This window comes from Lampris incognitus, chromosome 19 (assembly GCF_029633865.1).
Source record: "Lampris incognitus isolate fLamInc1 chromosome 19, fLamInc1.hap2, whole genome shotgun sequence".
In the NCBI taxonomy this organism is placed as follows: Eukaryota; Metazoa; Chordata; class Actinopteri; order Lampriformes; family Lampridae; genus Lampris; species Lampris incognitus.
Window position 1 is genome coordinate 1,084,803 of NC_079229.1, and position 72,089 is coordinate 1,156,891.

General features: G+C 46.2%; 3 protein-coding genes across 4 annotated transcripts in view; 1 reads left to right on the forward strand and 2 right to left on the reverse strand.

Annotated features, from left to right (window-relative positions):
* cubn (cubilin (intrinsic factor-cobalamin receptor)) overlaps positions 1 to 6,589 on the reverse strand; it is a 217,937-nt gene extending 211,348 nt beyond the window's left edge. The window contains exons 1-6 of the mRNA XM_056299826.1: positions 6,471 to 6,589; positions 5,728 to 5,857; positions 2,604 to 2,699; positions 2,302 to 2,340; positions 1,321 to 1,422; positions 876 to 979 (exon numbers count right to left, since the gene is read on the reverse strand). Of these exons, the coding sequence (XP_056155801.1) occupies positions 876 to 979; positions 1,321 to 1,422; positions 2,302 to 2,340; positions 2,604 to 2,699; positions 5,728 to 5,857; positions 6,471 to 6,589 (590 nt within the window). The remainder of the gene's footprint in view (positions 1 to 875; positions 980 to 1,320; positions 1,423 to 2,301; positions 2,341 to 2,603; positions 2,700 to 5,727; positions 5,858 to 6,470) is intronic.
* Positions 6,590 to 8,902: 2,313 nt separating this feature from the next.
* Positions 8,903 to 35,416, reverse strand: trdmt1 (tRNA aspartic acid methyltransferase 1). 2 transcript variants are annotated; one of them, XM_056299301.1, is made up of 11 exons: positions 35,129 to 35,416; positions 32,804 to 32,913; positions 31,246 to 31,322; positions 31,054 to 31,125; positions 24,665 to 24,730; positions 20,294 to 20,363; positions 20,107 to 20,190; positions 18,840 to 19,189; positions 17,272 to 17,329; positions 16,589 to 16,718; positions 8,903 to 9,494 (listed from the first exon to the last, which is right to left on the reverse strand). In XM_056299301.1, exons 1-11 carry the CDS (start codon positions 35,193 to 35,195, stop codon positions 9,394 to 9,396), a joined length of 1,185 nt encoding a protein of 394 aa, XP_056155276.1. In that variant the 5' UTR covers positions 35,196 to 35,416; the 3' UTR covers positions 8,903 to 9,393. The 2 variants fall into 2 exon arrangements, with proteins under 2 accessions (XP_056155276.1, XP_056155277.1); XM_056299302.1 differs by lacking the exon at positions 24,665 to 24,730.
* A 1,075-nt stretch (positions 35,417 to 36,491) lies between these two features.
* Positions 36,492 to 57,362, forward strand: vim (vimentin). Its single transcript, XM_056299079.1, has 9 exons — positions 36,492 to 37,361; positions 37,941 to 38,001; positions 42,703 to 42,798; positions 44,758 to 44,919; positions 46,730 to 46,855; positions 49,408 to 49,628; positions 49,772 to 49,815; positions 55,406 to 55,488; positions 56,590 to 57,362. Exons 1-9 carry the CDS (start codon positions 36,817 to 36,819, stop codon positions 56,629 to 56,631), a joined length of 1,380 nt encoding a protein of 459 aa, XP_056155054.1. The 5' UTR covers positions 36,492 to 36,816; the 3' UTR covers positions 56,632 to 57,362.
* The last annotated feature ends 14,727 nt before the right edge of the window (positions 57,363 to 72,089 follow it).

The window sequence follows — 72,089 nt, forward strand, 5'->3', positions numbered from 1 at the left end:
TCGCATCCCGGCTGTGGCGGTTCCCGTGCTGCCCCCCCCCCCCGAATTTGCTACAGTATTAGAGTTGTTAAAATGCTCGTTTTGGTGTCAGTTAGTTTCATAACAGACATACTAACATATGTAATGCATTAATGTATCAATTGGGTATTTATCTTGACACAATATAGAGTTTAAAAACCGGCCATCATTTTGACCGTCCACAGTCGTTTTAGGAAGGAGAGACATCCTGGTCGTTCTACTGCTAACCCTAACATGCATGTCTTTTTGGTAGTGGGAGGAAACCTCAGCACCAAGAAAAAAACCCCATTGCAGACACAGGGAGAACATAGACCTGGGACTCGAACCCAGGACCTTCTTATTGTGAGGAACAGTGCTAACAACTGGACCACCGTGCTGCCCAACCAGCATATGAATCATCATAAATGATTCAGAAAATGAATCACATCATTAAATCTACTTATCTACTTGAATCCTTGCCCCCTACAGGGAAATGTGTAAAATGTAGGCTTTTTGCTGTTGTTGTTGTTGAGGCATTAAAGTCAAGCGTGCACAGTAGCACAGTATCCCTGAAGCTCAACAACAGCAGAGCACGACTGTGCTAATATTCAAAATACAGGGTCGCTCTTAAAACAACAACAACAACAACAACAAGTTACATGAATATTAATGCAACTATTAAGGGTGGCTGCATAGCATGGTGCTGGTTTGAGAGGTTCTACCTTTGTCTCATCGTGTTTCATTTTTACAGCCCTGCTCACTCATCAAATTATCCAAACTGCCATAAATCGATGACACAACATGTGACGGAGTATAAACACCACGTGCTAACGGGTCATATAACAGCAGTCAGTGTGTTGCGTTGTGTTGGGACTTACGTGAAGGAGCCGGGCGTGTTGACACATGTTGCTCCATTCTGACACCCGTGTGAGGTGCCTGCTAAGACCTGACACTCATTTACATCAGTGGCACAGGTAGGACCCTGCAACGGACAGCACACACACACACACACACACACACACACACACACACACACACACACACACACACACACACACACACACACACACACACACACACTGTTCGTTCCCTAGTCTTGTTAGGATGACAAGGTCAAGGAAGGCTGGTCCCCCCACATCTGACATTCAGCAGAGTCCTTTTCCTAAATTGTTATTCAGTAGTAAACCAGTTTCTACTGCTACAAACACAGAGCCATTAAACTATGACTAGTCCTTAGAAACCCATTCTACCCTGCTGTTCTGAATACAATTTTAAAGTTAAAAATAAATAATTAGAACAAGGTTTGAAACACGTCCTACTCACAGCCCAGTTACTGGGGCACACACAGTGGTACGCGTCCAATAGATTCAGACAGGTCGCTCCATTCTGACAGGGATTACTGCTGCAGGACTGCCGCCTGACTGTCTGTAAGATAGAATAGAACACAACAGAATAGAACACAACAGAACAGGATAGATAGAATAGATTAAAGTAGAACAGAGCAAAACAGAATAAGATAGAACAGAATAGGATAGAATAGAACAGAACAAAACAGAATAGGATAGAACAAAACAGAATAGGATAGAATAGGATAGAATAGGATAGAACAAAACAGAATAGGATAGAATAGGATAGAACAAAACAGAATAGGATAGAATAGAACAGAATAGGATAGAATAGGATAGAACAAAACAGAATAGGATAGAACAAAATAGAATAGAATAGAACAAAACAGAATAGGATAGAATAGAACAAAACAGAAAAAGATAGAACAGAACAAAACAGAATAGGATAGATAGATAAAACATAATATGATAGAACAGAATAGAACAGAAAAAACAATAGGATAGAATAGAATAGATAGAGTAGAACAGAATAAGATAGAACAGAATAGAACAGAGCAAAACAGAATAGGATAGATAGATAGAACATAATATGATAGAACAGAATAGAACAGAAAAAAACAATAGGATAGAATAGAATAGAATAGATAGAGTAAAACAGAATAAGATAGAACAGAATAGAACAGAACAGAGCAAAACAGAATAAGATAGAACAGAATAGAATAGAACAGGATAGGATATAACAACAAAATAGGATAGAATAGAACAGATTAGAACAGGATAGGCCCAATAAGGAATAGTGCATGTCCGTATGACATCATCTTGTTGCAAGCTGTGCCATGCTTTAACGTTACCATGGTTATCAAATAATTTCTAGCTGATAATAAAGATGTCTCATAAGTGAAGCAGATGTGTGTTTTTGTAGGACAAAGCAGCACAGACTACTAGGCTGGAATTTTACCGATTCAAGCGAGGTCACTTTTGTCTCAAGTGTTGTGGCCTGGAATTCAAGGAAAGGCAAAAAGAAACTGGTCAGTGGCATTGTTAACATATTTGTTATAGTTTAGATATGTGTAGGATGAAGGCAGACATATTATCCAGGCCAGAAGAGAATTTTGAGGGTTGTCTGTTCTGAACATAGCTATTGCCTTAGGTCAGCCAGCACCCGGAACTAAAGAAGGAAAAGCTCCATCTCGGAAGGTTTGAACACACTGGTTCACACCACATTAGCTGTAGTTTTAATTGCAATGTCTCTGGTCGTACCCTGGCCTCCAGCTGGTTGAGTTTGTTGGTGATTTCAGGAGATACTCCACCTCCATGAACCTTGATGTTATCGATGTCTGCTTTATTGGTTTTGATCTGAAACCAGACAAGGTATCCATGAGTGTTTATACACAAGCTGCAGAGAAAAAACAAATCCCTACACAATCTCAAGACAGTTACAGGCAGCACAGTGCTATAAAACATACTTTATAAAGTGCTGAGAAGTGATTCCTTTGTTAGTCAATAACTACAATTTACAATTTCATTTAGATGACGTGTTTAACCAAAGCGACGTACATCTGAGAGTTAATACAACACAAGCAAAGATCTAGTCAGGAGGATCTAGTCAGGAGGTGACAATGCAAGTAAGTGCCAAAAAACTGGGTTCAAGTCCGGTAGGACATAGGTGTCAACAGGCAGTGCACAAAGGCAGTGCATAGAAGCAATTTATTATTATTTTTTAATACTATCAGGTGTGGAGATGTTCAAGAACGAGCTGGGTCTTTAGCTTCCTCTTAAAGATGGAGAGGGACTCAGCGGATCGAATGGAGTTTGGTAACTCATTCCACCACCGAGGAACTACATCAGACAAGAGTCTGGCTAGTGACTTAGGGCCCCATTGTGGAGGAAGTGACAGGTGGCTTTCATTGGCAGAGTGTAGTGAGCGGGACTGAGTGTAGACCTGAATGAGGGAGTTCAGGTAGGGACTGAGTGTAGACCTGAATGAGGGAGTTCAGGTAGGGACTGAGTGTAGACCTGAATGAGGGAGTTCAGGTAGCGACTGAGTGTAGACCTGAATGAGGGAGTTCAGGTAGGGACTGAGTGTAGACCTGAATGAGGGAGTTCAGGTAGCGACTGAGTGTAGACCTGAATGAGGGAGTTCAGGTAGGGACTGAGTGTAGACCTGAATGAGGGAGTTCAGGTAGCGACTGAGTGTAGACCGGAATGAGGGAGTTCAGGTAGGGACTGAGTGTAGACCTGAATGAGGGAGTTCAGGTAGGGACTGAGTGTAGACCTGAATGAGGGAGTTCAGGTAGGGACTGAGTGTAGACCTGAATGAGGGAGTTCAGGTAGGGACTGAGTGTAGACCTGAATGAGGGAGTTCAGGTAGGGACTGGGTGTAGACCTGAATGAGGGAGTTCAGGTAGGGACTGGGTGTAGACCTGAATGAGGGAGTTCAGGTAGGGACTGAGTGTAGACCTGAATGAGGGAGTTCAGGTAGGGACTGAGTGTAGACCTGAATGAGGGAGTTCAGGTAGGGACTGAGTGTAGACCTGAATGAGGGAGTTCAGGTAGGGACTGAGTGTAGACCTGAATGAGGGAGTTCAGGTAGGGACTGAGTGTAGACCTGAATGAGGGAGTTCAGGTAGGGACTGAGTGTAGACCTGAATGAGGGAGTTCAGGTAGGGACTGAGTGTAGACCTGAATGAGGGAGTTCAGGTAGGGACTGAGTGTAGACCTGAATGAGGGAGTTCAGGTAGGGACTGAGTGTAGACCTGAATGAGGGAGTTCAGGTAGGGACTGAGTGTAGACCTGAATGAGGGAGTTCAGGTAGGGACTGAGTGTAGACCTGAATGAGGGAGTTCAGGTAGGCGGGAGCCGTTTTAGTTGCTGTTTTGTAAGCGAGCATCAAGGTTTTGAATTTGCTGCGGGCAGCTACTGGGAGCCAATTGAGGGGTATGAACAGCGGCGTGACATGTGCTGTTCTGGGTTGGTTGAAGACCAGACGGGCTGCCATGTTCTGGATCATTTGCAGAGGTTTGAAAGTGCATGCAGGCAGACCTGCCAGTAAGGAGTTGCAGTAGTCAATGCGTGATATTACAAGAGCCTGTACCAGAAGTTGTGCTGCATGCTCAGACAGGTAGGTCTAATTTGACTGATGTTGCTCAGGGCAAAACGGCACAACCGAGCAGTCGAGGCCACGTGACCCTTAAAGGTTAGTTGGTCATCAATCATGAAACCCAGGTTTTGGGCAGACTTTGTGGGCATGAGTTGGGTTGATCCAAGCTGGACATTGATCTGTTGTTGTAAGGATGGCCTGGCTGGGATGACAAGGATCTCAGTCTTAGATAGGTTAAGCTGAAGTTGGCGTCCTTTCATCCATGCAGAGATATCAGCAAGGCATGAGGATATCCGTGCCGAGACTGTGAGGTCAGCTGGCGGGAATGATAGGAAGAGCTGGGTGTCGTCAGCGTAGCAGTGGTATGAGAAACCATGGGAGTGGATGTTTGCACCAACTGATGAGGTGTATATTGAGATGAGGAGGGGACCGAGCACTGACCTTAAGGTACCCCTGTAATTTATGAATGCATTATAAAACAGTAATAAGATGTTATTAAACACTAATAAATACTTTGGGTTGCCAGGTTGGGAGCCCACATTTTTAATGCTTTGGAGGGCCTCTGTAGACATTCTCTCAGAAAACCATGTCACCAGCGTGGACTGCCGATATACATTTTCAGTGAGCAGTGTATAAATAACACAACTTGAAAATGTTGTGCAATCCATTATAATGATCATTGTTCACCATGTAATTATATGGAAATTGTTGTGTTGCATTGCAGTCAGATTTGCTACAGCACTACACGTGTTAAGGGCATCGATGTCGTACACTGTGGTTTAAGTATAATGAACTTTTTTCACCAAGACATTTTCAAATCTTGCATAAGCAGAAATCATGTTTCCAATTTTGAGTTGTTGTAGCTCAATTTTCTGGAACGACTGTGCGCCGATCTTTGGTCCAAGTAAAAGAGCTGTGTCTGCTTTCAAAGCTGTTAATCATTTTAGGTCTCGTGATGAGGGGAGCAGTAAGCGTTAAATTCTGCAGAGCTTTACAAAGTGTCAAGACAAGGGAGCGGGAACAAGGGCAGTAAAATGTTCATTGGTTTATAAAGTCATTACCAACTTTATAGCATTCTAATGAACATGATCCCTATACACACGGGCTACTTGAAAGACTGAAATTGGTTTGAGGCTTAACAAGCTGTTCAGCACTGATAGCAGACACATGATTCAAGTCGTGCTCGCAACCAAACACATGCTCAGAGGTCTGGGTCAGGTGGGAGAAGACAGGAGTCAGCACAAGGCCATTTGAGAAGGTTGAAGAGTGTGTGTGTGTGTCTACCTGACTCAGGAGTTGTGTGAGGTCCTCACTGCCCACTTTGACCTTCCCTGATCCAGATGGCTGGAAGCGGATCTCCTTATACTCGCCAGTGGAGAAGACCAGGTGGCCATTGTCTGACAGCATGCGGGGTCTACAAGGGCCAGACCATCAAGTCAGAAGCCACCTCACTATACAGCCAGTCCCCAATCTAACAACATGAGGACGGGTGAAGTCTTCTCCTTCCAACAGCAGCTTCATCCCCACTGTTAGCCTCAAAGAAACACCTCCCATCTCTTAACACTGCTCACATGCAGCGTTCCTGGACTGTTAGCCGCAGCTTCACAGCGTTACTCGTCATGCCAGCTGGAAATCTTGCTTTCCAGATTTATGTAATAACAGACCTGCTCTTAAAACAGGATTTCTGGCAGACAGTGCAGCAGATAGGACAGAGTTCAACTCCTGATTCATCTTGAGCCAAAAGCAGACAAAACAGTTCAGTTTCAGAAGACGTAATTATTAGCATTTTTGGGAATATTGGCTGAAAGAAGAAAGCAGCATTCCCCCAAAATGTTTATACTGTGTTCCATGAATCACTTAATTCTTTAAAAATCATTTTCTAAATCAAGACAGGTCATTCTCTTTCACTGCAAATCAGCTTTAATACTGTTTCACACTAGTGGTCTGTAATAGTCCCATGTATCAGCAGAACTGGTACATGGAGTCAGAGGGCATCAATTAAGTTTGTCCCCTGAAACCTGACTCACTGGTCATTGATGTCCCTTCTGCTGCGTCTGGGCGTTTTGTCCCCTGGCTCTCCCAGCAGTCCCACCAAGAGGAAGAGGAGGATGAAGAGCGGCCGCAACAGCCACAGTTTACAAGCCATGCCAAGAGAGCTGCTCCCAGGATGCTCTTCAGACACTAGAATGACATCTGACCAGCTTCAGCAGTCTAATGCCCCCTCTGCCTCTGCAACACGCCAAGGTAGAACTTTGCCCCAGTGACACTTCTCCGCCCCCAACCATCGAAGAAGCCCTCACACAGATCCATAAAACACACTGCGGGGAAGGACGAGGGAGGCAAAACAACCTGTGGCTGCTGTGCCACTTTATTGAGCAATTGAGAGGGTCCATCACATGGTTTAAGGAGATGAGTAACCAACTGTGTATAGACGGTGGTTAGAAAGCAATTAAGAGAAGGTGTTGAGAATATCTTCCTGAACCTCACTGGGATGATGGATATTGAGTGACTTAGGACTGTCGAAGAGCTGGGTTCAAATAAAATAAACAGAGACAGAGCTAGCTAGCTGGCTAGATAATTGATTCCATTATCGATCAATATATCAATTGCGCAATTAATTGATTGTTTAGTCTATAAACTGTCAAAAATAAGTACAGGTGGCCATTTCAGGTTCCCAGAGCCCAAAGTGACGTCTTAAACCAGTTAAGTTAGTCTGACCAGCAGTCTAAAAAACCCTTACGTATTCATTTGATGATGACATGAGTCAGAGAAAGGCAAGAAAGTATTTGTGAAGCTGTAACCAGCAAATGTTTGGCTGTTAAGTGTCTACATAATCAACACTGTTACAGTCATGTTGGGCCAATTCACTAATTGATGAATCAACTAATAGTTTCAGCAGTGACAGAGACACAGACATAGAGACAGACACAGAAAGACACAGATAGACAGAGACAGCGAGACAGACACAGACAGAGAGACAGGTACAAGGAGACACAGACAGCGAGACAGAGACAGACAGACAGACAGCGAGACAGAGACAGACAGAGAGACAGGTACAAGGAGACACAGACAGCGAGACAGAGACAGACAGACAGACAGCGAGACAGAGACAGACAGAGGCACAGACAGAAGAGACAGAGACACAGACAAATAGACAGAGACACAGAAACAGACAGACACAGACAGACAGGCACAAGGAGACACACAGACAGCGAGACGGACAGACACAGACAGACAAACAGACAGACACAGACAGACAGAGGCACAGACAGAAGAGACAGACAGACAGACAGACAGACAGACAGAGACACACAGACAGAAGAGACAGACAGACAGACAGACAGACACAGACAGACAAACAGACAGACACAGACAGACAGACAGACAGACAGCGAGACAGACACAGAGGCACAGACAAATAGACAGACACAGAAACAGACAGACACAGACAGACAGGCACAAGGAGACACACAGACAGCGAGACAGACAAACAGACAGACACAGACAGAGACAGACAGAGGCACAGACAGAAGAGACAGACAGAGACAGACAGACAGACAGCGAGACAGAGACAGACAGACAGACAGACAGCGAGACAGAGACAGACAGAGGCACAGACAGAAGAGACAGAGACACAGACAAATAGACAGAGACACAGAAACAGACAGACACAGACAGACAGGCACAAGGAGACACACAGACAGCGAGACGGACAGACACAGACAGACAAACAGACAGACACAGACAGACAGGCACAAGGAGACACACAGACAGACAAACAGACAGACACAGACAGACAAACAGACAGACAGAGGCACAGACAGAAGAGACAGACAGACAGAGACACACAGACAGAAGAGACAGACAGACAGACAGACAGACAGACAGACACAGACAGACAAACAGACAGACACAGACAGACAGGCACAAGGAGACACACAGACAGACAAACAGACAGACACAGACAGACAAACAGACAGACAGAGGCACAGACAGAAGAGACAGACAGACAGAGACACACAGACAGAAGAGACAGACAGACAGACAGACAGACAGACAGACACAGACAGACAAACAGACAGACACAGACAGACAGACAGACAGCGAGACAGACACAGAGGCACAGACAAATAGACAGAGACACAGAAACAGACAGACACAGACAGACAGGCACAAGGAGACACACAGACAGCGAGACAGACAAACAGACAGACACAGACAGAGACAGACAGAGGCACAGACAGAAGAGACAGACAGAGACAGACAGAGACACAGACAGACAGACAGAGGCACAGACAGATGAGACAGACAGAGACAGACAGAGACACAGACAGGCAGACACAGACAGACACAGACAGACAGACAGGCAGACAGAGACACAGACAGGCAGACAGAGAGACAGAGACAGAGACAGAAAGACAGGCAAACACAGACATACAGAGACAGACAGATAGACAGACAGAGACAGACAGACCAACTTGCTGGGTTCAAAACCAGTGGACCATAGATGATGGATGCCAGGCTGTACAGGTGATAACATCCTGGGTTTTTATTTAGCTCAGAAACATGACAACAACAACAACAACAACAACAACAACAACAATGTAAAGACACACAAGACTGATGTTGTCTTCTCTTGATTTGAGTCCATGTTTTGTACAACGTCCTTTTGTGCGTCCTGCAACTGACTTGTTAAATATTCTTTGCTTTTACACCTGCAGTTTCTCTTAAATCTCTATTCCCCGGGTCCCTCGCCAGGCAGTCAGGACCTGTAAAGGAGTCCCGGCTGTCCCGTTCAGTCAGGAAGTACCCGGTAACTCTCATGACCTCCTGAGGGGTCATCTCAGGGAACGCTCCATGCAGGAAGTTTTCTCCCAGTTTTGGAATAATCTCTCCATGGTGAAGCAGATACGAGTGTGAAGCCTGCTGTGTTCTGCGTGAGTGTGAGTGCTAGGATAGCAGGAGCTGCAGCAGTCTGGCCACCACCCGCACGTTCAGACTGTTCCCCAGCACCCGATACCGCTGCTTGATGGAGATCTGGTCTGGAAAGGCTGTGGGAATTAGGAAATTAATTAAAATCTAATAAAAAAATACTATACGAATCATTTAAATATATATATATATATAAACTCCCCCCATTTTTCTTCCCAATTGTACTTGCCCAATTACCCCACTCTTCGGAGCCATCTCAGTCTCTGCTCCACCCTCTCTGCTGATCCGGGGAGGGCTGCAAACTACCACATGCCTCCTCCGATACATGTAGAGTCACCAGCTGCTGCTTTTCAACTGACAGTGAGGAGTTTCATCAGGGGGAAGTAGCACGTGGGAGGATCATGCTATTCCCCCCTCCCCCCCAAACAGGCGCCCAACCGACCAGAGGGGGCGCTAGTGCAGCAACCAGGACACATACCCACATCCGGCTTCCCATCCACAGACATGGCCAATTGTGTCTGCAGGGATGCCCAACCAAGCCATAGGTAACACAGGGATTCGAACCGGTGATCCCTATGTTTGTAGGCAACAGAACAGACCACTACACTATCCAGACACCAAAATATACATTTTTATAAATATACATTACTTTACATTACATTCCAGTCATTTAGCCGACGCTTTTATCCAAAGCGACCTACAATAAGTGCATCATTTAACATAGGAGATCAGGAGAACTACTGGTCATCAGAGGTCATAAGTGCATCTAAACAAGAATCTAAGGGCAAAACCAGTGCTAAAGTAAAAGCGCAAGAAAGAGATTTATTTATTTTTTAAATGAGTGAATACAGTAAGTGCTAAGAACAAGTAACAGGGTACCAGTAGTTCTTAAAGAAGTGAGTTTTCAACCTGTGCCAAAAGATGGGCAGTGACTCCGCTGTCCTGACATCAGTGGGGAGTTCATTCCACCACTGTGGGGCCAGGACAGAACAGAGCCGGGACCGGGTCGATCGGCAGCAGGGGCCTCTGAGCAACGGGGCAACAGGCGTCCCGAGGCAGCAGAGTGAAGTGGTGGGGTGGGGGTGTAGGGCTTGACCATGGCCTGGAAACAGGAAGGAGCTGTTCCTTTCACTGCCCTGTAGGCTAGCACCAGAGTCTTAAACTGGATGCGAGCAGCTACTGGGAGCCAATGTAGGGACATGAGAAGGGGAGTTGTGTGGGAGAACTTAGGGTGGTTGAACACCAGACGAGCTGCAGCTTTCTGAACAAGCTCCAGAGGTCTGATGGCTGATGCCGGGGCGCCAGCAAGGAGGGAGTTGCCGTAGTCCAGCCGGGAGATGACCAGAGCCTGGATGAGCACCTGAGCTGTCTCGTCGGTGAGGAATGGGCGAATCCTCCTGATGTTATAGAGGAAAAATCTGCAGGAGCATTGCTCGCTCCTACATACATATTCATTTTTATTTATACAAATTTGTTGTGTGATTTACCACCATCTTGAGAATATGAGGGCAAAACACTTGACATTATGACACAAATGTGGGGAATATCCGACTTAAACCACAACTAAAAATCTACTTAAGAGCTTATCATGTTGGATGAAAAGTGCATATTGGATTCACGCTAAGGTCTTAAAGTGATAGTAAAAATTAAAGTCAAATTATAGCATTTCCACTGCTCATTGAGAGCAGAGATTTAAAGAGAAAGTTTGGATTTCTGCCTAAAATTAGCATTACAGCTGAAATCTTATCATTAGGACATACAGTGGCTTGCAAAAGTATTTATACCCCTTGAACTTTTCCACATTTAGTCACGTTTCGACCACAAACATAAATATATTTTATTGGAATTTTATGTGAAAGACCAACACAAAGTGGCACACAATTGTGAAGTAGAAAGAAAATTATACACGATTTTAAAATGTTTCTACAAATAAAAAACTGAAAAGTGCGGTGTGCAAAAGTATTCAGCCCCCCTGAGTCAATACTTTGTGGAACTGCCTTTTGCTGCAACTACAGCTGCAAGTCTTTTGGGGTATGTCTCTACCAGCTCTGCACATCTAGAGACTGACAGTTTTGCCCTTTCTTCTTTGCAAAACAGCTCAAGCGCAGTCAGATTAGATGGAGAGCGTTTGTGAATGGCAGTTTTCAGATCTTGCCACAGATTCTCAGTTGGATTTAGGTCTGGACTTTGACTGGGCCATTCTAACACATGAATATGTTTTGTTTTAAACCAGTCCATTGTAGCCCGGGCTTTATGTTTAGGGTCGTTGTCCTGCTGGAAGGTGAACCTCCGCCCCAGTCTCAAGTCTTTTGCAGACTCCAACAGGTTTTCTTCCAAGATTGCCCTGTATTTGGCTCCATCCATCTTCCCATCAACTCTGACCATCTTCCCTGTCCCTGCTGAAGAGAAGCACCCCCAGAGCATGATGCTGCCACCACCATGTTTGACAGTGGGGGTGGTGGTGTGTTCAGAGTGATGTGCAGTGTTAGTTTTCCGCCACACATAGCGTTTTGCATTTAGGCCAAAAAGTTCAATTTTGGTCTCATCTGACCAGAGCACCTTCTTCCACATGTTTGCTGTGTCCCCCACATGGCTTCTGGCAAACTGCAAACGGGACTTCTTATGGTTTTCTTTTAACAATGGCTTTCTTCTTGCCACTCTTCCATAAAGGCCAGATTTGTGCAGTGCAGGACCAATAGTTGTCCTGTGGACAGATTCCCCCACCTGAGCTGTGGATCTCTGCAGTTCGTCCAGAGTCACCACGGGCCTCTTGGCTGCATCTCTGATCAGTGCTCTCCTTGTTCGGCCTGTAAGTTTAGGTGGACGGCTGTGTCTTGGTAGGTTTGCAGTTGTGCCATACTCTTTCCATTTCCGGATGATGGATTGAACAGTGCTCCGTGAGATGTTAAAAGCTTGGGAAATCTTTTTATAGCCTAACCCTGCTTTAAACTTCTCCACAACTTTATCCCTGACCTGTCTGGTGTGTTCCTTGGACTTCATGATGCTGTTTGCTCCCCAATATTCTCTTAACAAACCTCTGAGGCCGTCACAGAACAGCTGTATTTGTACTGAGATTAGATTACACACAGGTTGACTCTGTTTAGTCATTAGGTCAACATTCGATCATTCAGCAATCACCAGGCAACTTCTGAAGGCAATTGGTTGCACTCAGAGAAAAGGGGGCTAAATACTTTTTCACACCGCACTTTTCAGTTTTTTATTTGTAAAAAAAATTTGAAATCATGTATGATTTTCTTTGTACTTCACAATTGTGTGCCACTTTGTGTTGGTCTTTCACATAAAATTCCAATAAAATATATTTATGTTTGTGGTCGTAACGTGACAAAATGTGGAAAAGTTCAAGGGGTATGAATACTTTTGCAAGCCACTGTATTTCAATCAACCCTAATTTTCCCCACAGATGCTGTCTCAGCTGACTATAGTAAAAATACCTTATCCTCTATCTTATGTCTTTAACTAAAACAGTGAGAGCCTGATAAACGTTTTAACAGTTAGTTGTAGCATTATATTTCAAGCTCTGCTGTTAAGTAAGCTATAAAAATGCACCTGTGAGATCAGGAGCTGGACAAGGGGAGTCTCTCTCAGTTTCTCTCATATATTTGTTTTTCTTCCCACTCCCCTGTCTCCTTGTATCACAGAGCACTAAAGCTGCACAGAGATCTTTCTGCAAGTTATTACCTCAAGACCCCAAAGGTCCATCTGAGACAGGCCATGTTAGATAGAGCCAGTGTGCCGGGCTGAGATGTACTGCTCCATGTTAGATAGAGCCAGTGTGCCGGGGTTGAGATGTACTGCTCCATGTTAGATAGAGCCAGTGTGCCGGGGTTGAGATGTACTGCTCCATGTTAGATAGAGCCAGTGTGCAGGGGTTGAGATGTACTGCTCCATGTTAGATAGAGCCAGTGTGCAGGGGTTGAGATGTACTGCTCCATGTTAGATAGAGCCAGTGTGCCGGGGTTGAGAGGTACTGTACTGCTCCATGTTAGATAGAGCCAGTGTGTTTGGGTTGAGATGTACTGCTCCATGTTAGATAGAGCCAGTGTGCCGGGGTTGAGATGTACTGCTCCATGTTAGATAGAGCCAGTGTGCCGGGGTTGAGATGTACTGTACTGCTCCATGTTAGATAGAGCCAGTGTGCAGGGGTTGAGATGTACTGTACTGCTCCATGTTAGATAGAGCCAGTGTGCCGGGGTTGAGATGTACTGTACTGCTCCATGTTAGATAGAGCCAGTGTGCAGGGGTTGAGATGTACTGTACTGCTCCATGTTAGATAGAGCCAGTGTGCCGGGCTGAGATGTACTGCTCCATGTTAGATAGAGCCAGTGTGCCGGGGTTGAGATGTACTGTACTGCTCCATGTTAGATAGAGCCAGTGTGCAGGGGTTGAGATGTACTGTACTGCTCCATGTTAGATAGAGCCAGTGTGCCGGGCTGAGATGTACTGCTCCATGTTAGATAGAGCCAGTGTGCCTGGGTTGAGATGTACTGTACTGCTCCATGTTAGATAGAGTCAGTGTGCCGGGGTTGAGAGGTACTGTACTGCTCCATGTTAGATAGAGCCAGTGTGCCGGGGTTGAGATGTACTGTACTGCTCCATGTTAGATAGAGTCAGTGTGCAGGGGTTGAGATGTACTGTACTGCTCCATGTTAGATAGAGTCAGTGTGCAGGGGTTGAGAGGTACTGTACTGCTCCATGTTAGATAGAGCCAGTGTGCCGGGGTTGAGAGGTACTGTACTGCTCCATGTTAGATAGAGTCAGTGTGCCTGGGTTGAGAGGTACTGTACTGCTCCATGTTAGATAGAGCCAGTGTGCCGGGGTTGAGATGTACTGTACTGCTCCATGTTAGATAGAGCCAGTGTGCAGGGGTTGAGATGTACTGTACTGCTCCATGTTAGATAGAGCCAGTGTGCCGGGGTTGAGAGGTACTGCTCCATGTTAGATAGAGCCAGTGTGCAGGGGGTTGAGATGTACTGTACTGCTCCATGTTAGATAGAGCCAGTGTGCCGGGGTTGAGATGTACTGTACTGCTCCATGTTAGATAGAGCCAGTGTGCCGGGGTTGAGATGTACTGCTCCATGTTAGATAGAGCCAGTGTGCCTGGGTTGAGATGTACTGTACTGCTCCATGTTAGATAGAGCCAGTGTGTCTGGGTTGAGATGTACTGCTCCATGTTAGATAGAGCCAGTGTGTCTGGGTTGAGATGTACTGCTCCATGTTAGATAGAGCCAGTGTGCCGGGGTTGAGATGTACTGTACTGCTCCATGTTAGATAGAGCCAGTGTGCAGGGGTTGAGATGTACTGCTCCATGTTAGATAGAGCCAGTGTGCAGGGGTTGAGATGTACTGCTCCATGTTAGATAGAGTCAGTGTGCCGGGGTTGAGAGGTACTGTACTGCTCCATGTTAGATAGAGCCAGTGTGCCGGGGTTGAGATGTACTGTACTGCTCCATGTTAGATAGAGTCAGTGTGCAGGGGTTGAGATGTACTGTACTGCTCCATGTTAGATAGAGTCAGTGTGCAGGGGTTGAGAGGTACTGTACTGCTCCATGTTAGATAGAGCCAGTGTGCCGGGGTTGAGAGGTACTGTACTGCTCCATGTTAGATAGAGTCAGTGTGCCTGGGTTGAGAGGTACTGTACTGCTCCATGTTAGATAGAGCCAGTGTGCCGGGGTTGAGATGTACTGTACTGCTCCATGTTAGATAGAGCCAGTGTGCAGGGGTTGAGATGTACTGTACTGCTCCATGTTAGATAGAGCCAGTGTGCCGGGGTTGAGAGGTACTGCTCCATGTTAGATAGAGCCAGTGTGCAGGGGGTTGAGATGTACTGTACTGCTCCATGTTAGATAGAGCCAGTGTGCCGGGGTTGAGATGTACTGTACTGCTCCATGTTAGATAGAGCCAGTGTGCCGGGGTTGAGATGTACTGCTCCATGTTAGATAGAGCCAGTGTGTCTGGGTTGAGATGTACTGCTCCATGTTAGATAGAGCCAGTGTGTCTGGGTTGAGATGTACTGCTCCATGTTAGATAGAGCCAGTGTGCCGGGGTTGAGATGTACTGTACTGCTCCATGTTAGATAGAGCCAGTGTGCAGGGGTTGAGATGTACTGCTCCATGTTAGATAGAGCCAGTGTGCAGGGGTTGAGATGTACTGCTCCATGTTAGATAGAGCCAGTGTGCAGGGGTTGAGATGTACTGCTCCATGTTAGATAGAGCCAGTGTGCAGGGGTTGAGATGTACTGCTCCATGTTAGATAGAGCCAGTGTGCCGGGGTTGAGAGGTACTGTACTGCTCCATGTTAGATAGAGCCAGTGTGCCGGGGTTGAGAGGTACTGTACTGCTCCATGTTAGATAGAGTCAGTGTGCCTGGGTTGAGAGGTACTGTACTGCTCCATGTTAGATAGAGCCAGTGTGCCGGGGTTGAGATGTACTGTACTGCTCCATGTTAGATAGAGCCAGTGTGCAGGGGTTGAGATGTACTGTACTGCTCCATGTTAGATAGAGCCAGTGTGCCGGGGTTGAGAGGTACTGCTCCATGTTAGATAGAGCCAGTGTGCAGGGGGTTGAGATGTACTGTACTGCTCCATGTTAGATAGAGCCAGTGTGCCGGGGTTGAGATGTACTGTACTGCTCCATGTTAGATAGAGCCAGTGTGCCGGGGTTGAGATGTACTGCTCCATGTTAGATAGAGCCAGTGTGTCTGGGTTGAGATGTACTGCTCCATGTTAGATAGAGCCAGTGTGTCTGGGTTGAGATGTACTGCTCCATGTTAGATAGAGCCAGTGTGCCGGGGTTGAGATGTACTGTACTGCTCCATGTTAGATAGAGCCAGTGTGCAGGGGTTGAGATGTACTGCTCCATGTTAGATAGAGCCAGTGTGCAGGGGTTGAGATGTACTGCTCCATGTTAGATAGAGCCAGTGTGCAGGGGTTGAGATGTACTGCTCCATGTTAGATAGAGCCAGTGTGCAGGGGTTGAGATGTACTGCTCCATGTTAGATAGAGCCAGTGTGCCGGGGTTGAGATGTACTGTACTGCTCCATGTTAGATAGAGCCAGTGTGTCTGGGTTGAGATGTACTGCTCCATGTTAGATAGAGCCAGTGTGCCTGGGTTGAGAGGTACTGTACTGCTCCATGTTAGATAGAGCCAGTGTGCTGGGGTTGAGATGTACTGTACTTCTGCCTGTGTGAGACTTACTGAAGCTCTGGGGGAAGCCCATGAGGTTGGCGATCTCTCTGGGAGTGAAGTAGCGCAGCTTCAGCCTCACCAGTTGCTGCAGTTTCTCCTCCTCAGACAACTGATCCAGGGCTTTAAACACAGACTCCATCTGAGGCAGGAAAAGCACAGGGTGCATTCTGTGAACCGTCGACCAACTGGCCTCTCATAAGCTCAGTTGAATAATCGTTCTTGTCAAAAGAAAACCTTGTATTTCAAAAATATTAATGAAAAAATGCAACTGACACGGTGACACCTGAGCACTCTTTAAAATGATACTGTGGGTTTTAAATGTCAGCATTAAACATGACGTGTTAAGGCAACATCAAGTCTCCATTTAAACACAGACGCTTGCTTGAGTGATACTGCTCTAAAGCAGGTGTCCATCTGTGTGTGGACAATAATATGCATCACTGTCTATTTAGGTTACACTTAAACAGCTGGCTGGTGTAAAAATGGGTCACCACAAACATACATTGTCTGCAGCACAGTGGGCGAAGAGTGACTGCAAGCTGTCATGCTCTGCATCACCTGAGCGAAGTTCAGGGTTAAACACCAACTATCATTAACGTGTTGACACACCTTCTCTTTCTGCTCAGTAAGACAGCATGTACAGTATATCAACCTGAGCTGCTCCTGGACTAAATACTCCTGTCAGAGCCTACCTCTGTCTCCACACAGGACTGCAGCACTGAACCCGTGCCCTCCACATAGTGCCCATAGCTGTGGAGAAAGGACAGGTTAATATACCGCTAGCTGGGAATAAAGACAGGCACAAGTGTGTGATGTTAAGTGTTGAAAGGCAGATATGCACAGTAAACAATGGCCTTGGTGAATGAGCAGTTTAGTTATGGCTTTGTGCCATTTTGGTAGAGGAAGTATAAGATTCTTAGAGAATATCCATCCATCCATCATCCAAACCACGTATCCTGCTGTCAGGGTCGTGCGGAAGCTGGAGCCTATCTCAGCAGTCATTGGGCGGCAGGTGGGGAGACACCCTGGACAGGCTGCCAGGCCATCACAGGGCCCACACACACACACACACAATGTAGCAAATTCAGGGGGGCAGCTGGGGAACCGTCACAGCTGCGACGCAAACCTGTGTCTCCCGCACCACAGGCGACTAGATTAACCAGTCGACTAAAGGGTCCAACCCGTTAGCCAAGGACTAGCGAGTCTATTTATCCGTGCATGTTACACTACCCCCCTCCTTCGGGAAGCGCATCCCTGTGCCTCTGCATATCAGCTCCCTCACACCTCTGGGCGAATGTGCTTCCGATGGCCTCTCGGTCTCACCATCCCCCTTCTGACGGGGACAGTTTAGTACAGCCGAGTCACCTGACCTACATGTGTTTGGACTGTGGGAGGAAACCGGAGCCCCCGGAGGAAACCCACGCAGACACGGGAAGAACATGCAAACTCCACACAGAGGACAACCTGAGACGACCCCCAACGTTGGACCAACCCGGGGCTCGAACCCAGGACTTTCTTGCTGTGAGGCGACCTCTATTATTTATATTATTCACTATTATTTTTTTATTCATATATTTCTATTTTTCATTTTTATTATTTATATCATTATTTATATTGTAACGTGCATGGATAAGTAGACACGTTGGTTCTTGACTAACGGGTTGGACCCTTTAGTCGACTGGTTAACGTTGTCGCTTGCGGAGCGGGAGATACGGGTTCGCGTCCCGGCTGTGGCAACTGTCTCCCGGACTGCCCCCCGAATTCGCTACAATATTATTGTTTATATTATTCACTATGATTTAGTTTTTACATTTTATTTATTTATTTATTATTTATATTATTCACTATTTTTTTTAAATTTTATTTATTTATTTTACTATTTATTCTTTATATTATTATTTATGTTATTCATTATTATTTATTTTTTATTTATTTTATTATTTATTATTTATATTATTATTCATATTATTCACTATTTGGTTAACACATACCTATTCAAACCACTTCACACTACCCTTTGTTAAACTCAGTGGTTTCAGTAGGACTCTAAGCCCCATACAGAAAGCCCGTCCATCTGAGCTACAGCAAGGCCAAAACCACAAAACTAAAAGAATGAATGAACAACTTTACTTTTTTAGGGTCTTGACAGCTCTGCATCTGCACTACATGTCAGTTAAATCAACTGACAATGTCATGTTTTAAGAACGAGTAAAAGAAGTGAAAGATGAGGATGTAGCAATACAGATGAAGGATGACGCACCCCTTGGTGAAGCAGACGGACCTCCTGCATGCAGGCGTGACGATGTCCATGAGCAGAGCGTAGCGCAGCAGAGTTTTAGGAGTCAGGAGGTAGCTTGCCATCTCTTCCTCTGCTTCTCCCTTCATCCGCGGCTCCAGGAAATCTTGGATCTGCTGGACTGATTGATCACTGTTCTGGTATGACTTCCTCTCTGCATCCTGAGCAGTCTCTAATTTGTACAGGACGGAACCCCGCTCCATATCCTCCTCCACTTCCTCCTCCTGGCGGCAGGTGTTTGGACAGGAAGTGTGTGAGGCCGTGTTGAGATCTGAGGTATTCCTCTCAGAGGCCCAAGGGAAGCTTTGCAAAATCTGTTCCAAGGAAAAACAACTGCATGCTGTTACCAAAAACGTGCTGTGCAGGTTGTGCTGCTGTGCAGCCTCAGCTTTGCTGCAGCGCTGTGCCTCTCAGACCGGCAGCTGGTACGAGCAGCCTCCCAGACCGGCAGCTGGTACGAGCAGCCTCTCAGACCGGCAGCTGGTACGAGCAGCCTCAGCTTTGCTGCAGCGCTCTGCCTCTCAGACCGGCAGCTGGTACGAGCAGCCTCAGCTTTGCTGCAGCGCTCTGCCTCTCAGACCGGCAGCTGGTACGAGCAGCCTCTCAGACCGGCAGCTGGTACGAGCAGCCTCCCAGACCGGCAGCTGGTACGAGCAGCCTCTCAGACCGGCAGCTGGTACGAGCAGCCTCAGCTTTGCTGCAGCGCTCTGCCTCTCAGACCGGCAGCTGGTACGAGCAGCCTCAGCTTTGCTGCAGCGCTCTGCCTCTCAGACCGGCAGCTGGTACGAGCAGCCTCCCAGACCGGCAGCTGGTACGAGCAGCCTCTCAGACCGGCAGCTGGTACGAGCAGCCTCAGCTTTGCTGCAGCGCTCTGCCTCCCAGACCGGCAGCTGGTACGAGCAGCCTCAGCTTTACAGCAGCGCTCTGCCTCCCAGACCGGCAGCTGGTACGAGCAGCCTCAGCTTTACTGCAGCGCTCTGCCTCCCAGACCGGCAGCTGGTACGAGCAGCCTCAGCTTTGCTGCAGCGCTCTGCCTCCCAGACCGGCAGCTGGTACGAGCAGCCTCAGCTTTGCTGCAGCGCTCTGCCTCCCAGACCGGCAGCTGGTACGAGCAGCCTCAGCTTTGCTGCAGCGCTCTGCCTCCCAGACCGGCAGCTGGTACGAGCAGCCTCAGCAGCAGGACAAGCTAGAAGCAACATGGTGCCAGGCACTAACCACACAGCTGTCTCACCTCTGGGCTGGTCCTAAAAGAAAAGCGTCCTGGTGCTGCCTTGGCAATCAGGAAATAGCGTAGCCGTGAGTTTGGGATCCCGAGCTGTACACAGACAAAACACAATCGAACATGTGTAGCTGCAGTGTCAATTCTTCAGATGTTCACATTAACATTATGATAATCACATGCAGGGTTGAAGACTCACACTTGTAGGTGACAACATGATTTCCTGAAAAGTGTAGCCACAATTCTTCAGTGTTTGCAACAGGGATTCCCTAAAACACAGAAACATGAAGACACACACACACACACACACACACATATATATGTATATATATCAACATGGATACAGGAAAAAGATGGTAATGCATAGCAGGACAGGCCTGTTTGGTGCGTCTGGCACTCATCAGCTGCTGATGTTTTATTCACAAAGAATAACACAGTTACGTTGCCCAGCATCACGCCCCTAATGTCGGTTGGACAGCGACCAATCAGATGGAGAAACATTCAAACTATAACAGCCAATGGGGTAGGTACTTATGATGCACAGCAACCAATGGAGGGGTAGAAAACATTACAACCAATGGGACTGGGGCTTGTTTTGAAAAGCATTTAGGGGCCAGGGCGCTGTTGAAGTGGCCTACATTAGAAATCTAACAAGGTAACTTATGTGGATTATATATTGGGGTGGTGTTGGGACACAGGTGGGAGGACAGGCAGTTAAAATATTTAAAAAAATATTTAAAAACTCTAATAAATGTCATATGTGTATCATCTAATGGTGGTGGTGGGGGGGTAATAAAGACATTTGACTTATAGTAACAAAGGAGATATTTTTCGGTGTCTACAGCTGGTGGCCAATTCGTTTCTACTATTCAAGGTGGACATCTCAGGTCTGCAAATAATAAAATACTTTTCTGCCCAGCACAGGTTACGTCTTTTACCCCTAACTGAATGTGCACTACTCTTTGCCAGGATTTTCCATGAGACAGAATAACCGATATTCTTGTCCACCAAGGACCAAATGTGGCGGCTTAAGGCCGCTGCATGTCTTGCATGCTCATGTCTGAAGCTACTCATATGGGCGTTAAACCTCATTTTAAAAGGGTCCTCTGTTAGTCCCATGTAAGTGTCCACATTGCAGTTGTCTTCTCCTGTCACTGATGCCTGGTAGATGACTCCCTCTATCTAGCATTTTCCTTCAAGAGGAAACGATGTCTTAACACGGCATTTGCAGACAACACAGCCCAGCACACAACACACCCCAGCACACAGCACACAAGTGTGGAGTCTTAGAAGCCATAAGTAAAACTGGACTACCAATCCATCAAGTTCTTTTTGATTGTAAAGAATTCCAGTGAGTTCACGCTCACGATCAAAGCGTCCATGATTTAAACACTGTTCACTTTACTTTTCCAACACACAAACAAGTGTGTGACAAGTAACAGACACATCACGACAAGCTGACAGAACCACAGACCTAATTCACTTTTAAAGCAAAACCCAGATGGTGTAACAGTGGCTTCAGCACTGCTGTAGGTTCTGTCCAGTGTACCATGGAGCGGTGGCCCAAGCCCTCCTGCAGCTTGTAGCAAAATTCATACTGGGTCTGTCAGGTTAGCTCTGCAACATTAATACTGGGTCTGTCAGGTTAGCTCTACAACATTCATACTGGGTCTGTCAGGTTAGCTCTACAACATTCATACTGGGTCTGTCAGGTTAGCTCTGCAACATTCATACTGGGTCTGTCAGGTTAGCTCTACAACATTCATACTGGGTCTGTCAGGTTAGCTCTACAACATTAATACTGGGTCTGTCAGGTTAGCTCTACAACATTCATACTGGGTCTGTCAGGTTAGCTCTGCAACATTAATACTGGGTCTGTCAGGTTAGCTCTGCAACATTAATACTGGGTCTGTCAGGTTAGCTCTGCAACATTAATACTGGGTCTGTCAGGTTAGCTCTGCAACATTAATACTGGGTCTGTCAGGTTAGCTCTGCAACATTCATACTGGGTCTGTCAGGCTAGCTCTGCAACATTAATACTGGGTCTGTCAGGTTAGCTCTACAATATTAATACTGGGTCTGTCAGGTTAGCTCTGCAACATTAATACTGGGTCTGTCAGGTTAGCTCTACAACATTCATACTGGGTCTGTCAGGTTAGCTCTGCAACATTCATACTGGGTCTGTCAGGTTAGCTCTGCAACATTAATACTGGGTCTGTCAGGTTAGCTCTACAACATTCATACTGGGTCTGTCAGGTTAGCTCTGCAACATTCATACTGGGTCTGTCAGGTTAGCTCTACAACATTAATACTGGGTCTGTCAGGTTAGCTCTGCAACATTCATACTGGGTCTGTCAGGTTAGCTCTGCAACATTAATACTGGGTTTGTCAGGTTAGCTCTGCAACATTAATACTGGGTCTGTCAGGTTAGCTCTGCAACATTAATACTGGGTCTGTCAGGTTAGCTCTGCAACATTCATACTGGGTCTGTCAGGTTAGCTCTGCAACATTAATACTGGGTTTGTCAGGTTAGCTCTGCAACATTAATACTGGGTCTGTCAGGTTAGCTCTGCAACATTAATACTGGGTCTGTCAGGTTAGCTCTGCAACATTAATACTGGGTCTGTCAGGTTAGCTCTGCAACATTCATACTGGGTCCGTCAGGTTCAGCTCTGCAACATTAAGACTGGGTCCGTCAGGTTAGCTCTGCAACATTAAGACTGGGTCCGTCAGGTTAGCTCTGCAACATTCATACTGGGTCTGTCAGGCTAGCTCTGCAACATTCATACTGGGTCTGTCAGGTTAGCTCTGCAACATTAATACTGGGTCTGTCAGGTTAGCTCTGCAACATTCATACTGGGTCTGTCAGGCTAGCTCTACAACATTCATACTGGGTCTGTCAGGTTAGCTCTGCAACATTCATACTGGGTCTGTCAGGTTAGCTCTGCAACATTCATACTGGGTCTGTAAGGCTAGCTCTGCAACATTAACACTGGGTCTGTCAGATTAGCTCTTCAACATTCATACTGGGTCTGTCAGATTAGCTCTGCAACATTCATACTGGGTCTGTCAGGCTAGCTCTGCAACATTCATACTGGGTCTGTCAGGTTAGCTCTACAACATTCATACTGGGTCTGTCAGGTTAGCTCTACAACATTAATACTGGGTCTGTCAGGTTAGCTCTGCAACATTCATACTGGGTCTGTCAGGCTAGCTCTGCAACATTCATACTGGGTCTGTCAGGCTAGCTCTGCAACATTAACACTGGGTCTGTCAGGTTAGCTCTGCAACATTCATACTGGGTCTGTCAGATTAGCTCTGCAACATTCATACTGGGTCTGTCAGGCTAGCTCTGCAACATTAATACTGGGTCTGTCAGGTTAGCGCCGCAACATTAATACTGGGTCTGTCAGGTTAGCTCTGCAACATTCATACTGGGTCTGTCAGGCTAGCTCTGCAACATTCATACTTGGTCTGTCAGGTTAGCTCTGCAACATTCATACTGGGTCTGTCAGGTTAGCTCTGCAACATTAAGACTGGGTCTGTCAGGTTAGCTCTACAACATTCATACTGGGTCTGTCAGGTTAGCTCTGCAACATTCATACTGGGTCTGTCAGGTTCAGCTATGGCAGTGAGCCAGCACTGACAACATCACAGTTTAGCTTTAGAATGTAGTCCGTGCTGGCTCATAAGCACACTGAAGTGGTATTGGGTTACCTTTTTTTTGGGGGGGGGGTTACCCCTTTTTTCCTCCCCAATTGTATCTGGCCAATTACCCCACTATTTCGAGCTGTCCCGGTCTCCACCCCCTCTGCTGATCCGGGGAGGACTACAGACTACCACATGTCTTCTCCGATACACATGGAGTCACCAGCCGCTTCTTTTCACCTGACAGTGAGGAGTTTCACCTGGGGGACGAAGTGCATGGGAGGATCCCACTATTCCCCCCCAGTTCCCCCTCCCCCCGAACAGGCTCCCATGCGGACCAAAGGAGGCGCTAGTGCAGCGACCAGGACACATACCCACATTCAGTTTCCCACCCGCAGACACGGCCAATTGTGTCTGTCGGGACGCCCGACCAAGCCGGAGGTAACACGGGGATTCGAACCAGCGATCCCCATGTTGGTAGGCAACAGAATAGACCGCTACACCACCCAGATGCCCGTTGCTCTTTAATCAATGTGTCTACCACATTGATAAGCAATGGGTTTACCTTTTTCCAGAAACCTCAATTTCAGATAACCAAATGTAGAAATTTCCAAAACATCTAAGAAAATTCAGGTGACAATGTACTGAGGAAAAGTCTCTCCTTCTATGACACGGGGACGACAGCATGGCTGCAGATGAGCAGCAGCTGCATGGCTACAGGTGAGCAGCAGCTGCTTGGCTGCAGGTCCTTGGCTGCAGGTGCTTGGGCTGTATTTTCCTTGCTCTATATAAAAATGCTCAGAGATACTTGGGGCAGGAATAGTCAAAACACACACTGCCCCAGGGCCCCGCTGTCTTGCAGGGGCATTACCATAGTGACCTTCCCGCTCTCTGGGCCCGCCCTTGCTGTCCTCATGGTTACCTTGCTGACGAGGTCTCGAAGCCCTTCACATTCTCCAGCAGGATAAAGCGGGGCAACACGGCCAGCCTGCAGGAGGGGGACAGGGGTCACATGAATGTTGCATGAGGAGAATGGATGAGTGTGTCAGGTTGAGGAGGAGGAGGGGTTACATCGACAGCAGTGGGCAGTGGCTGCTGAGAGTAGCCTGCATCATATCCACCCAAAATGACCAACACTATTTCCACACAATGGCTTGTCTAAGAGCAGGACATGACTGGTTGTGCCAAAAATAGCCATGCAATAAAGAGAGGAAGCTCTGTGCACCTAGGGTTTGTAAGACGCTAAAGGAGTGCTGGCCAGTATGGTAGAACATGTTACCATGACTCAAACTCTTCAATCTTTTCTAAATGTCACATCATGCCATTTCCCACATCTGTGCATAATTACTGCAATTAATGCATAACAATTAAGAATCACTGGGCCGCCCTGCCTGCTGCCCAATGACTGCTGGGATAGGAGGCTCCAGCATCCTCGTGCCCCTGACAGCAGGATAAGCGGTTTGGATGTTGGATGGATGGAAATTAAGAGTAAATTATAAAAGGCAACTAATAGGAATTATATTCTCCTTTTGTTTCTTTTAATCTTTAAACAAGAATAATAAACGTTGTTTATGCAGCTTCTGCAGCATCATCGTTCAGAAACCCCGATACCTGTAACAAAATAGCTGTTACAGCTGGGGCACCTCTCTACCCAACGGTAACAGCATACCACATCGTCACAACCGTCACCCGTTCGATTCCAGCCAGCGACCGTTATTGCATGTCATACCCCCCTCCCCCATTTCCTGTCTCCCATTTCACTGTCGCTATCTAAAAAAACAGGTAAAGAAAATGCCAAAAAAATAATATATATATATATATATATATATATATATATATATATATATAAAACCCAAAAAACAATTCACAATAGCAATTGTGGGAATAAAATCTTTAATTAAAAAATCAGCAGGTCTTAAATCGTTGTTTAGTCTTTTTATTGGCAAATGGCAGACAATACATGTCCATCCTTTCCTGTTTTTCTAAATGCTGTGCACAGGGAGATTACTTGGTAAAACACAATTGAAATGTTTTGGCTTCCCCAAAGTTCACTTAAAATTCACTGTTGGTATTCGGGTGGAGACGAGGCAAACGTGTCCTGCTGTGCTGAAACCCCTCTCAAAGGCTGAGCAGCTGGTGAGAACACCCAAGCAGTGATGGGTTTGCTTCTTTCTGCTGAAATCAACAGATCTGAGACAAGACATCTAAATAAACCAGCTTCCCACTCTCCCACGTTTCCAGTACGTCAAGTCCTCCATCCTGACTAATGCAGTAAATTCAAGAAGTCAATCCGTGTTCAGATTGCTTGCAATGCCAATCACAGCATCTTTAATTTGGTGGCAAGATGGCCTGGATCTACCCATGACACATGCATCCCGCAGGACAGCGTGTTATACCAGGACTCCGAGGCTGGAAGAATGAACGGGCTACTCCTTGGCAACAGTAGCTACCCTCTGAAATGCTAGCTGATGACACCGATGATCATTCCTGATCCGATGGACACTGAGCAAGAACTGCCTTCCAGTGTGGGAAGATGGCGGCACGAGCTCGCGTTTGTGTCGGCCTCACCCAGTGCCGACTATGCAGTGTCTTTGTCCACATCTACATCTGAGTTTGTGTCATCGTGTGAAGAACTTTAATTTACAAGGACTTATGCCTGTGATTGTCTATTGTTTGATGGCTGGGAGAGTGGGCCAGGCTAAGCTAACTGCTAGCCCATGCAGACTGGCAGTTCTGATAACACCAAGATAACACCAAGGGCGGTCTGGCAGCGGCCTCGCCTAGGCCTGAACAAAGACTGCCCGAATCTGAGCAATCATTTATGGCCTCCGTCATTTCCTCCATCAAGTTGACTGCTTCTTCTTATTTGTTATAACGTTGGACTGCCTGCGTTTTCTCGTGCTGGCTGCACAGCTCTACTGGTTTTCTCATGCTGGCTGCACAGCTCTACTGGTTTTCTCGTGCTGGCTGCACAGCTCTACTGGTTTTCTCATGCTGGCTGCACAGCTCTACTGGTTTTCTCGTGCTGGCTGCAAAGCTCTATCGGTTTTCTCATGCTGGCTGCACAGCTCTACTGGTTTTCTCATGCTGGCTGCAAAGCTCTATCGGTTTTCTCATGCTGGCTGCACAGCTCTACTGGTTTTCTCATGCTGGCTGCACAGCTCTACTGGTTTTCTCGTGCTGGCTGCACAGCTCTACTGGTTTTCTCATGCTGGCTGCAAAGCTCTATCGGTTTTCTCATGCTGGCTGCACAGCTCTACTGGTTTTCTCATGCTGGCTGCACAGCTCTACTGGTTTTCTCGTGCTGGCTGCAAAGCTCTATCGGTTTTCTCATGCTGGCTGCACAGCTCTACTGGTTTTCTCGTGCTGGCTGCACAGCTCTACTGGTTTTCTCATGCTGGCTGCACAGCTCTACTGGTTTTCTCGTGCTGGCTGCACAGCTCTATTAGTTTTCTCATGCTGGCTGCACAGCTCTATTGGTTTTCTTGTGCTGGCTGCAAAGCTCTATCGGTTTTCTCATGCTGGCTGTACAGCTCTATTGATTTTCACGTGCTGGCTGTACAGCTCTATTAGTTTTCTCGTGCTGGCTGTACAGCTCTATTACAAACCCAAATTCCAATGAAGTTGGGACGTTGTGTAAAACGTAAATAAAAACAGAATACAACGATTTGCAAATCCTTTTTGACCTATATTCAATTGAATACACTACAAAGACAAGCTATCTAATGTTAAAACTGATAAACTTAATTGTTTTTTGCAAATATTCACTCATTTTGAATTTGATGCCTGCAACACGTTCCAAAGAAGCTGGGAAAGGGGCAACAAAAGACTGGGAAAGTTGAGGAATGCTCAAAAGACACCCGTTTGGAACATTCCACAGGTGAACAGGTTAACTGGAAACAGGTGAGTGTCATGATGGGGTATAAAAGGAGCATCCCCGAAAGGCTCAGTCGTTCACAAGCAAGGATGGGGCGAGGTTCACCACTTTGTGAACAACTGTGTGAGCAAATAGTCCAACAGTTTAAGAACAACGTTTCTTAACGTACAACTGCAAGGAGTTTAGGGACTTCATCATCTCCAGTCCATAATATCATCACAAGATTCAGAGAATCCGGAGAAATCTCTGCACGTAAGAGGCAAGCCCGAAAACCAACACTGAATGCCCGTGACCTTCGACCCCTCAGGCGGCACTGCATTAAAAACCGACATCATTGTGGAAAGGATATGACCACGTGGGCTCAGGAACACTTGGGAAAACCATCGTCAGTTAACACAGTTGGTCGCTACATCTACAAGTGCAAGTTAAAACTCTACCATGCAAAGCCAAAGCCAGATATCAACACCACCCAGAAACGCTGCCCGCCGGCTTCTCTGACCCGAGCTCATCTGAGATGGACTGACGCAAAGTGGACAAGTGTGCTGTGGTCTGACGAGTCCACATTTCACATTGTTTTTGGAAATCATGGACGTGGTGTCCTCCGGGCTAAAGAGGAAAAGGACCATCCAGATTGTTATCAGCGCAGAGTCCAAAAGCCAGCATCTGTGATGGTATGGGGATGTGTTAGTGCCCATGGCATCATGAGTAACTTGCACTTCTGTGAAGGCACCATTAATGCTGAAGGTACATACAGGTTTTGGAGCAACATATGCTGCCATCCAAGCGACGTCTTTTTCAGGGACGTCCCTGCTTATTTCAGCAAGACAATGCCGAGCCACATTCTGCACGTGTTACACCAGCGGGGCTTCGTAGTAAAAGAGTGCAGGTACTGGACTGGCCTGCCTGAAGTCCAGACCTGTCTCCCATTGAAAATGTGTGGTGCATTATGAAGCGCAAAATACGACAACGGAGACCCCGGACTGCTGAGCAACTGAAGTCGTACATCAGCAAGAATGGGAAAGAATTCCACCTACAAAGCTTCAGCAAGTAGTGTCCTCAGTTCCCAAACGCTTATTGAGTGTTGTTAAAAGGAAAGGTGGTGTAACACAGTGGTGAACATGCCCCTGTCCCAGCTTCTTTGGAACGTGTTGCAGGCATCACATTCAACATGAGTGAATATTAAAAAAATAAAAATAAATAAATAAATAAATAAAAACAATAAAGTCTATCAGTTTGAACATTAAATATCTTGTCTTTGTAGTGTATTCAACTGAATATAGGTGGAAAGTTATGTGGCAGGACAACTAGTCCATTCAGGACATCCAGCACAAAACACCTGAAACTCATTTCAAGTGTGTAATCAAACTCAGAAGTTATATTCAAACATGACTCAAAGGTGAATCAGCTCATCTGGACTCAACATTTATGGACAGAAACGTTTCAGCATCATCTAAGTGACCTCTTCAGTCCAAACTGACCGCAGGTGTCCCCACCCTTATAAACAACACAGTGACTGCAGGCGTCCCCACCCTTATAAACAATACAGTGACTGCAGGTGTCCCCACCCTTATAAACAACACAGTGACTGCAGGCGTCCCCACCCTTATAAACAATACAGCGACTGCAAGCGTCCCCACCCTTATAAACAACACAGTGGCTGCAGGTGTCCCCACCCTTATAAACAACACAGTGACTGCAGGTGTCCCCACCCTTATAACCAACACAGTGGCTGCAGGTGTCCCCACCCTTATAAACAACACAGTGGCTGCAGGTGTCCCCACCCTTATAAACAACACAGTGACTGCAGGTGTCCCCACCCTTATAAACAACACAGTGACTGCAGGTGTCCCCACCCTTATAAACAACACAGTGACTGCAGGTGTCCCCACCCTTATAAACAACACAGTGACTGCAGGTGTCCCCACCCTTATAAACAACACAGTGACTGCAGGTGTCCCCACCCTTATAAACAACACAGTGACTGCAGGTGTCCCCACCCTTATAAACAACACAGTGACTGCAGGTGTCCCCACCCTTATAAACAATACAGTGACTGCAGGTGTCCCCACCCTTATAAACAACACAGTGACTGCAGGCGTCCCCACCCTTATAAACAACACAGTGACTGCAGGCGTCCCCACCCTTATAAACAACACAGTGACTGCAGGCGTCCCCACCCTTATAAACAACACAGTGACTGCAGGTGTCCCCACCCTTATAAACAACACAGTGACTGCAGGTGTCCCCACCCTTATAAACAATACAGTGGCATAATGACTGAAACCAACGACCAGTTTCATATGCAAATATGAGTGTGACCCTTAACTAGAGTTACGATGGCCATGTGTTCTAGTCACAGAGGACTGAGAAATGTTTGCCATCACAGCAGTGTAAGGGCCCTGACACACCAGGCCAACAGTTGGCCGTCGGCCAAAGTCAGACCATTGGTGAGCGTCTGTGACCCTAGTTTTTGCGGTGTGTCCCGCACCGTCGGCACTAGTCGGACCCGTCGGCAGCTTTTCGGCCAATTCAGCATGTTGAATGGGTGGAGCCTGTCGGTGAGAGAGATCACTCTGATTGGCTGTTCAGCTTTGCAAATCAGTGCAGAACCTACATGCTAGTTGGCCGTGGGCTGTAGTCTTTGTGTTATGTTCAAGTGCTACTTTTTGGCCCAGACACAGGCGACGTGAGGCGACGCAACAGTTGGCCTTCGGTGCCGCTAGTCGGTTTGGTGTGTCTGGGCCCTAAGTGACCTCTTCAGTCTCAACTGACTGCAGGTATCCCACCCTTATAGACAACACAGTGGCATAACAACCCAAACCAGCGACCAGTTTCATATGCAAATTATCATGACCATTAACTAGAGTTATGATGGCCATGTGTACTAGTCACAGAGGATTGGGGAATAGTTGCAATCACATCATTGTAAGATGCGACAGATGAACTCTTAGCCCCCTCGGTTCCCTCTTCACATAGATGGCGTCCTTGCTATTGAGCATGCATCAAGACATAGTCAAACATGACTTGTTAGTTCATTCTGCCCACCACTAGGTACAACCAGCACTATTTCCCACAGCGAATAGTGGTGGGAGTGTTAATTGTTGGTAAAACAAAAACAAAAAACGCACTACCCAACCTTAGTAAGGTTACTTGGCAGCTTGGCACATTGAACACACTAGCCACGTGACTGGCTGTCCTGTCACCTGCATGCTGCTGAAGGTGAGAGGAAGTCCACTAATGCTATTACACTGAACAAATGGCCTGTGTTTAAAATTGGGGGAAAATGTATAAAGATAATGATCAATATCGTTTTATTGCCCAGCACTACGCTGAAGGTTCTTAAATTGTCTAATGGTCACCTTAGCAGCACAGAGACACAGAGGCATTCAAGGAATGATAGAGAGCTGAGACGGGTAATGAGCAATGTGTCTGACCTTGGTAGAAGATCCAGAATGTAGAGGAAGCTCTTGGTTCTAGGGTCAGCTATGTCCCCCCGCAAACCAATTCTGCACAGGGTCACAAAAGTTAAAATGTTAAGAATTGGAGGATGATTACTAAATAAAGGACAATTTCTTTCCTTGCACTTTTAGCAGGATATCTTTTGAATAACACCTTCAAACACCTACCTGGTGAAAGGTTGGCAAGGGGGACTCATCAAAATCACGTCAAAGGCCAATTTGTTGAATTCATCCAACGTGATCCCCTAACACCAAACAAAGACCCAATATGTAACTAATACAAACCACATTAAACTTCTCCTGGTAGTTCATCAGAAACAGGGGAAACATGGCACAGCTAGGCGTGCTAGAGAGAAAAATCCACATTCAACACCTTTACTGTTTTCAGCATGGGGATCGCCGGTTCGAATCCCCATGTTGCCTCCGGCTTAATCGGGTGTCCCCACAGACACAACTAGCCGTGTCCGGGTGGGAGGCCGGATGTGGATATATGTCCTGGTCGCTGCACTAGCGCCTCCTCTGGTCAGTCGGGGCACCTGTTCAGGGGGGAGGGGGAACTGGGGGGAATAGTGTGATCCTCCCACGTGCTATGTCCCCCGCACTACGCCCCCCTGGTGAAACTCCTCACTGTCAGGTGAAAAGCAGCAGCTGGTGACTCCACATGTATCGGAGGAGGCATGTGGTAGTCTGCAGCCCTCCCCGGAGCAGCAGAGGGGGTGGAGCAGTGACTGCGATGGCTCGGAAGAGTGGGGTAATTGGCCGGATACATTTGAGGGGGGGGGAATTAAAAGAAAACAAAAACAAAAACAAAAGAAAAAGAACGCTTTACTGTTCTCAAGCAACTGATGCCTGGAACGTGTCCTGCAAACTGCAGCGCGTCTCTTGGCACGATGACCAAATACCAGTTCTTCTGCTAGTATTACTTCACAGCACTTCGCTGAAGCTATCAAGGTATCTTCATGATGATACTGGCAAATCTTCAGAAGATACCAGCCAATATCAAAGCAGATCTATTATTTTCATTAACCAACAGAGTTAAAACAATATGATTAATGTTAAAATATGAATGTTTGTTCTGCTGAACTATACTTTTTTTGATTTTGAGATACTTTATTGATCCCCGTGGGGAAATTATACAAAGTGACCTAAATCCATTTTTAGAGAATGAAAATAATAAATAGGCACCCATCTGTTTATACAATCAAATCAAGTTCCACTGAGTGTTTACAATGTAACAGTCATCTGCTGGTGTCAGGCTTCAGTGATGAAGAGGCTGGCTGAATATCCAGCAGGAGTTATCAGTCAATCCACACGATTAGGGAGTAACTTTTGCCCTAGTGCATTTAACAGCCTCTTAAACCCATTCTGAAATAACCCCGTGTCAACGTCCTGGAAGAGGAGCAGTGCATAACATCTCCCCTGTTCTCCATGTTGAAACCGAGCTGAAGTGGCGGCTTCTCAACCCTCACAGGGTGCTGCTGACACAGCAGACAACCTTTAGCCCTCACTAAACACCCTGCCATTATGCTTTTACCTGAAATGCCCTGCCGAAAAGGCAGAGTCAGGAGACAGTGGCAAAATAACGGAACACAACCAGCTGAGGAAGTTAGAGGAGGACAGGAAGAGAATTATGGTATAGGAGAGGTTACACGCCGGTGATGATGATAACGTTTTTTACAGGGACATTAAGAGCAGGAATTCTCTGTGCTCATTGCTCAAAACCTACCTCGATGGTTTTGGGCCAAAGGGGCGTGTCAGGGAAGTTGCGTCTGTAGATCTCATTGGCTGTGGTATTGACGTCCACTGCAGCCACCACCTTGCCTGCTACGCCACTCTCTGGTGGAGGAACAACATGGGCGAGAGATAAGACGACCTGAAAACTAGCGTCAGTTCAGCCTTACATTTTGGCCTTAGGTGGGTTCCATGTCTTCCTGACCGAGTCAAAGTATTAACTAAAACCACAACAACCTACTGTCTAGTCTCCAGAAAATGTGCTCGGAGATAAAATCTCACCAACGGAAACACTGAGTTTCCTTGGTTATTGTTACGAAAACCACTTACGATGTTGCCTCAGCATCATTTGAATAATTTATGTTCAGGGCCTCATTGCAGGCACAAGCCGATTGTTAAAATCCAAACAGTGCCCTACTTCCCTCTTCAGACTGTCTTTGCCAACGATAAAGGCCAGGCCGCTCAAAATATGCCAGAGACTGTTAGACATAATGGCCCAAGCTCGGTCTCACTTGGCTAGTCTTTCCTCAAATATGTTGTCTTTTCCACACACTATTTCCATCCATTATCCATCCATCCATTATCCAAGCCGCTTATCGCCAGGCCATCACGGCACGCCCCCCACACACACACCCCTAGGGACAATTTAGTACGACCAATTCACCTGACCTACAGGTCTTTGGACTGTGGGAGGAAACCGGAGCCCCCGGAGGAAACCCACACAGACACGGGGAGAACATGCAAACTCCACACAGAGGACGACCCGGGACGACCCCCAAGGTTGGACCAGTGGGGCTCGAACCCAGGACCTTCTTGCTGTGAAGCCATCGCGCTAACCACTGCGCCACCGTGCTGCCCACTATTTCCTGATCACTGAAAATTCACTTAGCTTTGTTTCTGTAGTAAAACCAAACTTAAAGGATTACAGAGATATTAACAAAAGCATCGTACTGAAGCCAAAGGTCCCTCGTTTCATTTACTGTCCAACATGATCCCTTTTGGCTCTACCACTGACTGATATGGCAGGTTGGAGATGCTTAGTATATGACTTCCTGAGCGACCACCACTTCACTGAAGTGTTTTAGTCTTGTTTTATCATCACAACAGGGCAGCAGGAGGTGGTGTCAGCCTTGTCCCACCAGTCAGATGTCAGTGCTCACTGCTGGATGCTGCATCTCATTCACAAGCATCACTCTTCATCCTTTCACTGCTGTTCCCTTAGCAGTCGAACAAACGTTATGCGAGCTCTTTCCTCTCCTTGTCAGTTGTCTAGCCACCTTTGCGTCTATACTACTTTTGATATTGGCTCAATAATGTACAAGTGTAGTACACCACCTCACTGCCAGTTCTTGTTCAGTTGTGTGTGAGGTGCTTGAGGATGTCATGAAATACAACTGACAGTTTCTACATTATGCTCATTTAACAACTGGCTAGACACTTGGAAAGTTCACACCCACACAGGACTCGGGAAACGCTTCTAACGTTAAATCACAGCCAGGGACATCGTCCTCGGCACCAAACGACCGTGGTTTTCTTCTCTCATTCGTGTCAACGCAGCTGCTTCCATGGTAACATGTAAGGTCGGCTGTGACTGGGTGGGGAAGGACAGACTCCTCCTTTAGGGACGAAGACTGTGCGACTAGAACCACCGACTTCCTGCTTCGGCAAACCAACACACCCCAAACAGATGCGAGTCACATGTAACAAGCTGCCTAATGGCTTAAAATGTTAACAAAATTAAACAACCAAATGACGAGAGGACAAGGAACTTGGTAGCCACTCTGACTTGTACTTAAAAGACCAAAAAGAAAAAGAAAAACCCTCCGATTCACCACCCCGAGACCTCAGCAGTGCAGCGTGTCTAACGCACACCAACACCGTATTCTATAGCTAATGGTTAGCAGCTAATAGCAGCTAATAGCCAACAACACCGTATTCTATAGCTAATGGTTAGCAGCTAATAGCCAACAACACCATATTCTATAGCTAATGGTTAGCAGCTAATATCAGCTAATAGCTAACACCATATTCTATAGCTAATGGTTAGCAGCTAATAGCAGCTAATAGCCAAACAACACCGTATTCTATAGCTAATGGTTAGCAGCTAATCCATATTCTATAGCTAATGGTTAGCAGCTAATAGCTAACAACACCATATTCTATAGCTAATGGTTAGCAGCTAATAACAGCTAATAGCTAACAACATGTCTTTAGCTAACAGTTAGCAGGTAATAGATAACGGTTAGCAGCTAACATGTTCTTTAGCTAACAGTTAGCAGCTAATAGCTAAGAACAACGCCTAGCGAAGCTTCCTACGGACCTTTCAGAGCATAATGCATGCCGCCAATACCGCTGTACAGCTCCAGCACCCTGAGACACTCCATCATAACACCGTGGACGTATGTGGACAGTATATTCGACTATAATACATCCATGAATAACACCCGTCTACGCATGTGCCGGAAGCTCACTGGGACGGACAGGTGTTCTCATGCGAGCGGTACCGGATAGAATCAGGTTCTACTAAGTAAGGTTCCGGGTAAGTTTACCAAATGCGGCAGCCTACGCCCACTTAAAAAAAAAGGACAAAAATATTTAAAACGCCTGCCTGAACATAAACTTTTTATAGTTTTTGACTTAAACATGCCCCATTAAGGGGGATTGGATCTGCCACAATATAGCGAGACCCGCAGCGACATGCTCACAGTTGTGCAGCAGAGCTATGTGGGTGTGGTGGACGCGTACCGGGGATAGATTCACCCCAGGAACCCTGCGCTAAGCTGCCAGGGCAACCCTGACTTAACCCTTCCTTCCTGGGGGGATGCTATCCCCAGTACGCGTCCACCACATGGGTTTGGGTTCTCTTCTGCGGACGAGATTAGAATAGGGGACACTGACCGTGCAAACCTCTGGGAAACTACGGACTTGCACGGAGGGGACGTCCGTTGCTATGGGACACCGCGGTACCTCCCGACAAGTCCAGGCAGGCAAGCGTCCTGCTGGAGAGGAGGAGTCGTGCTGCACATTCGCAACTAAAGCCGTCATGCGTTGCGCGCACGAGTGTGCGAGACGAAACAAAGGTAGTCTGCTTGCACGGAGACCGGACGGGACGGCCGGGTCTGCTTTGCACGGAGACCGGACGGGACGGCCGGGTCTGCTTGCACGGAGACCGGACGGGACGGCCGCTCTGTCGGGCTTCACGGTGTGTAAAGCAGCAGGACAGGTGACCGCCGCGGAGCGGACACGACGTGGTTAAATACACAGAGACACGCGTTGCTCTCAGCTCGCCTCATTACAGAACCGAACACCACACAGCCCTGCGATTCGGTTCTGAAATTCTACTCCGATAAACGTTGAAAGCAGCACTTTTCATCTATAAAATGCAGCTCAGACTGCTTTACCTTATAAAGAAATATGCAGATTGAATCAATAAAAAGCAAAAAGAAGCCCATTTAAAAGCGTTTGAGAGTGAAAGTTAAAAGAAGCCGAGAATAAGACGCGTGACTGGGGGAGCACGCGAGGCGGACGAGCACATGTAGCGGTTACACGCACGGGAAGCAGCGGGAGGCTCGGCTGGGCAACAGGAGCGAGTCTCGCCGGTACCATCAGCTATGACCCAGCTCTGCGGACGGGGCCGCCCAGCCCCCCCCCCCCAGCTTATGTCGGCCGCATTCCTCGCTTGGACACCGGACCGGCAACCAGTCGCAGAACAATGGGCCAGGGGTTCGCGGTGCGGGGATGACTTTCCCCGTTTCCACCACTGCCCCCGTCCCGGGCAAGGAGAGACATCTCCATCTGTGACAGGCTCCGGGCTGCGTCACTCCACCCTCCTCACGCTCCGTTATGTCATTTGCATAGGGAGTGGACTATATAAAGCAAGGTGGATGCTCGGCGGAGGTTCTACCAGCTTAGTGACGGCTCGGCTTGCAGTGGCGCGGCTGTGACGAGCAGAGCTTCGTGGAAGAATCAAACTCGTTTCGGGTACACCGACAAGGTTTGACCAGAACCATGATGAGCGGTCGGACAAGCAGCAGCAGCCGGTCCTCGTCCTACTCCAGGATGTTCGGGGGGGAGCGTCCCGCCGTGGCTCGGTCCTCCTACTCGAGCCGGCAGTACTCCAGCCCGGTGCGCTCCGCCCGCACCTCGTACAGCGTGTCGTCCGCTCCGCCGAGCATCCTCTCCTCCAAGACGGCGCGTCTGCGCAGCACCGTGCCGATGCCGCGGCTCACCGCCGACACCGTGGACTTCGCCCTCTCGGACGCCATCAACACCGAGTTCAAGGCCAACCGGACCAACGAGAAGGCCGAGATGCAGCACCTCAACGACCGCTTCGCCAGCTACATCGACAAGGTGCGCTACCTGGAGCAGCAGAACAAGCTGCTGATCGCGGAGCTGGAGCAGCTGCGGGGCCAGGGCAAGTCCCGCGTCGGGGACCTGTACGAGGAGGAGCTGCGGGAGCTTCGCAGGCAAGTGGACCAGCTCACCAACGACAAAGCCCGGGTGGAGGTGGACCGGGACAACCTGGGGGACGACATCGAGCGCCTCAGACAAAAGTACGCCATAACTCCAAATCCCCCTCCCCCACGCACACGCACACACGCACACGCACACGCACACGTAGCAGCGCTTTCCTTCGGTGAAACTTTGAAAGGTTGTGTGTGTGTGTGTGTGTGTGTGTCTTGATTATTCATGCAAAAACGACAATTATTCACACCTCACACCTCGTTCCGCTGTGCAGACGATGCAAGCCTGCTTCTAACTCAGTCCGTTACTGCCTCATTTGTTTGTTGATTGATCGATCGATTGATCGATCGATTGATTTAGTGCAAAATAGCCACAAGCCCACGAACAAGAGAGCTTCCGCGTGATTCACGGCGCATCCTTTTCTTTTATCATAATAATCTTCCTGATCTAGTGAAAACCCTTTAATGAAGAGGAGTCCAGTGTCCAGCAGTATATTGAGTTTACGTGATGGTGACTGCTGCGTTACTTTCCGGGTGGTTAAATGTAGTGCAGGCTAGGATTCAAGTGAAGAGTTGTGGGCCACACTGTGGTGTTCAGCGCAGAGGTCCTACAGAGGATGTGGGTGTGGCAGTTCACCATTATGCAATTCTTTCCGCTCCTGTTTTCAGACTGCAGGAGGAGATGCTGCAGAAAGAGGATGCAGAGCACAATCTGCAAGCCTTCAGACAGGTACGTCTCCGAGTAACATCACTACTTACTTCCAGTCTTCAAAGTGATATAAAATAACCCGATTACATTTACTCCAATTTGTAGGGACAACGGAGGTGACTGGCGACATGCTATTCATTACAAACCCAGTGTCCTTCATCAGGACACACGTCCGCCTTGTCTTGCTCACAGCTAGACTTCTGAATCGTACTGCTGAACACCTTCCTGTTGTTCTGAAACACAGGATGTGTGTGTACACGTGTCTGTAGATGTGTCTGTGAACACATTAGAGGTAAAAAGCAGCGGCAGACGCACAACCGGCACAATCCAAACCTGATGTGCATGATGAAGACTCGACAAGTCCACCTTCCTCAGTCTGCTCCCACAGAGAACACGTCACTTTAACTTAGATTTATGAGTAGACGTTCCTAAAAACACCAACAAATGCATTTCAGATCCGTGTAGTTGGCCTACATCACGACTCACGAGGATATCCATAGACTTAAATATAACATTTAATGTCGTCAGTAACCACAGAGTAGTGCAGTTTTCAATTAACCAAATAAATGTAGAGTAAAACCTTTTGTTAAAATGTGTTTGGCAACAACAACAACAACAACAACAACAGTAGTATAGCAGTCTTCCCAAACATGTCTTTTGACACTTGGTCTGTTTGTCTAAAAATGTATTTCCACATGTAACTGGGAGAGGTTTGAAAAGCTTTGTGTCTTGGCCTTCTCAGTCCATATTCCTCCACTGGTGTGCCTGTGCAGTCTGCAGGGGGCTGCCACGGACAATAAGCTGTGTGTCCTAAGAGGTCAATATGACCAACAATATGACGCAACAACCTCCATCACACACCTGCACATCCACTATCACTTGCAATCCATCCATCCATCCATCCACTCATCCATCACTTATTGACAGACAAAGCCACTTGGTGCTTGTTTCATATTATTCATCTGGACACTTCTATGTAGGCATTAGAAGGACCTTCATATAACATGTGGGACGTCTGTGTAGGCATTAGAAGGACCTTCATATAACGTGTGGGACGTCTATGTAGGCATTAGAAGGACCTTCATATAACGTGTGGGACTTCTATGTAGGCATTAGAAGGACCTTCATATAACGTGTGGGACGTCTGTGTAGGCATTAGAAGGACCTTCATATAACGTGTGGAACTTCTATGTAGGCATTAGAAGGACCTTCATATAACGTGTGGGACTTCTATGTAGGCATTAGAAGGACCTTCATATAACGTGTGGGACTTCTATGTAGACATTAGAAGGACCTTCATATAACGTGTGGGACTTCTATGTAGGCATTAGAAGGACCTTCATATTACACGTGGGACTTCTATGTAGGCATTAGAAGGACCTTCATATAACGTGTGGGACTTCTATGTAGACATTAGAAGGACCTTCATATAACGTGTGTAGGCATTAGAAGGACCTTCGTATAACACGTGGGACTTCTATGTAGACATTAGAAGGACCTTCATATAATGTGTGGGACTTCTATGTAGGCATTAGAAGGACCTTCGTATAACGTGTGGGACTTCTATGAAGGCATTAGAAGGACCTTCATATAACACGTGGGACTTCTATGAAGGCATTAGAAGGACCTTCATATGATGTGTGGGACTTCTATGTAGACATTAGAAGGACCTTCATATAACGTGTGTAGGCATTGGAAGGACCTTCATATAACGTGTGGGACTTCTATGTAGACATTAGAAGGACCTTCATATTACACGTGGGACTTCTATGAAGGCATTAGAAGGACCTTCATATAACACGTGGGACTTCTATGAAGGCATTAGAAGGACCTTCATATGATGTGTGGGACTTCTATGTAGACATTAGAAGGACCTTCATATAACGTGTGTAGGCATTGGAAGGACCTTCATATAATGTGTGGGACTTCTATGTAGACATTAGAAGGACCTTCATATTACACGTGGGACTTCTATGAAGGCATTAGAAGGACCTTCATATAACACGTGGGACTTCTATGAAGGCATTAGAAGGACCTTCATATGATGTGTGGGACTTCTATGTAGACATTAGAAGGACCTTCATATAACGTGTGTAGACATTAGAAGGACCTTCATATTACACGTGGGACTTCTATGAAGGCATTAGAAGGACCTTCATATAACACGTGGGACATCTATGAAGGCATTAGAAGGACCTTCATATAATGTGTGGGACTTCTATGTAGGCATTAGAAGGACCTTCATATAACGTGTGTAGGCATTAGAAGGACCTTCATATAACGTGTGTAGGCATTAGAAGGACCTTCATATAACGTGTGGGACTTCTATGTAGGCATTAGAAGGACCTTCATATAACGTGTGTAGGCATTAGAAGGACCTTCATATAACGTGTGTGGGCATTAGAAGGACCTTCATATAACGTGTGGGACTTCTATGTAGACATTAGAAGGACCTTCATATTACACGTGGGACTTCTATGAAGGCATTAGAAGGACCTTCATATAACACGTGGGACTTCTATGAAGGCATTAGAAGGACCTTCATATAATGTGTGGGACTTCTATGTAGACATTAGAAGGACCTTCATATTACACGTGGGACTTCTATGAAGGCATTAGAAGGACCTTCATATAATGTGTGGGACTTCTATGTAGACATTAGAAGGACCTTCATATTACACGTGGGACTTCTATGTAGACATTAGAAGGACCTTCATATAACGTGTGGGACTTCTATGAAGGCATTAGAAGGACCTTCATATAATGTGTGGGACTTCTATGTAGACATTAGAAGGACCTTCATATTACACGTGGGACTTCTATGTAGACATTAGAAGGACCTTCATATAACGTGTGGGACTTCTATGTAGGTATTAGAAGGACCCTCATATAACATGTGGGACTTCTATGTAGGCATTAGAAGGACCCTCATATAACATGTGGGACTTCTATGTAGGCATTAGAAGGACCTTCATATAACGTGTTGGACTTCAACCTTGATACCAACACATTATAAATGGACAACAATAGAAGCAGCATCTATTTCCTTCACTTTGACCATGCACATTGCAGACACTGTGGACTGACACACTGTGCAGCCATGCATAGTTATCTCCATTCTTCTTTCGAGATAAATATTGATGTAAATAACTACAGGTTGGAGAATACTGTTTTGGGATCAAGTACGAGTCCCACTGCCGCTCTGCAGCCACTTGCATTTCCAGAACGGCTTCCACCTGAATTTCTATTCGACAGACACTTGCATAACTCTATTTGGGTGCTTCATCTCTTCTGAATTCGTTCTAAAGTTTGGCACTGCTCTTTGTCTAGTCCGCTGTGGCCGTCTGGCAGGCGACCACCCATGCCAACAGTGTGTCAGAGGGTTAACACGCGGCTCAATGGGAGGCTTTGTCTGCAACAGGAAAGCTGATTCGCCTCCATGCCATTGTTTCTGGCCTGATGAGGAAAGAGGGGTTTTATGGGAAAATGACAAAGCAAGCTGTTGTCCAAGTGGGTAGGGTGTGTGTGTGTGTTAGTGTGTGTGTGTGCTCTTGAGCTTACAGCAGGCCAGCAGGAACTGTGCTTGCTCATGTGTATAAGCTGCTGGCACCAAGTTCCCCCTGGACACAAAGGGGCAGGGCAGAGATCAGTGGCCAACAATCTGCCCCAGTCTGGGGTGCCAACAAACCACTCCAAACAGCTGCTTAATTGACCCTGGAATAACTCAGTCGGTGCTAATTGGAGAATTTATGTTGGCTCATCTTGCTGGTGAGTCATGCTAGTTTATGTCCACCTCACCATTTCCATTTTAATCATTAAACTGAGATTGCTTTGCAAGTATCATGTATAATGAGTGCAACAATAAAAATAGGCCCAGATACCAGCGGTATTGATGTTCTAAACGATGCAAGGCCTCAGCACCCTGTAGACAGATAATACAAATAATAATAGGCCCAGATACCAACAATATTGATGTCCTAAACGATGCAAGGCCTCAGCACCCTGTAGACAGATGATACAGATCAGAGCAACATCTGTGGCTCCATGAAATAAACCACATGAACCTTCCGTCTGAGATTTTTTCTTGTCTTCTCACAACCAACATGTCCATAGATTGGAGAGGTCCACTTCAGCAATGGTGATCCTCCATCACACATGAGGCCTCAGGGCACCAGCTGGCATGACGGTCTATTCTGTCGCCTACCAACACGGGGATCACCGGCTTGATCAGGCATCCCTACAGACACAACTGTCCGTGTCTGTGGGTGGGAAGCTGGATGTGGGAATTTGTCCTGGTCACTACACTAGCGCCTCCTCTGGTCGGTCTGGGCGCCTCTTCGGGGGGGGGGGACTGGGGGGAATAGCGTGATCCTCCCACGCGCTATGTCCCCCTAGTGAAACTCCTCACTGTCAGGTGAAGAGAAATGGCAGGCGACTCCACATGCATCGGAGGAGATATGTGGTAGCCTCCCCGGACCAGCAGAGGGGGTGGAGCAGCGGCCGGGACGGCTCGGAAGAGTGAGGGAATTGGGCGGGTACAATTGGGTAAAAAAGGGGGGAAAATTAAAAAACAGAACAAAACAAAACAAGACCACGAAGTCTCTACGACTTGACAAATGTGAGACAGACTGCTCCTTCCTGTGCACCACCCAGCCAATGCTGCCTAAATGAGGTTACTCTGTGTGTGTGTGTGTGTGTGTGTGTGTGTGTGTGTGTGTGTAGGATGTGGACAATGCCTCACTGGCCCGTCTGGACCTGGAGAGGAAGGTTGAGTCACTGCAGGAGGAGATCATCTTCCTCAGGAAGCTCCATGATGAGGTAGACTACAGTTCTTCCTGTCTCTCCCCCTTTCTTTCTTTCTTTCTTTCTTTCTTTGTGAGATTTTCCACAGCTGGTATGAAACGGTTAGGCTGTTGCTTTGCCTCCAGCTGAAGTTTTGTGTAATGTTTTGGTTGATTCTTCTCAGGAAGTGGTACTGTTCTCATCCACAGCCTCTTCGTCCAGGACTAATGTGGAGGGGGGGAGGGGGAGGAGGATAAACACAGTAAAGAAATGAGGGAGGCACTTCAGCCACATTACATGTGCACACTATCTCACCTCCCCCCGGGTTTGACTTGTCTCACTGAGGACACACCTGTATAAGCTGGAGGTCTCTGGAGGCTCTGAGGAGATGCAGTACTCCTTGAGCTGGTGACTCCATGTGGTTTTAATCCGACCCCGTCTTTACGATACTCGTCTGGTCACTGAGGGAGGAGCTGCAGTCCTGTCTCAGTTAATCTGCTACACTTAGCAGCATTATTTCTCTTGCAGCACACCACGCAGAGGCGTGTTCTAACATGTGAACAAATAGGTACAGTTCTCCTTCGTTCTTGCAGCTCGTGGTGTGACAGGCATCACACAGTAGCGATATAAAAAGTAAAAAAAAAACCCACATCAGAGAGGTACCTTGATGCCGTGGGTGTGGATCCAGAGCAGGTGGAGGGACCCACCTCTGGAGTCCCTGCGTAGCGAGGGCAGCTAATAGTTTTAGCGAGCCTGTCCTAGAAGGAGAGGGATTACGTCTGTTGTTTGGCTCCCGTGCTAATGCAGTTTAAGAGGCCCTGACATCGAGTCACTGCCACTGAGATTACACAACCTGGGTGGAGGCTGGAGATTAAAAAGGAAAGGATGAAGGACAGCACGTGGAGGAGACGGCCAGGCGGCGTGAGGTCTGTGGTGGCATCGCCGACCGCCGCACCTGACATGCTGAGCAGGAATGCAGTGTCATTTTCCATCTGGCCCCATTATGTTCAGTAAGCCTCATCAGGGGCGTCCGGGTGGCGTAGCGGTCTATTCCGTTGCCCTCCAACATGGGAATCGCCAGTTCGAATCCCCGCGTTACCTCCAGCTTGGTCGGGTGTCCCGTCCCTACAGACACAACTGGCCGTGTCTGCGGGTGGGAAGCCAGATGTGTGTATGTGTCTTGCTCGCTGCACTAGCGCTTCCTGTGGTTGGTCGGGGTGCCTGTTCAGGGGGGAGGGGGAACTGGGGGGAATAGCGCGTCCCCCTGGTGAAACTCCTCAATGTCAGGTGAAAAGAAGTGGCTGGTAACTCCACATGTACGGAGGAGGCATGTGGTAGTCTGCAGCCCTCCCCGGGTCAGCAGAGGGGGTGGGGCAGTGACCGGGACGGCTCGGAAGAGTGGGGTAATTGGCCGGGTACAACTGGGGAGAAAAAGGGAGAAAACGGCCACAAAAAAAAAAAAAAAAAGCTAATTCGGTAGAACTGAGGAAAACTTACAAACTGGATTGCACAAAAAAGTTTGTCCTGCGAGATATTTTTGTAGGAACTAAACGGGGAAAATCACGTGTCGAGCCATACTAGATAGTGCCACATATGGAGGGTGTATGCAAAGCCATTCTACATAGTTCATTGTATGGAGGATATGTCTAAATCCATACTGAAGAGAATATGTCATCTCAAGTCATGTCTCACCACTGTCAGGGACATGAACAGGTTTCAGCATTAGTTCAAGCATGTTAACACAACTTGTGATCTCATAGGCTACGGAAGTCATACTGTACCGCCATGTTCAACAGAACATGTTGATATTTTCACTAAATCTAAATCTAATTTTTATATGTCTCGGCATGTGTGTCGATTGAGATGTTTTCCATAACCACAGAAGGTAACCGTGTGGAGAGGACTTAGCTGTGTGTGTGGGGTGGTTCGGTCCTCTGCCTGTCCATCTTCAGCTCTTCTTACTGGTGTCTCTCTCTCTCTCCTGTGGTCTGGTAGGAGATGGCTGAGCTGCAGGTCCAGATCCAGGATCAGCATGTCCAGATAGAGATGGACGTGGCCAAGCCTGACCTGACTGCTGCCCTGCGGGATGTGCGGCTGCAGTATGAAACCCTGGCCACCAAGAACCTGCAAGAGTCTGAAGACTGGTACAAGTCCAAGGTCAGAATGGGTAGCGGGATGGAGGGAGAGAGAGCTTTACCTTTCCACTTGTCCCTCCATAGCACCTGCTTTACTGCGTGCATGTCATATGGTCTGTCTGGTCTATTCCCCAAGACTGCAGAACTTTTCAGTTGTCTGTAAGTTTGGTTTTCATCTTTTACTGTAGGTTACAGGATAGGCCCACGTGCCACGTAATGGAAGAAACGAAATCTGCAATTATCCATCATTTCCCCTGTAAAAGGCTTCTTATTCTATCTTGAAAGGCCCCCATAATCGACCAAATGCTGTGCATATAGCTGCTTGCTGACCTCTGAGCCTGTGAATGAGTACTCCTCTTTAATCTATGGGTATGAATAAGGCCATGCCGACCCCATTCCACCAAACACACTGCTGATAGAAGTCATCCCTGTGAACTCACTCAGGCTCACCATTCAAACTTGTACTGAGTGTTTCACAAGTTAGAGCTGGAAAGGTTTGGCCGCTACATTCTAAGCTAGGTGACTAACTGTGGAAGTGGGTGTAAGCTATATGGCTAATTGTAGAAGTGGGTGTAAGCTAGGTGGCTAACTGTAGAAGTGGGTGTAAGCTAGGTGGCTTACTGTAGAAGTGGGTGTAAGCTAGGTGGCTAACGGTAGAAGTGGGTGTAAACTAGGTGGCTAACTGTAGAAGTGGGTGTAAGCTAGGTGGCTAACTGTAGAAGTGGGTGTAAGCTAGGTGGCTAACGGTAGAAGTGGGTGTAAGCCAGGTGGCTAACGGTAGAAGTGGGTGTAAGCTAGGTGGCTAACGGTAGAAGTGGGTGTAAGCTAGGTGGCTAACTGTAGAAGTGGGTGTACCGAGCACATGGTGATGGTGTGTGAGACTGTAGAATCAGACAAAAGGAGAACACGTTTAATTAATTAAACATGTTCTTGGAACCACATTCTAAAACGTGTTTCATCTGACTAAATTCTGTGTATAGTAGAAATTGTGCATGTGTGTGTATATGTGTGTGGGTGTGTGGGTGTGTGTGTGGTGGGTGGAAGGCTACATGTGTCCAGAAGACCTCTCTTTACTGTTACTATCTTCGGAGTGCAGGTGGTGCATGAAGAGCTTAATAGGATTTGTGGGCTAGCTTACATACACGCATGCACATACACACAGTCACAGACACGCTGTGCGTGTGTCCGCATGCACACAGGAAGCCACACACACATGATTAGCCGGGGTCAGCTGGCTGTGACGGACCACTTCCTGCCTCACTTCAAAGCCATTTCATCTGCCAGGAGGGAAGTAAATGTACTGGCAGTTTGTTGTCAGAGCACCGGCGGAGGAAATTAAATAAATAAATAAATAAACAAATAAGTAAATAAATGAGTAAATAAATATATAAATAAACAAATAGGTACGTAAATAAATGTGTACTTGAGGCTGTTATTTCAACAGGAAATACGTGAATTTAGAAAGTGGAGCATGTGGGGAGAAAATGTGATTTATGCATAGAATTAAATACTTTTTGAGTGGTATGTGAGTCATACAGCTTTACTATGTGAAGCTATATATACTTGTTGGGATTTAGCATGTGAAGCTATAATTACTTATTAACTAAGATATAGATTTTTTGAAGCTGAATGGCCCCACAGTTTTTGGCAGACTGATGTAAGTATAACCTTTCTTCTGTAAGGTTCATCTTGACCTCTTTTTGTCCTTGATGTTGTGCCTCACTGTGGTAGCTCAGATTCACAGAATCTGCAGTCATCCACATATCGATGACACTGTGTAACTGTGATATTCTACCCCCCCCCCACCTGCAATATTCTCCCACCCTTCACAGTTCGCTGACCTGTCGGAGCAACAGCAGCGCAACAATGACGCTATCCGCCAAGCCAAGCAGGAGGCCAACGAGTACAGACGGCAGGTACAGGCTCTGACCTGTGAGGTGGATGCACTGAAGAGCACAGTAAGTACCTCCTGTACTACAGCCAACACAGTACTCTGAGTGCCTGAATACTGCATATACTGGCCTCACTGTAATAGTAATGTGTTCAGTTACCATACTCAAAAAGAGCAACTTACTTCGATTACAATTCGAGTACATCTTCATAGGCACATGCTGAGTCACTGATAATAACGTACCGCAGCTGGGACGCGAACCCAGGTCTCCTGCACCACGGGCGACTACGTTCAACAACAGGGTCCGACCCACTTCAGTTGACTGGTTAGTGTAGTCGCCTGTGGTGTGGGCGACCCAGGTTTGCATCCCAGCTGCGGCGGTTCCCAGCTGCCGCCCAGATTCGCTACAATATGGACTGGTGTCTCTGGTGCCTCTGGTGTCTCTGGTGTCTCTGAGCCGCCGTATCATTATTTGTTGACCACGTGCCAATTACTGCTGTGAGACAGCTTCTAGAACGAGCAGGATTTGTCTGCTGCGGTTTTGTAAACACAACATCCAAAGTTGGCCCCTCCTCCCCCGACTCAACGTCACCAGAAGGCCACGCCCCCCCGGCCGCGGTGTCCAGAGCGCATCCCCGCCTACAGGTCAACTCCGCTTCGCTCTTCGTCCCTGTCCTCTCCTTCAGTGCTCGCCAGCGGGCGGAAGCCAAGGAACGAGCTCCACGACCTTTGTCCGCTTGACGTTTCACCTCATCATACTTGTGTCTTTCCAGTTCTGTGTCCGCCATTGTCGTAGCGTCCTCTTGGATGCATGCTTACGATCTGGATCTGGCACCTGGTCGCTACCTTTTTATAGTCCCGCTGCCCAAAGGTTAACGCCCAGAAACGTCCCGCACACAGCAAAATAAGAAGACGCAGGACAGTGTCTCTGCAGATACAGACACCGCCTCCCTCGTCCAGGGGGTCATAAGTGATGACCGAGGGGGATTATTTTGTATGAGTCTCACACATTGATTTTTAGAAAAATCTTACTCATTCTACCTTTCTACTAGTCACAAAATGCCATGAAATATTTGGAACAGAGCAAGCACAATAAAAATGTCACAATATTAATATTTATGTTTATCACAGGGACGACTTGCACTGGTTTGTCTATAATAAGACATATTCCATGCTAATATCTTCTCAGTTGGAATGATGATCATAACAGCACTGTCTTTACACCGCTGCGTGATCCTGCACCGGACTAAGAAGAACAAGGGAGATGAATGGATTGAACAAAAGTGTACTGTCAAATTGGAAATTTCTAAAAGAAACACAGTGAAACAGAATTTACAAGTGGTATTCACCAATAGAATAGTTGAGAATTGATGGAAAATGGTTGATAGGAAATACATCAATCAATAATCAATAAAGAGGAGCTTTTAGGAACGTGACTGGACCTCCTCCTATCTCGCCCTCATCCCACAAAGAAACCCTGTTGAAATACTGGTGCAGGAACCGGTACGGTGATTTCCAGACAAGTCATATCAATTTTTAATGAGACAGTGTCCCAGCTCCCAAAATAGACATCGTTTGCTGTTCCCGGTCTGGTTTTAACCAGCCAAGGGGGAGACGTAACAGTGAGACAGCTCTTGGACACCGTCTGGACCTGGCTCAATGTATGCTTTTCTGTTCCCCCGGAGATGCTGGATACGATCCTGTGATAACTCTCGCATTGACTCATTCCAATATATAGTTCACTTATAATTAAAGCTAGGGTAGGCAACTTTGGAAAGGTGGGCATTTTGACATAAACCCCCCTTCCAAAGGAAAAAAAAATCCAGCCGGGGGGCGCCCGGGTAGCGTAGCGGTCTATGCTGTTGCCTACCAACACGGGAATCGCTGGTTCCAATCCCTCGTGTTACCTCCGGCTTGGTCGAGCATGGAAGCCAGATGTGTGTCCTGGTTGCTGCACTAGCGCCTCATCTGGGCAGTTGGGGGACCTGTTCGGGGGGAAGGGGGAACTGGGGGTAATAGTGTGATCCTCCCACATACTACATCCCCCTGGTGAAACTCCTCACTGTCAGGTGAAAAGAAGCGGCTGGTGACTCCACATGTATGGGAGGAGGCATGTGGTAGTCTGCAGCCCTCCCCGGATCGGCAGAGGGGGTGGAGCAGAGACCGGTACAGCTTGGAAGAGTGGGGTAATTGGCCGGATACAATAGGGGAGAAAAAAGGGGGGGATCCAGTCCCACTCTTGCTCTGTTTCCTCCTTCCTTCCTGTTACCCCGCCCCCTCCAACCAAGTGACAGACATGCCTGAGTTTGGCAGTTGTAGAAAATGATGAAACTGGTCTTTTTTATTGACTGAGAGGAATATTTAGTCTATCCACCTCTACAAGATCAATAGTGACAAGAAAACCAACAGGAAGGCTGTGCATGCGAATGATTGACAGGCAGTGGGACCGCCCTGTCACAGAGAGCTCCCCTGATTGGTTGGGGGCTACCGAGTGGTAAAGCCTCAACCAATCAGGGGAGGTCAGGTGAAATAAGGAGTTTCTCTCAGACGTTTGAATTACTCAGATGTGAGAGGGCTGTAATATGAAACGATTAACTCACATCGCTCTGGTTTGCTCAGAACGAGTCTCTGGACCGTCAGATGCGGGAGCTGGAGGATAATTTTGGGATGGAGGCCTCTGGCTACCAGGACACTGTTGCCAACCTGGAGGAGGACATCCGCAACATGAAAGATGAAATGGCCCGTCACCTGAGGGAGTACCAAGACCTCCTCAACGTCAAGATGGCCCTGGATATTGAAATTGCCACCTATCGCAAACTGCTGGAGGGAGAGGAGAGCAGGTACCGTGTCTTGTTTTTATGGCGTTCACGTGGCCAAGTGGAGGTGGGTGCAATTATGTGTGAGCTTGTGTTTATAAGGTATGTGATTTTCACCCCATACAATTAACATTTCTTTCCTGTCTTTTCTTCTCTTTCCCCTTTAGGATTACTACCCCCATGCCAAACTTCTCCACCCTCAACCTGAGAGGTGTGTAACAGGAAAAACGCAACTGTTTCTTATATAGATTATTATTATTTTTTATTTTTATTTTAATTTTTTGAAATTTGTCTCCCGAATTGAATTTGGCCAATTACCCCACTCTTCCAAGCTGTACCGGTCTCTGCTCCACCCCCTCTGCTGATCCGGGGAGGTCTGCAGACTACCACACATCCCCTCCGATACATGTGGAGTCACCAGCCGCATCTTTTCACCTGACAGTGTATATATATATATATATATATATATATATATATATATATATATATATATATATATATTATCATATATGCAAAACAATAGTGTTTAAGAATCCAAGTGAAGTTCATCACATTGAACTGTTTGGTAATGTAAACTATAATATCAAAAAATACTCTCAAATATTTCACACCTCAATTTGTGAGAAATGTTCACTAATAGAATCTCGATATCATTAATTTAAACAACAAAATTGTGGCTCAGGACATGACAACATCACATTTAATTCTGGTAAAATACTGCTGAAAGACGCTAAACATGTCGAGCGATTTTAGTGTAAGTGCGCCTAAAATCAGCAAGAGGCCGAGAACAGGAGAATCACAGTAAAAAGTAGATTTACAACAAAGAAAGTAGAATCAGGGACAGGGGGCACCCGGGTAGAGTAGCGGTCTATTCCGTTGCCTACCAACACGGGGATCACCGGTTCGAATCCCCGTGTTACCTCCGGCTCTGGTCGGGCGTCCCTACACACACAATTGGCCGTGTCTGCGGGTGAGAAGCCGGATGTGGGTATGTGTCCTGCTCGCTGCACTAGCGCCTCCTCTGGTCGGTCGGGGCGCCTGTTCGGAGGGAGGGGCAACTAGGGGAATAGCGTGATCCTCCCACGCGCTACGTCCCCCTGGTGAAACTCCTCACTGTCAGGTGAAAAGAAGCGGCTGCTGACTCCACATGTATGGGAGGAGGCATGTGGTGGTCTGCAGCCCTCCCCAGATCGGCAGAGGGGGTGGAGCAGCGACCGGGACGGCTCGGAAGAGTGGGGTAATTAGCCGGGTATAATTGGGAGAAAAAGGGGGGGGAACCCCCCCCCCCGAAAAAAAAAAAGAAAAAAGAAAGTTGAATCAGTTTTCTGGACACAAAGTGTATTGATGTTGAATGAAAGTCGAGTCACATTGCCACGCATCAGTAAAAGCGGTAAATGATCGCTATAAGCACATTAAAAGTCCAGTCCAGGCAGCCGAGGGCACAGCAGTAACAGCAGGATCAGGGATTATGATAAAAATCCAGCCGGACCATGACATCTGACTTGAGTAAAGGATAATGTTTAATGAGTGACCAAACTCTTTACTACTTTTGTGCGTTTGCTAGCATGTAAAGAGGAGAAACCATCCCTTAGTATTGGGCTGATGTTAGGACTAATTGATGTAAGCATAGCAGGACAAACATAGCATAACATTAATGATCGGTCCATTTGATTTAGCTGTTGCAATAAACCACAAATCAAATGAAGCCGTTACTCATTTAATTATCTGCAGCTGTGTTTACCCTGCTGCGCTTACATCACTGGGTCCCAAGATCAGCCCCGATACTTACTAAACATTTTTCACCGTTAGATGACAGCAAACTCACAAAAATAGTAATGGAGTTTAGTTTCTCTTAGTTTTTCTCAATTGCTTTGGCACAATATTCAAGTGATAATGAATATTTTAAAAACATGTGCAAACCTCCAAACCTCTGGGCACTTGTTTGCAACAGATTTGAGTTTCTCATTCTTTTAAACAAATTGGAAATACTTTAGCACATCTATGCAAAGGAGTAAGTAACACTGCCTACAATGTGCACAATGACCAACTGAATATATCTTGCTGATCAAAAGTGATTACGTTGCTTCTCAGTTGAATAGTGGTACTCTCCAAAACATGTATGAATTCTGTCATTGTTTTTTTTAATGTCCACTGAATTGGAAAATTGCTTGTCAGGTTAAACTTGAACTTCACAAATGAATGACGAATCTAACATTTTCCAATCATCAACCAACCACACATTCTGTCAAGCTAGCTGTCAGGTGCTATTCGTGAGCATGGATTTTGCCAAACGTGTTTATAGAGCTTCATCACAACAGAATCACCACCATTTCTGAACATGGAGGAAGCTGGCCACGTAAATAATGAACAGCGGCACCTGCCTGCTGGATGAAGAGGAAGAGGAGTAAGGATTCGTGATGGAATAGTGAGGGGGAGACAGCAGAGTAGAGGAAGAAGCAGAAGAGTACAAAGACATAGATCTGTCCCATGATGAAATAAGGGACACAATTGTGGACCATTTGATTAACCAAGGCCTTACAACGGCAGAGGCTGGTCGCCGAGTGCAGCCTCACGTACACTGTGCTACAGCCTCATATATACCATGCTGCAGCGTTATGTAAACTGTTCTACAGCCTGAAATACACCGTGATACAGCCTCAAATACACCGTGCTATAGCCTCACGTACACTGTGCTACAGCCTCATATATACCATGCTGCAGCGTTATGTAAACTGTTCTACAGCCTCATATACACCGTGATACAGCCTCAAATACACCGTGCTATAGCCTCACGTACACTGTGCTACAGCCTCATATATACCATGCTGCAGCGTTATGTAAACTGTTCTACAGCCTGAAATACACCGTGATACAGCCTCAAATACACCGTGCTATAGCCTCACGTACACTGTGCTACAGCCTCATATATACCATGCTGCAGCGTCATGTAAACTGTTCTACAGCCTCATATACACCGTGATACAGCCTCAAATACACCGTGCTATAGCCTCACGTACACTGTGCTACAGCCTCATATATACCATGCTGCAGCGTCATGTAAACTGTGCTACAGCCTCATATACACCGTGCTACATCCTCAAATACACCGTGCTATAGCCTCACGTACACTGTGCTGCAGCGTCATGTAAACTGTGCTACAGCCTCATATACACCGTGATACAGCCTCAAATACACCGTGCTATAGCCTCACGTACACTGTGCTACAGCGTCAAGTACACCATGCTAAAGTGTCATGTAAACTGTGCTACAGCCTCATATACACCGTGCTACATCCTCATATACACTATGCTACAGCCTCATGTACACCGTGCTATAGCGTCATGTACACTGTTCTACAGCCTGAAATACACAGTGCTACTGCCTCATGTACACCATCCTACAGCGTCATATAAATCATGATACAGCGTCATATACACTGTGCTACAGCCTCATGTAAACCATTCTAGTGTCATGTAAACCGTGCTACAGCCTCACGTACACTGTGCTAAAGCGTCATGTACACCATGCTACAGTGTCATGTAAACTGTGCTACAGCCTCATATACACCGTGCTACATCCTCATATACACTGTGCTACAGCCTCATGTACACCGTGCAACAGCCTCATGTATACCATGCTACAGAGTCATGTAAACTGTTCTACAGCCTGAAATACACAGTGCTACAGCCTGAAATACACTGTGATACAGCCTCAAATACACCGTGCTACAGCCTCATGTAAACCGTGCCATAGTGTCATGTACAACGTGCTACAGCCTCATGTACACCATCCTACAGTGTCATATAAACCATGCTACAGCGTCATATACACTGTGCTACAGCCTCATGTAAACCATTCTAGTGTCATGTAAACCTTGCTACAGCCTCACGTACACTGTGCTACAGCGTCATGTACACCATGCTACAGTGTCATGTAAACTGTGCTACAGCCTCATGTACACCGTGCTACAGCCTCATGTACACTGTGCTAAGGCCTAGCGTAAACCGTGCTACAGCCTCATGTACACTGTGCTACAGCCTCATGCACACCATGCTACAGCCTCACGTACACTGTGCTAAAGCCTCACGTACACCGTGCTACAGCCTCATGTACACCGTGGTACAGCCTCACGTAAATTGTGCTACAGCCTCATGTAACCCGTGCTACATCCTCATGTACACCGTGCTACAGCCTCATGTACACCGTGCTACAGCCTCACGTACATTGTGCTACAGCCTCATGTAACCCGTGCTACATATTCATGTGCAGTGTGCTACAGCCTCATGTACACCGTGCTACAGACTCACGTAAACCGTGCTACAGCCTCATGTACACCGTGCTATAGCCTCATGTACACCGTGCTACAGCCTCACATAAACCGTGCTACAGCCTCATGTACACCATGCTACGGCCTCATGTAAACCGTGCTACAGCCTCATGTACACTATGCTACAGCCTCATGTATACCATGCTACAGCTTCATGTACAGCGTGCTACAGCCTCATGTACAGCGTGCTACAGCCTCATCAATCTTATGTAGCGCTTTTCTAATACTCAAAGTTGCTTTACAATAAACGGGGTGAAACAAGATGACAGATAAACATAACACAGACATACAGGGGTGGATGGGAAGGGGAGCTACGAGAGGGAGATGTACACAGCACTACAGTGTCTTCAATTATCCAAAACACTCTGCAGGGAAACCAGTTATGCACACAGTCAATACTGGAATTATTCATATTACAGTATTCCAGTGATAGCAATACAGTAGAAGTAAAAAAAAAAATACAGTAAAAATGTCCATGGGAAAGTGAGTGCAATGTGTAATGTAAACTGTTGAAATCTTCATCTGAATAGCATTCCGTTTCAGACACAATAGCATTCAGTTAGCTAGACGAAAATAACATTCTGGTACAGGAAACATTAAGTATCAGTGAAAGAATGGGACAAGACTGAAATGTGGATATAAGCAACATTTCCAGGGTCCACTGCCATACTGACAGAACAGCTCAACATCTTGACCACCATGTTTACACAATGCCAAAGAGCTGTTCATTTTGAGGTCATGGACTTTTTATATGAGACCATAACCTTGTTTTGAAGCATGAGTTAGATGTGTTGGGTGAGTTAGGGCCTTCTGCAGGTGATCCATGGTGTGATGCTACACCATATATAAGCTGTTCTGACAAACGCACCCAGAGCTTTGAGAACGTTAACACTGGTTCAAGAAATGAGCCAATGCAACTGATAAAAACTAACTCCTCCAACTGTGTTACATCAAAATTGCTAATTGATGTCCATGGATATAAAAGGTGTCTCAACAAAACTTCAAAATGCTTATAAGCTAATTCAGTTCCTCTTAGGTGACACCACATTTCTATTCTGCTGATTCTTTTGCTTCCAGAGCAGAGATATGAATTATAGATTTCTTGATTCCAGTTTGTCAGAAGGGGTTTGAAGTAAATTAAGTAGGCCCATTAAAAACCTGAGCTGCTTTTTTTTATGCAGTGCTTCAAAATAAAATGAATATCTCTAAATTTTACATTAGCATGAGGATTAGCTTGAGGCTCATTGTATGATTGGTGTCAAATGAATACCCCAGAGCTCAAGTTGTGATGTTTTTCATTTATTTTGTGTCAAAGAAGCTTTTTTAAATGTGTGCATCCAAGAAATTCCATTGTACAACTGCAAAAATATACATCTGTCAATATGACATCATGCCAGTTGTCCTTCAACGGCACTGTATATTTTACATCAGACAGTACATTATTAAATGTATGTTTCACTCCTTGATGTTACAGAAACCATGTTAGAAACCAGACCAATGATTGACAGCCTGTCCAAGAAAGTCCTGATAAAGACCATAGAAACCAGGGATGGACATGTAAGTACACCATCCATCCGTCATCCTCACGGACTTGTGAGCCTGACTCACTTATTACCTGAATTATTATCACCGTGAAACGTTGTTTCCTCATAAATACCAACTAAAAATCATAAACAGTTATGTGTTGCTAGCATGCCAAGATTAATCTGAACATGCACTAAGTAAGGGACAATCCACCCCAAGGTGGTCTTCTATTGAAAAAATAATGAATGCCATGGAGGCATGAACCCTCTGACCTGCGGAGCAGTGGCAGAAGAATTTTTCCAATAGAAGACCACCTTGGAGTGTATTATCCTGCTAATTACAGGGCTTTACCATATGAAAGAAGTCAGTACAATGGCAGAACATTATTCAAATTTATTTTGTAGGCCTATATTAGCTAGCTAACCAATGAAAACTGTAAAATCCACTGGGCGACCCCTGAGAAATAAGCCAAAAGAAGAAGAATATTAGCTTGCTAACATTAGCCTACAAAGGCGTCATGAAGAGCCTTGATTTGGAACGGAACAGGAGTGATGATGAGGCCGCAGCTTGACAACAGTCTGCTATTGAGAAATAATGACTGTAGAATGCTTCAGCTGACCAATCAGAATCGAGTATTCAACATAACTGAGTAATTAAAAGTCGGAATGCATTATGTGTCATCCATGCAGTCTCGTGGCTTTTTCCTTTGCCCATCTTGTGTCAGCTGATCCCATATGGAAATGGACTACAAGGAAACCATAAATACTATTGCATTCTTTTTTTCTTTTTTTTTATCATATTACTACACAAGCACTAGAGCCAATAGGATTCCCTATGGGTTTTTTTGTCACATTCTTACATATAAGCACAAGAGCCGGTACTGTACCAGTTACTATATTTCCTGTTGTTGGATTTGCCATGACATTCCTATACTAATACTGCAGTATTAGTGTATATAGTGTAGAAATAGCTCAAGAGAGTTTCTATAGTATTACTATATAATGCAGTAGTACATGCCTATAATGTTTGCATGGCAGCGTGAATTTATATGATTTTACTTTAGTCAATTGTGTGTATGGGGAGGTCCTAGAAATGCCAAAGAATCACATTCCCCCTTTTTTCCCCTTCTGCCAGGTAATCAATGAGTCTACCCAGCAACACGATGACCAGGAGTGAGTTGGATGGAGGTGTCCCCTGACAGGCACAGGCTCGGGGCGGTGGGGTAGGGGGGTGGGGTAGTAGTAAATGAATGCATAATATGCATGAAAGTAAACAATGCTAAAATGGAGGAAGGGTTAGATGAATGCAGAAAATAGGGAGATATCAATGTTTTCGTGAAGGTACAAACAAAACCAACAAACTCAAAAAAAAAGAACAGCTTTAAAAGTGCCTTTCTAGACACGTTTTGGTGGAGCTTGCTTGCTTGATAAGGTTTCTCTTAACCAAGGATCAGTAGAACAGAATAGATTCTGCCATAGAGGAGAGGAGTCCGCTTTATTGAATGTTTCTGTTGTTCAACACTGTAGTTTCTTCACATCTGAGGAAAAACCGGCACACGACAGTACTTCGCCAATTTCTGTCTCACTGTGGAAAACCATACAAGTCCATGTTTCGTTTTCAGACAGATGGAAGTAGGAGAGGTTGTGTACTTCTAGTTCATTACTAACATTGGCACACAAAGTGAGTGGAACTTTTATTCGACCGTAAGTTTGTGTTAAGTGCTGTTGAATGCTCCAAAAAAGACAAAACTCTTAACAGACTTCTAAGGCTCTTTGTCTGAAGGCTTCACGTTGCCTTTACCAAATGTTGATTTACCATTATTGTCCAGTACTCACCTCGATACCAAGTACCACATCACTCTGTCAATGATATAATAATGCTACTCTGTACCAATAAACACCTGAAAAATCCACTCTCTCGTGGTTGATGAGCATCATATTAGCACCTTTCTTTCAATTCATTATCCATTCTAGTGATTCCCTTTACAATAACTGCATATAGATAGATAGATAGATAGATAGATAGATAGATAGATAGATAGATAGATAGATAGATAGATAGATAGATAGATAGATAGATAGATAGATAGATAGATAGATAGATAGATAGATAGATAGATAGATATGGACCAATCTCACAGGAGGAGTTTTGTTTGAATCAGAAACAATGAAATGAAACCTCATTTCCCAGCCCACAGCAGTGCAACACAAAGACAAAAACATCCAAAAACTACAAAAACACATAAATCCTAACTTACAAATATAACTAAACTAAAAAAAAAATAAAAAAAATCACTGTCCAGGAAAACGAACAACAGCCAGGATGACTGTCAGAACTGTCGGTCTGGCAGGAGCCGTGGTCCGTGGGCCAACAGGACGCAGCAGACCAAACTCCCTCAGCTGATCCAACGCTAGCTCTCCCAGCCAGACACCTTCGACTTCCGCTTCCGGTGTGGGAAGATGGCAGCGCGAATTCACATTTGTGGTGGCCTCACTAAGTACCGTCGATGCAGTGTCTTTGTCCATGTCTGCATCTAAATTTTTGTCTTCGTTTGATAGCTGGGAGAGCTGGCGCTGGATCAGCTGCGAGAGCTTGGTCTTCTGCGCTGTGGGCCCAGGGACCACGGCCTTGCCCAGAGCTGCACCTGAGGAGGTAACACAGAGGGTGGTTTGACAGGACGCGGAAGCGGGGCAGGCTAAGCTAACTGCTAGCCCTTGCACATCACCCTCAATAACACCGAGGGCGGTCTGGCAGCGGCCTCACCTGGCATTGATTGTGGTGTTTTTGATGTTGTCGTGTGGAGTGTGGGGAGGGGTGTCAAGGGTGTCTGGCTGGGAGAGCTGGTGCTGGATCGGCTGGGAGGGCTTGGTCTGCTTCGTCTGGTTGCCACAGGGACCATGGCCCCTGCGTGGAGCTCCGCCTGAGGAGGAAACACGGAAGGCGGTCTGACAGGGCGCATAATTGGGGCAGGCTAGGCTAATTGCTAGCCCACGCAGACCGGCAGTTCCGACAGTCATCCTGGCAGCGTTTGTTCCCTTGTACAGTGATTTTGGTTTTTTTTTTGGATATGTGTTAGTTTGGATCTGTGTTCTTGTAGTTCTTAAATGTGTTTTTGTCTGTATGTTGTACTGCTGTGGGCTGGGGGAAACAGCACTTTGTTTCACTTCATGTGCGCAAGTACGTGAAGTAAAATGACAAATAAAGTGTTCCTCCTCCTCCCTCGACACACCTCCCCGCACGCCACACGACGAAACTAAAAACACAGTCAAGGCTCGGAGAGGCCGCCGCCAGACTGCCCTCGATGTTATTGGGCCTGCCGGTCTGCATGGGCTAGCAGTTATCTTAGCCTGCTCCACTTCCGCGTCTTGTCAGACTGCCCTCAGTGTTTCCTCTTCGAGCCCAGCTCCAGGCAGGGCCCTGGTCCCTGGGCCCACAGGACGCCGCAGACCCAGCTCTCCCAGCCAATCCAGACCCAGCTCTCCCAGCCATCAAACGAAGACAAACAGACATGAACAAAGATAATGCATGGACGGTACTGGGTGAGGCCGCTGCAACCATGAATTTGCGCCACCATCTTCCCACACCGGCAGCAGAAGAATATCATTGTCATTCAACAAGGCTTTCCACAACTAGATCTTAGAAAAAGGATCTTAACAGAAATAAAACTTTAGATAAAAAAGGAAATGGAGACAAAATAAAATATGGCAGAAATGGCCAAGTATTCTTCAACAGTGGTGACTTCTAGCACATCAACCTCCCAGACGTTCTGTCGATGTCTGCCGGCACTGGAATACAGCAAGAGAGCTTGATAAAGAGCTAGCTTTGAGGAACATACTGTTGTGTTCTCACATGAATCCCCAAACGCTTGCTGAAGAGAGGGTAATGGAAGTACGGCAGCTAGCAGAATCCATTTCAGCAATTTAAACATAGAAATATTTATTTACAGCATTCACAGAACACAACTGGGGACATTACAGGTAAGGGTCATAATAACATATATAATTCAGTAGGTCAGTCACATAGTGGACCCAAGAAGGATGTCATAAAACGTTCTCAGCCAAGACAATGCACATCTTCTCATTAAAGAACAAAAAAAAGCCCATCTCTAAGTTACTGGACTTGGCTGTGGCATTCTATAAATCATCTGCACTTGTTAATTTTGAAAGAATTTAGAGGATACAAAACAAAAAAGTCAGTGCCATCAGTCATCAGATCAGCACAGGACTGACTGATTAGATTGTTTTTATCAGATTGTTTTATTAGCCACACGACCAAGGCTGGTGGAATTTGTTTTCGGTACACATTAAACTCTGCAGCACCATTCATACATGGACAACAGCAGACACAACACATAGTGTACAAAGCAGCGTCTTACAGCCTGCGGAAGACAGTCAAAGAGGCTAAGCAGCACTTCACCGTCACTGAGAGCGATGTGAGGAGGGTCCTTAGGGGGGTAAATGGCAAGAAAGATGCAGAGCCTGACGAGATCCCTGGCCAGGTCTTACAATCCTGCGCGCTAACCAGCTAGTTCCAGTTTTTACATGCATCTTTAACACATCCCTGGCCCAAGCTGTCGTCCCCTCATGCTTCAAGCGGTCCATTATTGTCCCTGTGCCAAAGAACAACAATCCATCATGTCTCAATGACTACCACAAGATTAACACTTTCTTAAAACAAGATTAAATTGACCAATATCAGGAAAAAACTTGAAATAAGCAAAATTATCTGCCAGTGGAATAAGATAATTCAAGAAAACTCTACTCAATATTGGACCTATTGTACCAAATACAAGATATTTTCACTTGTTAAGATTTCATTTTTTGCAGTGTCCTCAGGGTTGTGTGCTGAGCCTTCTGCTGTACAACATCTACACACATGACTGCAAAGCCACAGACAGTTCCACCTCCATCATCAAATTTGCAGACGACACAGTGGTAATATGCATGATTTCCAACAACAACGAACAGGCCTATCTGAACTAAGTAAATAACCTGGCACAGTGGTGCGAGTCCTACAACCTGACCCTGAACATCAGCAAGACCAAAGAGATGGTGGTGGACTTCAGGAGACAGCAGGGGAAAGGCTACAACCCACTAATTTAAATACCTCGGCGTACACATCGCTGAGGACCTCACCTGGACTCTTCACACCCAGCACACTCTAAAGAAGTCCAGACAGAGGCTCTACTTCCTCCGAAGGCTGAGGAAATTCAAGGTCTCACCCTCCATCCTGAAGACATTCTATTCCTCGGCTGTGGAGAGCATCCTAACAGGTTGCATCACCGCCTGGTATGGAAACTGTTCTGCCCGTGACCGAGTTGACCTGCAGAGAGTGGTGCGTTCAGCACCAGACATCCCTCCCCATCCTGCAGGACACTTACACCAGAAGGGTGAGGACGAGAGCCATGATGAAGATCATGAGCGACGTTTCTCACGGACTGTTCAGGCTACGGGGGTCTGGTAGACGCCTCTGTAGTCTTAGGGCCAAAACAGAGAGACTAAAGAGAAGTTTCTATCCACAGGCCATAAGAACTCTCATCATTTTCGACCTTTCACATACTTGAGACGGCGAGGTTTTTATTTTTTAATGGTTTTATTTTGACTTAAGAATGCACCGATCTTTGGTCTGTTATCTCTATATACTAGGCCTGTGTCTTTTTTCACACAGTGACAGACAGAGTACCCCCCCTTAATTTCACTGCATGTTTTACTCTGTATTTCTGTGCATGTGACAAATAAAGTACTTGAACTTGAACTTGATATTATCACGAACAATACAGTTACACAATAACAGAGACAAACAATATGCACGCTAATAAAATAATCTATCTATCTATCGATCGATCTATCTATCGATCGATCTATCGAATTAGAGGAATAACAGTATTGTAATGACCATGGATGACTAGACTCGCAAGCCCTTGGCTAACGGGTTGGACCCTTTATTTGACTGGTTAGTGCAGTCGCCCGTGGTGCGGGCGACCCGGGTTCACTTCCTGACTGTGGCGATGGTTCCCGGCTGTCCCCTGAATTTTACATTGGTGTCAGAAGTGGGATGGAGGGACCGTGATGCCACCAGAAGCACGTGTGACCAGAGGCGTGAGGGAGCTGGTATACGCACTTCCCGAAGGAGGGGGTAGTGTAATGACCACAGATGAGTAGACTTGCTAGCCTTTGACACTTTGATACTGTGATACTGTAACACAGTAATACTATGATTCTGTAATACTGTAATACTATGATACTGTAACACTGTAATACTTTAAAACGGTGATACTGTAATACTATAATACTGTGATACTGTAATATTGTAACACTTTGATGCTGTAATACTGTAACACTGTGATACTGTAATAATGTAACACTGATACTGTAATACTGTGATACTGTAATACTATGATACTGTGATACTGTAATACTGTGATACTATAATACTGCAATACTGTAACACTGTGATACTGTAATACTGTAATAATGTGATACTGTAATAGTGTAATACTGTAATACTTTGATGCTGTAATACTATAATACTGTAATAATGTGATACTGTAATAGTGTAATACTATAATACTGTAATACTGTGATACTGTAATACTATAATACTGTAATACTGTGATACTGTAATACTGTAACACTAATACTATGATACTGTAATGCTGTGACACTGTGATACGGTAACAGTGTAACACTGTGATACTGTAATATTGTGATACAGTAATACTGTAACACTGTAATAATGTAATACTGTAACACTAATACTATGATAATGTAATGCTGTGACACTGATACTGTAATACTGTGATACTGTAACACTGTGATACTGTAACGCTGTAACACTGTGATACTGTAACACTGTAGTAATGTAATACTGTAACACCAATACTGTGATACTGTAATATTGTAACACTGTAACAATGTGGTAGTGTAATACTGTAACACTGCAATAATGTAATACTGTAACACTAATACTATGATACTGTAACGCTGTAACAGTGATACTGTAATACTGTGATACTGTAATACTGTAACACTGCAATAATGTAATACTGTAATACTGTGATACTGTAACACTGTAATACGGTAACACTGTAACACTGTAATACTGCAATAATGTAATACTGTAACACTAATACTATGATACTGTAACGCTGTAATACTGTGATACTGTAATACTGTGACACTGTAACACTGTGATACTGTAATACTGTGATACTGTAATACTGTAACACTAATAATGTAATACTGTAATACTGTGATACTGTAACACTGTAATACGGTAACACTGTAATACTGTAATACTGCAATAATGTAATACTGTAACACTAATACTATGATACTGTAACGCTGTAATACTGTGATACTGTAATACTGTGACACTGTAACACTGTGATACTGTAATACTGTGATACTGTAATACTGTAACACTAATAATGTAATACTGTAATACTGTGATACTGTAACACGGTAACACTGTAATACTGTGATACTGTACTACTGTAATACTGTAATAGAAGCTGTTATGATGGACTGGATAATGGCTGAGTAAAACAGAACGAGCAGTTGATGTTTTTTAAGCTGCCTAAGAAAGCAAAGAAAGGCATCTTTCTAAAACTATTTCCATCTAACTGTTTCGACTGTGGAGGCAAACAAGCGTGGAAGAATGAGTGGAGAGACAGAAATCTATTTTTAATCACTACTCCCGTGCCCCGTACTGCCCCCTACACCACACGACCCCGGGAGTGCTCTTTTATTTACACACCAAGCAGACTTAACAACACAATGCCACCCCCCCCCCCCGAGGTCACAACCGGCGACATTAGTCCGAGTCACGGTCCTACAGTCAGCCAGTCAGTCAGTAAATGGTCTTCTACTTAGTCCGAGTTGAACCCCCAACCAAACAGCACATTCCAACATGAACCAAACCTTTGAACACATAAATTATAACAATTTCAACCCAAATATTAACAGTCCAACGAGCCCCTGTGCTCCACCAGTGCAGAGCCACCGACAGTCATAGCGACCACTCCGGCGGTCACTACACAGCCCCCACCTGAGGGGTCATTCGTTTTTGACGACCCCGTCACGCAATGCATAGTCCCTCAAATGTCCAGGGTGTCGTCGCTGGCAAACAGGCCACCCAGGGCTCACAGGAAGCGCAACTGGGGGACAGGTGCACTTATTGGCACATAGGGTGCTGCTGTCACCCCCGGCCCCAACAACAGGCGGAGGAAGGGGAGAGTCTGTCCAGGTGCAGCACCCCCATGCGCCCCTCGCCGGGAATGCATATCTGTACACCACCTCAGACAACCGGCCCACGACTTCGCCGGGCCCCTGCCAGTAGCTGCAAAGCTTGGGGGAAATCCTCTTGCGAACGGGACAATACACCCATACCCTGTCCCCTAGCATGAAGACCTACCCAAGACACCATGTGTCATAGACCCTCTTCTGGCACACTCCGGAGCCCGCCTGGGCCCGGCAGGTGCAGGAATCACAGCACTGCTCGTGCAACTCCACGTCTCATTGACAGCCAGGCCAGTAGAACCGCCCCCCTGAGGTGATGGAGAGTCTTGGCGTTTCCATAGTGCCCCGCCCCCACCAAGTTACAGACCATCTGGAGAACCTGGGGACGGAGCACACAGGGCACCAATAGCTGCAGGAGGTCGCTCCCTTGTCTGGGAGCTTGCCACCTCCGATACACCAACCTGTCATAGAGCTCAAAGTTGCCCGATTGAGAGTGGTAGACCTTTACATTGGGCCCCAGCACTGACACCTCTGTCCACTCGGGGCGCTGCCCCATCTCCAGCCATCCCCTTACCAGTGCCAAGGCCATGTCTGCCAAATGATGCTGCTTCAGTTGCTGCGTGGTCAACGGGAACCACCTCTCCTTGTTCCTAGTGGTCTGGATGGCTGCCACCATCAGTATCATCTGGCCCCGTTCCTCCTGCCACTGGCAGCACAGCTAGAGCCGTACCTCTCACAAGGAAAAAGAGAGACTCCAGCAGGAAAAGGAGGTCTTCTTGGCCTCTCAGCAGAAGCGTGACAGTGATGAAGCTGTCAAGGCCGTGCTGAGACCAGAGACTGAGCTGATGGAGCATCTGCGGTGACAGCAGAAGGAGAAGGCTCGGCTCCTCGAGGCCAAAGAGGAGGCTGAGTGGGCACTGATCTTTATCCAACAGCAGCTCAGAGGAGCCCTCAAGTGTACGGAGGGGGAGATGAGCGTGAAGTTTTAATTTGTTGTATAGCACATAATGACAGGTCAGACAATGAGTGATTTAGTCTGTTTTAACTTGTCTATCAGTTTTACCAATATACCAGACGGGCAAGATAACAGTAGTAAAACTTTTCACCTGATCATGTCAAAAATTGCCCGATATGATAGCTGTTCCCATGGTACGCGTGAGCTTGCCAGTAATTTTACCACAGGAGGTACATGCTGTGCAGTCCCTACATGGGTAAAATCCAGGCTTGTGGACCATGTGTATCTATTGTCCTTTGGGTGAGGTACGTGTGTCAGAATGTGAAAAGGCAAAGCTTACCTTAACATGAACATTTAGTATTACACTATTAGGATTACTAGGATTATTAATAGGATTAATCCTATTACTAGGATTACAGTGAGGATTACACTGCATGAAATTATACAGCTAATTTCTGTTCATGATGGACGACATTCTTATTTCGGTGACACATGAACCAGCATCCCTAGGGAGATGCAAAGAGATAGAGAGGGGGATGAATTGACATGGCCGGGGTACATGCCGGCCATGTAAAGAGAGAAACAGACATTTCCTTCCCTTTGTCATGTATTGTGTGTGTTAAAGGGCGGGGTTGGAGGAGACTGGTCAGGGACAGGATAGGCTGAATTCAATTGGGGTTAAAATAGCACACATTTCTGCAGAAAGGAACAGCTACACGGTACATCAGGGGAAGCTCTAAAAGTAGAACAAGAGATGTGTATCCATGGAAAATGCAGCTATGATTCACTCACAAAGAATGAAGCAGGGATTTAGGAAAAGTGACACAATGGAGGGGCGGCACGGTGGTGCAGTGGTTGGTGCGGCCACCTCACAGTGTGTGTGTGTGTGTGTGCGTGTGTGTGTGTGTGTGTGTGTGGCCACCGTGTCAGGCTATGCGATGCTGTTAATGTTCTTCTTGGTGCCTGTAACATGCCCTCTGACAAGGCTTGTATGATTAGACTGTGGTGCATTCAGGATGTACAGTTGTAATGGCCTGTTTTGGTTAACAAGTGCGTTTCAGAACCTATTAAGTATGATTGGTCTTGGACGGGTTGGACCCACCTGATTTTCTCTGCGCCCACCCCCACTGTGATTTCTGCCTACGCCAGGTTTCAGCTCAATGGCCTTCGGTGGTGACTAAACGGCAGGAGACTGAAAGTAACGGGCGATCCTAAATCTTCGTAGCATTACTATGTCTTTGCTGCCCTCTGGTGGCCATGTGTACCCAAACACTGTACAAGAGTGTTGGTTTTATTGACGCTACCACAAGACATGACATGTTGCCATGGCCAAAGCCATGAACAGGGATCTGACACATGTGGAGTGGGATGTATTATCCGCTTAAATATTACAACACGTAATCATTACACGTGATGTAAAACGATCTACTTCCTCATTTCGTCCAGTCTCCATTGTTACCTTTAGCACTCCAAAGGGAAACCGAATGGTGTAAGACCGCAACACTCTCGAGGTGACTGAGTCAGTTTAACTGGGTTGGACTTAGAAAGAGGAAAAAGAAAAACCGTTTGTGTTTTGGACAGAAAAACAGAGCCTTCCATCATCCAGTCTGTTCCATCCTTGAGCCAAGCCGCTTATCCTGCTCTCGTCTCAGTTCTCTGTTAAACAGGAACGCCTCCGATCATAAACAAGTGTAACCCGTGTTGAGATACTCGACTGATGCCGTGGGGCAGTTCAGCTCTGCATGTGCCCCATCCTCACTGCGAAGCTGCAGGGGCAGCCACCGTGCAGCGCCCCGGGACCAACTCCAGCTCGTCTTGTCTCGGTCAGGCCAAGGCTTAATTCCGTAGGTACTGAAGCTCATACCCCCCCCCACACACACACACACCCCACGCCCCAGCCACCAAACCCCACCTTAATTTTTTTAGCTTTGTTTATTTAGTTTCTTGAGCTTCAAGTCAAGTTGGCATGTCAAATCCACCAGACCATAATCACAAACCAATAGCCAGTCCATCTGAGCAGGTAGGCCTACAGTTCAGTAGACCAAGTACTGCCATTTCACTCACCAATCACAAGACAAGGAAACAATGGGTTAAATCATGCCAAGGCAGGGTATGACTCTAGACTATGGCAATATGTGTGTTCATGGAAAACCAGCCAAGCAGACAGCACACCGGTTATTACTGACACATAACAGTGTGACTGACTAGGACTAGGCTTACAACAGCGCCATCCTAAGGTAATCACACAGCACCGCTGAATGCGGGTCTCACAACAAGGCCCACTAAGTCAGCTAGGCAACTTCACACACAACTGCAAAACCCAGCATATGGTAACGTGCATGGATAAGAAGACACGCTGGCCGCTGGCTGGCTGGCGGGTCGGGCCCTTTAGTCGAGCGGTCAGCGATGTCTCCTGCGGTGCGGGCGATACGGGTTCGCTTCCCGGCCGCGGCACTTCCTGTGGTTGCGTTGTCCCCCGAATTCGCCACAATATAATGAAGTTGACAAACGGACTCCAACACAATAAAGCAGCATCACACCACAGTGTTATGCAAACAGCATATCAAACAAACTCATCCACAAAACACTGTAGCGAATTCGGGGGGCAGCTGGGCCGGACCGCCACAGACGGGACGCGAGCTCGGATTTCCCGCACCGCGGGCGACTACGTTAACCAGTCGACTAAAGGGTCCGATCCGCTGCATTGGTGTCAGAAGTGGCACGGTGAGACCGTGAGGTCATCGGAAGTGCGTGCGCCCAGAGGCACGAGGGAGCTGGTATGCTGAAGCGCGGGGGTAGTGTGACGTGCATTATAAGGCTTCCGGGAGTACAAATGGAGGACCGTACCTTTCGTTAGTAACAAGTTAAAGGCACCATGCCACCACTGTGCTGGGTAATAACACAGGTCCTATTGGTGTGGTGTGGTGGTGGTGGTGGTGGTGGTGGTGGGGGGGGTGTTTGACAATTAAGGTTCCAGTTGAGGGCGAGGCGTTTCAAACTAGCGTTAAGTCGTACAGTGTAGCGTATTGATTTAACTTGTAGAGGTCACATGGTTACAAAGCTACACAGCTACTGTGGACTCCCACCATAGATGGTACTGTACCCTAAATCACACCACTCGCACCGGATTACACACTAGTTTGCTGTGTATCATAGCACAGCATCCGGGACGCGAACCCGCGGCTCCCACACCGCAAGCGACTACGTTGACCACTCGATTAAAGGGTCCGACTTATTCATGTACGTTACAATACTGCTCAATGCACAGACAACATATTCAAATGGTTCTTATCTGTAGTAGTTCTTTACCTTTACTTCTTTCTTGACGTTTTCTTTGCAACTCTGTGATCAAGTCATCAAAATCAAATGAGCCTGAAGTAACGTTACTTCCCACTGTTTGCTCATCCCCGTCTATGTCAGTTTCTTCTCCCGTTTTTCCGTCGTTTTCCCTGTCTTGTACCCCTACCAGAGGCAGTGTGTCGCTGCCGGAGCTAAAGACTTCCGGGCTAACGTTGTCGTTGCTAGCTAGCATAGGCAGTGTGTCGCTGCCGGAGCTAAAGACTTCCGGGCTAACGTTGTCGTTGCTAGCTAGCATAGGCAGTGTGTCGCTGCCGGAGCTAAAGACTTCCGGGCTAACGTTGTCGTTGCTAGCTAGCAGAGGCAGTGTGTCGCTGCCGGAGCTAAAGACTTCCGGGCTAAAGTTTTCGTTGCTAGCTAGCATAGGCAGTGTGTCGCTGCCGGAGCTAAAGACTTCCGGGCTAACGTTGTCGTTGCTAGCTAGCAGAGGCAGTGTGTCGCTGCCGGAGCTAAAGACTTCCGGGCTAACGTTGTCGTTGCTAGCTAGCTGAGGCAGTGTGTCGCTGCCGGAGCTAAAGACTTCCGGGTTAATGTTTTCGTTGCTAGCTAGCAGAGGCAGTGTGTCGCTGCCGGAGCTAAAGACTTCCGGGCTAACGTTGTCGTTGCTAGCTAGCAGAGGCAGTGGGTCGCTGTTGGAGCTAAAGACTTCCGGGCTAACGTTGTCGTTGCTAACACAAATGCATATATTTTTATCTGATTATCTAGATAAACATGGATAAACATAAATAAGCATGTTACATATATAGATAAACACATAGCTAAGCATATACATAAGCATGTTAAACATGAAGATACACACGTTAAACATATAGACAAACATGTTGAACATATAGATAAACATAGATACACACGTTTAATATATAGATAAACACGTTAAACATATTGATAAACAGATACACATGTTGAAAATATAGATAAAGATATAGATACATATGTTTATCTATATTCATCTAGATAAACATATAGATAATTAAGTTAAACATATAGAACATAGAGATAAACATGTTAATCATATGAATAAACATATAGATAAAAACGTTAAACATATAGGTAAACATATAGATAACTGTATAGGTAAACATGGGTTGCATGGTGGCACAGTGGTTGGCGCTGTCTCTCACAGCAAGAAGGTCCTGGGTTCGAACCCCGTGGTAGTCCAACCTTGGGGGTCATCCCAGCTCATCCTCTGTATGGAGTTTGCATGTTCTCCCCGTGTCTGCGGTGGGTTTTCTGCGGGTGCTCCGGTTTCCCCACCATCAAAAAGACATACATGTTAGGGTTAATACTCCTGTCTGTGCCCCTGAGCAAGGCATGGCAAGACGAACTGGAGTTGGTCCCCGGGTGCTGCACGGCAGCTGCCCACTGCTCCTAGCTACACAGCTAGGATGACTTAAATGCAGAGGAAGACTTTCCCCACGGGGTTCAATTACATATCTCATCATGTTTTATCTATAAGACCATATATTTCTGATGTTTTAAATATTAGAGAGTGAAAACGGTATATTTCTTATATTTATATATATAATAATAATAATTATTATTATTTTAAAATTTTTGTAGTATCAAAACAAAAACGAAAACGAGAACACATTTATGAAGCAAACAAATCAATGAATAACTCAACCAAACCACAAAAAAAAGAAAAAAAACTGTTTTCTGTTCTTTTTCTCTTTTGATCTTGTTTTTTTTTTTTCTTTTAAAGTTCAATGTTTTTACTTGAGTGGTAGCTTCTTCTTCTGCTGCCTGTTCTTCTTCTTCTTCTTCTTCTTCTTCTTCTTCTTCTTCTTCTTCTTCTTCTTCTTCTTCTTCTTCTTCTTCTATTCGACACACACACACACACATATATACAGTGCATCCGGAAAGTATTCACAGCCCTTCACTTCCCCCACATGTTGTTATGTTACAGCCTTATTCCAAAATGGATTAAATTCCTTTTTTTTCTCAATAATCTACACACAATACACCATAATGACAAAGTGAAAAAGGTTTTGTAGAAATTTTTGCAAATTAAAAAAAATAAAAAACTGAAATATTGCATGTACGTAAGTATTCACACCCTTTGCTATGACACTCAAAATTGAGCTCAGGTTCATCCTGTTTCCACTGATCATCCTTGAGATGTTTCTACATCTTGATTGGAGTCCACCTGTAGTAAATTAAACTGATTGGACATGATTTGGAAAGGCACACACCTGTCCATATAAGGTCCCACTGTTGACAGTGCATGTCAGAGCAGAAACCAAGCCATGAAGTCAAAGGAATTGTCTGTGGACCTCCGAGACAGGATTGTATCGAGGCACAGATCTGGGGAAGGGTACAAAAAACTTTCTACAGCTTTGAAGGTCCCAAAGAGCACAGTGGTCTCCATCATTTGTAAATGGAAGAAGTTTGGATCCACCAGGACTCTTCCTAGAGCTGGCCGCCCAGCCAAACTGAGCAATCGGGGGAGAAGGGCCTTGGTCAGGGAGGTGACCAAGAACCCGATGGTCACTCTGACAGAGCTCCAGCGTTCCTCTGTGGAGATGGGAGAACCTTCCAGAAGGACAACCATCTCTGCAGCACTCCACCAATCAGGCCTTTATGGTAGAGTGGCCAGACGGAAGCCTCTGCTCAGTAAAAGGCACATGACAGCCCGCTTGGAGTTTGCCAGAAAGCACCTAAAGGACTCTCAGACCATGAGAACCAAGATTCTCTGGTCTGATGAAACCAAGATTGAACTCTTTGGCCTGAATGCCAAATGTCACGTCTGGAGGAAACCAGGCACCTCTCATCACCTTGCTAGTACCATCCCTACAGTGAAGCATGGTGGTGGCAGCATCATGCTGTGGGGATGTTCTTCAGCGGCAGGAACTGGGAGACTAGTCAGGATCGAGGGAAAGATGAATGGAGCAAAGTACAGAGAGATCCTTGATGAAAACCTGCTCCAGAGCGCTCAGGACCTCAGACTGGGGCGAAGGTTTACCTTTCAACACGACAACGACCCTAAGCACACAGCCAAGACAACGAAGGAGTGGCTTCGGGACAAGTCTGTGAATGTCCTCGAGTGGCCCAGCCAGAGCCCAGACTTGAACCCCACTGAACAGCTCTGGAAAGACCTGAAAATAGCTGTGCAGCGACGCTCCCCATCTAACCTTACAGAGCTGGAGAGGATCTGCAGAGAAGAATGGGAGAAATACCCCAAATATAGGTGTGCCAAGCTTGTAGTTTCATACCCAAGAAGACTTGAGGCTGTAATCGCTGCCAAGGGTGCCTCAACCAAGTACTGAGTAAAGGCTGTGAATACTTATGTACATGCAATATTTCAGTTTCTTATTTTTAATAAATTTGAAAAAAATTCTACAAAACCTTTTTCACTTTGTCATTATGGGGTATTGTGTGTAGATTGATGAGGAAAGAAAGGAATTTAATCCATTTTGGAATAAGGCTGTAACATAACAACATGTGGGGAAAGTGAAGGGGTGTGAATACTTTCCAGATGCACTGTATATATATATATATATATATATATATATATATATATATATATATATATATATTATGTGTGTGCGTGTGTGTAGTATCGTTTTTAGTGACATTTTTACCAGAGTGGTATTTCATTGTTATTTTCAATGAGGTGAAGAGTTTGTAGTCTTCCCCCTTGTGATTATTGATTATTGATTGTGTGTAAAATCTTCTCCTTCAGAGATGAGCTTCTCCTGCTGCTGCTGGTGTGTGACGGAGGAGAATCTGCTGTCGGAGGTCCTCGGTTTGTTTTCTGCAACAACCGTGACCCTTGAAGGAATTTGCACGACATGTCACGTTTCAGCTCGTCTCTCCAAACACACAAGAGAAGAAGAAGTGACTCATCAGTGGGTAGCTTCCTTACTGAGCAGGGTACCACCCGCCCATCGCCATATTCTACAACTCTGAGCTCATAAGTACTGTCTCCACATGGTAACGTGTGCGAGGAGAACAGTAGAAAGTCAGCAGTCAGTCTGTGTTCAGAAGGTGGACGTAGTCCTGCTATGGTTTGCGGAGCAGTAGTCAGTGCAGGTGCTGCACAGGGAGAAGATGTGGTGGTATGGGTATGTTGGCAAGTTAAA

Bases quoted from the DNA above. Each gene is read 5' to 3' on its own strand.
- trdmt1 (XM_056299301.1), bottom strand. From the start codon at position 35,195: ATGATGGAGTGTCTCAGGGTGCTGGAGCTGTACAGCGGTATTGGCGGC. The intron at 24,731-31,053 runs GTCAGACACATT...CCCCTCCTGCAG, and splicing joins ATTCTGGATCTTCTACCAAG to GCTGGCCGTGTTGCCCCGCT. The intron at 19,190-20,106 runs GTGAGACAGCTG...TCCTTGGAACAG, and splicing joins CTTTTAGGACCAGCCCAGAG to ATTTTGCAAAGCTTCCCTTG.
- vim (XM_056299079.1), top strand. From the start codon at position 36,817: ATGATGAGCGGTCGGACAAGCAGCAGCAGCCGGTCCTCGTCCTACTCC. The intron at 42,799-44,757 runs GTAGACTACAGT...GTGGTCTGGTAG, and splicing joins TCAGGAAGCTCCATGATGAG to GAGATGGCTGAGCTGCAGGT. The intron at 55,489-56,589 runs GTAAGTACACCA...CCCTTCTGCCAG, and splicing joins TAGAAACCAGGGATGGACAT to GTAATCAATGAGTCTACCCA.